Raw genomic sequence first — 72089 nt, 5'->3', positions numbered from 1 at the left:
ATGAAATTACGTATTGTATGAATATTATTTTCTTAGACAATCGCACCTCTCATTGTCGTAAGGCACCAATATCGAATCGGATACTGTGAAAACGCGCTGATTCACGGCACGTGCTGAATATAAAGGATTTTAAAAAAGTGAATGTGATATTTAAATATGAAATCCGTGGAATGTTAAGTGTTTCGAAAAATTTGAAACGAGTTCTGCTCGTCTTGTGATTTAAAAATATTTTCATTCAAAGTTACGACTGTTTGTATAGAGAGTAAAAGACCTTCTACTTGCGATACATAATTAATTTCTTCCTGTATACAGTAACCTTGTACTTTTTACGAACGGAACCGGTAGACGTCATCCTGCCGGTAAAGCAGCGCCACCGACCGGTTCAAATCGTGTTTTTAAGCCATCCAGGAACCCATTGAAATATACACAATTTCATCAAAATCGGTCCAGCCGTTTAGGTGGAAAACAAATACAAGTACAGAAGAATTATACATATATTAAGGTACCTACTTAGAATTCAGGATTTATCATCAGCCCCAGGCCATAATATAAGACCACAAAACGAATTTCGGCAACGGGACAGGCTTCCCAGCTTACAAATCATTACTCCTATGAGATCGCCCGTCTGTAGCTGTAAGATTATGTAAGGCTGATTATGATGATGATGATTGTAAACGAAAGCCTGGAGATAAAATATTGAAGGACAAATACCTAGAGGCCGGTCACCAACAAGATGCACTGACCAGTCCAGATTTGGTAAAACTATAAACAGATCTTCAAAAATATATGTTTGTTATATTATCGCCACTTGGCGATAATATAACAAACATATATTTTTGAACAATAAAGAAAGAAAGCACAAACAAACAAGCAAAAAAAACAAAACGATAAATACAGCAATAAAATGAATACTACTAAACTAATTTATTAAACCCACAACTATTATAGTAATTACATAAAACTAACATATACATAAAAAAACATAAATAAAAAAATAAAAAGGTACATACATCTTTTTATTAGTGATCGATGACTACAGCAATATATAATACTAGCCGTCTCGGCGAACTTCGTACCGCGGATCATTTTTTTTTAATGAATGTTTTATTTTAATACCTTTTATCCTATTCCGGTCTAAGAGGAATCCAAACAATCAAATATCATAAAAATTGGTCCAGCCGTTCTTGAGTTATAAATGGTGTAACTAACACAACTTTATTTTATATAATATAGATTAAAATTAAATGTAAAGTTTACAGACTATCACTAGAGAAAAGATAACTCCGCCATGTGTATATTAAATAATGGTTGGAAAATTTGAATTAGGAAGATGATGGTTAAACATACTTCGTCAAGTTTTTACACTATGTTTTTACAGTGTCTATCAAAGTCGTTCCAAAGTCTTGAACATAACTCTGCCACTGACTTCACCATACATAACCGCTTCGTCCTTAACCAAGGACGTTCGAACAAAGTAATACGAACATCAATGTTCAATAAAATCGATTTCTGTATCCAGTATTACCTTATACGGATCGCCACTATTGTTCACTAAGTGCATATAGTTGTGTTAATACATATGGAAGTACAAACGCGAGCAAATTCCCTGATGGTCTGGAATGACTTACAACGGGCGATGTGATGATTAACAACATCAGCCTTTTTCGTCGACTGACTGTAATTTAAAAAGCCACATCGAATTCTTGGAGCACTCAAATGTATTGCTCAAAAGCGATTTCAATAAAATAGGTTTTATATAAAAAGTGGCTTTCGTATCGGTAATACGCCGATATAATTATCTTGAAGAGCTTGTCACCTTATCCGTAAATAAATTTTAGACAAAACCGTGTAATATGGTGATGAGTGTCTTAAAGGGTTTTTATTTTTAGTCCTCAACGCATTCTTGGTTGAAGTCCAGTTTAGGAAACCTGTCGATGCGTCGACTGTTGAACCTTTCTGTCGCGTGCCTAGGTGTAAAGGGACCATTATTAATTTTTTAACGGGATTTTTTGAAGTAAAAGTGCGCTATTTAGATCCATCCCAAAGTACATTTTTCCGGGATATCTCATATGCTACTGCTAAAACATCGGCCTCTATACTATCTCTTTTTGCAAATTATGTCAATATGTTGCTCCGTTGCTGAGTGAAAGAAGGATAAACCAAACACTAAAAATTCGAATTTTTAGTATCAAAAATGATCACGTAGTGGTACTTTCTAGAAATCTTATACAACAGGCCTTCTGTTACAGGAATATTAGAAAAAAATAATATTGAACGCGTCGTCGGAAAATTTATTAGGTTACATAATATTTCGTAGTTTGCTTTAATATAAACAGATAACAGAGTAATATCTTAATTATAGTATAAGTTGGGTAATAAAAGAACAGCAGTAATGAGCACATTTCGACTAAAAAATATGTATATTAAAAGTGGTCTATTTAATATCAAGGTTTCTAGATTATTTAAGGTTGATATATTTATTATAGTACGTAATGTTGGTTTTAGAAGTTTGACGGACGCAAAGGTTCTCAAATGCGTTAATGCGTAAATAATTAATTTCCTAATGTGTGAAAATGTACCGGATACGCCTTATTTCTAAGTGCAGGTAAGGATTTCACTAATTGCATTACAATATATTTTTTTACGCAGTTTCATATTAATTGAATAAATCACACTTGATATGTTTGCCCTATTCTGCTGTTTATTTATATAATTACCAGCTTTTGCCCGCGATTTGGCCTGCGTGGAATTAATTTAACCGAATCTGGTCATTCATTTTTTCGTGAAGGATTTAAGTGTACTGAACATCCAAAATTCTTATAATGGTATTAGTAGGATTATAAGCCTGAGCTAGCTATTGTTTTGTGTATATAACCTTTCCTTCCAGAGTTATATTTGCTCTTAATAACCCGTTTATTGAGTAAGACGAAATACCAATATACTAGTTGTTGGCCGCGGCTTCGTCCGTGTTTTTGTGGTTTTTCATTAGTACACTCAGGTATATAATTAAGAGTACCTATAATACCTATTTTTATTTAAATTTTTAGTCAGGTAATTGGTTTATTAGTCTTTGCGAAAAAGAGTAATCAACATCCATCCTAACAAATGTTCGCATATAATATTGATCTTATATTGTGATTTCATGATGTTGATTTGATTTTGTTTCTTTTATAAATATACCTACCGCACAGAAACCGTATATTTTTTTTAATTGCCACTTTCGATAAGGTGGCCAATAGTGTTAGATACCTTTGCCGCGCGGTCTCATCCGTGTTTTTATTTTCGCGTTTGTTGTCGCCTCGTCGGTTATCGTTACCGATCTGAATATTTCCAAGCAGTTGTTTCAGTTGTTAGACGCTTTGCCGGTAACACCGCAGTGGCCAGTACGTTAACTTTAGTGATAGTTTGTTACCTATAAATATAATGGTGGTATACCAACGCAGCACCTATAATGCCGGGTATGTTAGTCAAATTAAATTGTTCCGATTAAGACAATGTTAAGGATTTGATCTCAAAGTTGAATGAATGGTCAACTACCATTCATTTAACTTTGAGATTGTATTATTTTTATCACCGCCTGTTATTTGTCTACGCGGTAATCAAATAATGTTTGTACGTGAGGGTAATTGATTTTTTTTATAGAAAGAAAGAGAGAGAGCAATTAACTTCATTAATAAATTATTCCAGACATTCAATTTTGCAAACCCTTACGTGCTCAGTAGGTAGTAACATAAGATGCTGCCAGACGCCTATAACAGTGCATTACTGGATGAAAGACAATGGAGCCACCACGCTGGGCAAACGTACGTAGTAGTAGTAGCTTCGTACGAAGCCCGCGGATAGACGAGGGGTGGTAACATCTGTATTCAGATTTTCCGTAGGTAACCACAAGGTATACTCATCATATCAAATTATTACCAGCCCACATCTGGGTACGGGTCTCCTTCCACAATGAGAAGGATATAGACCGTTATCCACAACGCTGGCCAAGCGCGGATTGGTGGACTTTGTGAACATTATGGAGAACTCTTATGCAGGCAAGTCTCCTCTCGATGTTTTCCTTCATCGTTGAAGCAAAACTTAGAGGTGGGATTCGAACTCGGACCCCCTGAATGTAAAGCCAAAGTCCTAACCACTAGGATATCGCTGAAAGATATAATGCATTCAGTTAATGATTGTAATTAACATTAGTGGATCTAATATTTGGGTTTGATTAAGTCAACGTAACTTTTAGATAGGCAAGTAGGTTATGATAGTGAATTTAACTTCCAAAAAATTGTCCTGATTTCTTAAACTTCTCTTATGGTCATCTCTGAAGAAGAATTCATTATAAACACCCTCTCAAAATAGATAGAAGAGTTGTGGTCACAAAACTAGATAGATATATGGCTTGCACTTTAAACGTGAATAGGAACAAAAGTTGAAACAGGTTCTGATTACCCTTGACTGATCGTATCTGCAGTTTTACTTTTATCATCCCAGTCTTATCTTCATCTGTTTGTAAATTATAATTTATAATATTGTTATTCATCAGCATTATAAATTACAATAATGTTAAAGTATTATTTTGTAAGCGAGTTTCTAAATGTACGAGCATTTACTCAAATAGCATTCTTTGCGTAAAAATATCGCCAGGCGCTTCCAAATATGTAGTTTTATGTCATTATAATGAAGGAAATTACATTGTTTGTACTAAGAATATACTTATAGAAGATATATACATACTTCTTCTTCTTTGGGGTAGTGGCTATGTGTGGCTTCAATTTCCTGTGTCACCCTAACTGTTACTAATCTGTTAGGATTGCCACTGTATGAAATTACTCTTGTTTATGTTTACGTTTGCTATTTTTTACAAAATACGAGAACTAAAATAAATCAACTTATGTTTGTTGTGTGTCAACTTATGTTTCAACTATACCTTCAATTGTAGGGAATAAAATATGTACGGATAAGAAGATCTTTAAGCATTACCAGTAAAGCACTATTAAAACACTTGCATAGTAAGTACCTTATTCGTTTCGGTTAAACGTTTCTGCGATTATCAGCAAGGCTATTCTGAATAATGCCATCTCCATATCGAAGCTCACTCAAGTGAGAAAGATCACTTCGAAAGCGATCTGACATGACCTTGACATGATATTCTCTAAACACCTGGCACGCACTTGCGAAGTGAAGTGAGTTTCGAATTAGAAGCTCGAACAAATATAGATTCTGATGGCGCAGAAGGCGCTTAAGTATTGGAAAAAAGACAAGGTGGATCTCTCATCCTATCAATCGCAAGATAATCGTGTGACGAAGGCTGGAGAAAGACTTCTTATTTTATTGGGCAATGGAGACAGGGAAGGTTGCCCGTCAGAGCCAAGTCCTGTAAAAGAGCTGTCGACAGTGGGTACTGTGTATCCCAAGCTGATGGTCCGTCTGATGGCAAGTGGAAAACATGCCTATAAACCGAGCCTCCCTTCGCAGGGCATCCAAGCAACAAGTGCCTGTAATTACACCGGCAACGACGCCCTTCTGACTTGAGCCTTCCAGACTACACAGCATTGCAACTACTAGTTAGTTAAGTAGTACTTTCCCGGTCGAGCTTTGCTACAATTTTTTTTTTTTTACTGTACACTCATCGCCATCTAGTCCCCAAAGTAAACGTAGCTTGTTTTATGGGTACTAAGATAACTTTTGAATAATATACATAAATACTTATAATATAGGTACATATAAACACCCAGACACTGAAAAACATTCATGTTCATCACACAAACATTTTACAGTTGTGGGAATCGAACCCTCGGCCTTGAAACTCAGAAAGCAAGGTCGCTGCCCACTGCGCCAATCGGCCGTCAAAAAATGTTCTACTACTAATAATTTCAGATGGGGTCAGCGACGGCAGAAGCCACTGGAGGTTATGTGCGAAAGCCTCCCTGTGATACATCCACCAGGTTTACCAACAAAAAAAATTACAAGTGAGAAACCTTTTATTCAGAATTGCATTAAAGCAACAAGATTCTATGGATTTATGACAGTTGATTTATATCAAGCTTAAATTCATTTTAAAATATCCTTCTCGTAATGTACCTACCGTTAGTGTTCATTAAAAAGTTATAATTACTCATATGTATACTGGTTTATAGCCTCTGTATTTAATTGCAACATGGAATCAATTACTTTATATCAAAATTCAAATTGTATTAGCCTAGAAGCTTAGTAAATGTTATTAGAAATACACAACAGAGATGGGGTAGCAATAGAAATCTTAATAGACTTGTTATTAAGACTTCTATAAGGGTTACTTAAGAGCAATGGGTCACCACACTGCTGATTCGCGGTTTGGCGGGCTTCAACAATTATAGCACTTAAGTGATAAATATATGTAAAACTAGCTGACCCGCGCAATCTGCATCAAATCGATTACTATCGGTTTTAATATCTTAAAAAAAACAAGAACCTAATTGAAGCGCCACCTACCGGGTCCAAGTTTATTAACAAACTATAATATGCTATCCTGTTGGAGCTGTCTGCTTTTCCGGGATAAAAAAAGCCTATGAGCTATTCCAGACTGTATTTTATGCCTCTGTCGGAATTTAGCAAAATCGGTTTGGAACCATCCAAAATAGATTGAACCGATTTTGCTCCCTCCCGGATTTTGTTTCCCCCGGTCAAAATTTTCAAAATATTATTAAATGTACAGAAATCTTCCAGTTACAGTTTTATTAGAAGTTTAGATAGGCATAAGTTGCAAAGCTGATGCATTGCATCAGTTTTGAGTTTTGTTTTGAAAAATGAAAAAATTAGTAACAAAAAATTTTGAAACTAGAAAGTCTTACCTACGCATTCTAGAGTTGAACCTACGAATGATGTAGGTAACAAAAGGTTGTTAAAAGTTTGTAATAAGACTCGTTGCAGGAGGTAACGGTAAAAGAACAAAGGTGCTTATAAAGTAGGCCTACTTGAAATAAATAAATTTTTAATTTGAATTTGAATGAAATTGAAATACTAAGCTGCTTAGTTTTTTTTATTGTTAATGTATTGCTGTTGATTCAACTGCATGAGGTTTCATCATCCCGTGGGCTTAACATTATTTCCCTCATGCAGTAAAATAGAAATCATTCTTGAAGATCCAGATGTAGAGAACATATTATGTGCGTGTCATATTAAATCCAGGTTAGCTGACCCCTGAAAAGATAACAAAAATATAACTTAATATCATAATCACATCGATGTTTACTGTACATAATAAATTCATCATTTTTAACCCATTACCGGTCCAATAAAAGGTAATTTATTTTAATCACTACCCCAAGTGGGGCACGGAGAGTGACGATTCAAGCTACCACAACGGAAACCATTGACCCACGGTTTGGTCACATTGGCAAACTAGTGCTAACGTCGACGACGCTTGTGGTAGATAAGAGATATAATAAAGCGTGTAAAAAAAAGAGCCTTTGCTTGTAACTCTCACTACAGGGCACGTGACTCCTGTCAGAATAAAAAGGAGTTTGGATCGATTGCGGGACCTCAAACACCTTTGATAACGTTATGTAGAAATCTCTGGTATGTAGGCTGTTTACGATGTTTACTACAATGTTTTCTTTCTTCGACAAAGAAAGTGATATTATATTTGCTTAAAATTAAAAATTATAATATCACTTTCTTAATTTACCCCACACAATTGCTTTAATAAACCTAACTCCGAATAGTTACAGGTGCGTGCTGGGGATTGAACAAAGCGAATCCGAAGCTGTAACCACTAGGCTATCACTGTTTAATAATATTATTAAGATAAAGTTTTATGTTCCACTTTGGGACAAATTTTATGGAAAGATATTCTTAATTTTGAGTAAAAAAAGATTGGGTTGTTAGCTTCAGGTTCCTGCGCAACGAGCTTCAGTTCTCAGGATTGATGGTGAAATTATGTGAAATTACACCATCAATTGCGTACCAACATGGGATAAATATCGTATGCGACAAAATGCTTAACAGGGGAATATAAATTTTTGGAAATCGTTTCGTATTCATGTATCTACAATTTCTGATGAATAAATTTCGCTTTCAACAAGAATGTTTAATCTAAAGAAGGGAAGTTACGGCAAGTTTTTGTGTATTAAGTATGTCACAGTGAAATACCAGGAGTTCTGTGAAATTCCTAGGGTAGGCATGATATGATCTAATTTTAATGTAATCCTAACTACGTGTGATATTAAGTGTTTGTTTGATCGTTTGTTTGTCCTTCCTTTACGCTCTAACTAAGCGATTTACTAACTTGATTTTTGGTATATGGAGAGTTTAAAAGAAGGAGAGTAAAAAAGGCTACTTTTTATACCTGTTTAACAAACAGTTCTCGCGGGTTGTGTAAATACTGAAATAATCGCGGGAAAAAACTAGTGGTGAGATACTACAACATTTTCAGTGATTTTAATGTTTCTTGAATAAAGAACACTAGCTATTACATGCAGTATACACCCGTTAAGTAAGGGTGGTAACGTAATGCTGTAATATTATAGTTTAAGAATCGCGTACTTATAGACGTAAACTTTCCACTCGACCTCTGTGATGCTTTGTACATCCGCGCGATCGAGCGCCATAGATTTTTCATTGTCTCTCAAACTATGAATCCAAATAATCAAAAGATGCTTCGAGAGCCAAGGTTTATCTCCATAAGATAGTATGGATATTAAAATGCCCTTCTTTGTAATCAATGATACGATAATAATCAAATCTGGTAAGTATTTGGAGAGATCGTAATAAAGAAAAATGTCTGGCTAAGTTTTCTTCTTATCCAACAGTGGCGTGCATAGAGGGTATGCACGGGGTATGCAGATGATATAAAATGAAGAAAATCTTCAGTACGAGTTATAAAAAACTTAAGGATAGGCATTGTAAGAGTAATAAAAAAGCCTACCCTTAAGTATTTATAACTCGTGCTGGGGATTTTCTTCATTTTATATCATCTGCATACCCTGTGCATACCCTCAGAAAATTAAAAATATAAAATTCCTTATCCTCGCCTGCCCCGAACCGAACTCGTGTCATTCACTCATAACCCACGAGATCTTATGAATGGGATGGCCAACTGTCAATCCCCAGCCTGTCTGGATTTTCGCTGGTCTCTCAGGTATCGATCTTACCGATAAAGACATACTACCGTGAATGTGAGTTTAGGGGTTTGGTTTATATAAATGTACCATGTAAGAGTAAGTCTGCATCATGATTTACCACCAAGTCAACCTGCAGTCAAGGGCTAACATCTAGTGGAATAAAACGTGAAAAAAAAACCTTTTTTAACGGTATGTGATTTAAAACAAAACTATGCCCGCTTAATACTTCGTATGTTAATATGTTATTAGTATGGGATTTCTCTTTTGCCCGTAGTGAAGGCGTAGGTCAGTTTGGAGGGTTGAGCCACGTGCCTTGCCAGCAGATGTTCCGTGACACCTGCCTCGCCACTGTATCCATCACGTTCTAACACACACCAAATGGATATCTTTGTCCCTGTTATGATGTACTTATTTTTATATAATTTATACGAAATGACGGCAACTAGAGTGGACCTTGTGGCAGTTATAATGGCCAGCGCTAATTTGTGTTAATTGCGCAACTCTATGTACACACTTTTTTTTGAAGCTCCATTAAGAATTGGTGTTTCTATCTAGAGGTCTTTGTATCTGTGTAGAAGGTAGGACCATCTCTAGGCTAAACCACCTTCGCCACCATTATTTTCATTTATATTAGGCCCAACCTACTATAATTCTCAAAATGAGAAGAGTTATAATACACCACTCTGGTCAAAGGCGTATTGGTAAATTTCACACGCCTTTGAGAACGTTACAGAACTTATCTCACGATGTTTTCCTTCAGCCTTAATGATATTGTAATAGTTCAAGATAAAGTATCCCAGGTCCTTACTTGCACATTTCGTGCCGGAATAGTCACATAAAAGCACATGGAGCCTTTACATTAAGTATACTTCTTAAGCACTTCTAGGAAGTTATTCTTTCTGCTTACAGTGACTCGACCACGAGTTTGCAAGATTTATTCTGTCGAGAATATGTCTTGCAGTCAGTTGCTCTTTTACAATTGTGTATTAATTATTCCGTCTTGTCCAACTCTTCCTCGTTTTTCTAACCATGGTCGTTTAAAATACTTTTTTTTTTTTTAATTTTTTAGACGAGCGCTTGACTACAATCACATTTGATGGTAAGCGATGATGCAGCCTAAGGTTGAGCGCGCTTCCCTAGAAGATGCCTATTCATTCTTGATTACGTTTTAGTATTATTTATTTATATTAGTAGTAGAATTATTGACGTATTAGTGTAAGTTCGATTTCAGTGTAAAGCCAAGAGAATTTGTATTGTAATACTTATAAATATTACAAATGCGTAAATGTCTTTGTTTGTTTATACTAAGGAGAATTTATACTGACTTTTTATCCCAGGAAAACAAACGGTTTATACGGGATTTGTAAAAGACCGAAATAAAAGTGGATGTATAACGCGGTCAGTAACGTGCACAGGGTTTTTGACCAGGGTATGCATAAAGGAGGTGCTTGGCATAAAATGGAAAATTCCCCTCCAATACGAGTTATATAAAATAATTGGGGTATGCAGTGCTTTTGTGCATGTATGAAGTGCACGCCACTGAACGCGGACCACTGTTTAAAAATCTCAGTACCTTCCAGCTTGGAGTTTGAAAAATGCCTATGTCCACCCCTGTGCATTGGAGAGCACGTTTAGCAGCACAACAATGCAGGTTATCATGAAGTTCATATGATAATAAAGCCCGCCAACTAAAATTGCAAATACGAAAATTTAAACATTTTAGAATTATTGTTCTAAAATATAATAATTTCTAGTTTATATTAAATCTAATTTAAATCTTTTAACGATAGTTAAATTTATATCATAATAATAAAACAGTAGACAAGAAAACTATGTTTACTTTCTACCATAAGAGTACTTAATAAATTTTTCTGTTGTAGGTGGAAGATTAAAATTATTTATAAAAAAATCCTTATTTACCCTTTGTTTCCCATTAATTATTGAGCGCCTATTGCACATATAATGTTTTATTTAATAGCAATAACACATGGGTGAGATAAACAAGATAAATCCGAAGGCGCTACCATTTTTTAAATAATTTATTAAATATTTTTTTTATGCCACTACAAATTAGCCCTTGATTAAAATCTCACTTGATGGTAAGTCATGATGTAGTCAAAGATGGTAGCGGGCTAACCTGTTATGGAGTATGACAGTTAAATTAAGCCCATACCTCCAAGCGGTTTCTATGCGACATACGCGGCAACGGATCGCTAAACCGCTTAGCGGCACGTCTTTTGTCGGTAGGGTGGTAAACAGCCCCGACCGAAGCCTCTGACCAGACCAAACCAGCGAAAATTCAGAAATTATGCTCGCCGCTGCGCCAGGGCATAGAAAATTATATGGAAATAAATAACTGTATGAATTAAGGTGGATTAAAAAAAACTAAAATCAACTGTCAGGCTGTTACTAAGTAGAAATATAATAATAATAATGGTTACACGTGATGAAGTAACTGTAATATGACACAGATAGAGATGTTAATAAAACGATGTTTCATTAAAATCTGTTTACCCGAACTTTGTTAAAGAGCATCAACGCAACCAACCTGCTATCATCCTATTTTACTTTTGTACCAGCGTCTTGTAAAGACTTTTGTCCACTACTACCTGTGGCAAAAGTGTAAAAAGTGTGGCACTTCCCTGTAGTTCAGTCTTATACACAGTGGCGTGCTTTTGACCTGGGTATGCGTAAAGCTGGAAGACGGTAAGTTAAGAGGGCTCGGATTCGAACTCGGCCCACCGAAAGTGAAACCGAAGTGCTAACCACTGAGCCATCTCCGGTTTATATGTTGGATATTAATAATTAATATTTTAAATGTTATAGAAACTTCTGACTTGTATGAGGTTTCTTGTCCCCATTAAAAAAAAAAAATTTGTTCTGGTGAAAATATCAATATAAATCAAATAACGTAAATAAAATAAGTGAGCAGGATAAATTGAATTGTAATCTCGCAACAAGTTAATATCCTTTCGAGTTGTTTGGTAATTTGGAGGCCACTTTAAAGGAATTCCTGGCGGTGTTTAGAAATGATGCAATTAATATTTAATTAGATGCTTCGCGAATTCCGGGGAGTCAAAAAGCGGGCATATTTTTATTTTACAGCCATTTCTGGAATTGAAATCTTATTCATTTCACTCGACTGTTAATCTGTTTTATTTTGTTACACTCGGAAGATTTGACAGTAGGTAGTTAAATTTTCATTTATTATCCTACACATAATTAGGTATTATAAAACCGTAGCGGGCTAATTAGGTACTTTGAAGATATTTTGAAAAATTTTATTTGGTGGGCTCACAATAAAAAAATGTCTTTCTTAACTAACTTTTATTAATCCGAAACTACTGAATGAATTATTTGATACTTAACATGATTTGAGTTCATACTACGAAATAGAACATTGTGTAGGTACTTTTACGTCGAAATTTAGCAGTTTCCCTGGTAGAGGGATCAAAGCATTTTCAAAGACGATTTAACATCACAGCTCTGACAAATGTATTTATATAAGTATTTTTTTTATAATCGGTTCGATTATGAAAAATACCGAATACATAAAATGTTGCTAAATAAATATATGGAGGCTTAACTGCTAGGTATGATTTTTTTTATTCCACTACACTGGTCCTCGACTGTAATCTCACCGGGTGGTAATTGAAATCCGAAATTAATTACTAAATTTTCCTTGAGGGCGATCAAACCCGGGACATCCAACTTATAAATCCACAGCGCTAACAAATGCACCGTAAAGGTCGTTGAAAATATTCCATTCCATTTGGCATGCACTATTGTGTATAGTTTTTTCTTTTTTATTAGATATTTTATATAATGGGACTATCACTAATGATATTTCGCCTTTAATACGGCGCGATAGACATCACCAGCCTTAGTATGTTTGCTCGCTCGCAATCGAGAAGTCGTTTTCATACATCCAACTCTGTACCCCCAGAGTAAAATGAACCCAATAATACTCTCTTTAGAGTCGCAATTCTACACTTCATATCAATTTCACTTTACAAACGTTTTGTCAAAAGACCGTGCTAAAGAATTATAGGCAAATTTGAGCTTTAAATTACAATGGGAATAAGAGTCATTTGAATCCGATGTAGTAAGTAAAGTATTTCGTTACTCGAAAATTACCACTCAATTGCGAGTAAGCTAATCTTATACTAAGAGTATGATCGCGACGCCGCGCCGGTGCAGGTGCAAGTGATATTCCATTAAATTTTAATACAGATGTCGCGTGTACCGCCTTTTTACTTTGCGACGCTCCATTATAATTAAAGTATTTTATTTTGTCATAAAAGCCCGATCGCATGCGCATGCCACGCGCCTTATTCGCAGATTCAACAGGACTTTCCGGAACTCGCATTATCTGATGCTTATCTCATTTTTAAATCCATACTAATATTATAAGCTCTTTTTTATTAACCTTTTTAAAGTAATAACTAGGTGATGCCCGCGTTTTTTTTACAGTTTTTCACTAATCCCGTGCGAACCGTTTGTCTTCCTAAGATGCTCTCCGATATGTTACTCTCCGTCTTATCAACTAACTCTATGCTAAAAATTAAGTTGATTGAGTCAGGGCGCAAGGATAAACAAACAAACAAACACTTTTGCATTTCTAATATTGGTAGGCTGGTCAATGGCCAACCGGATGGTAAGTAAAGAACCGTCGCCCATAAGAAGACGCATCGCTCATAAGTCGCAGGTAAGTACTGCAAGGATCACGTCCTACGAAGTTCCGCCCTGTGTCAATCAACAGCCTCAGGTGTCAAACCTCATGCCCCAATTTCAACGGGGACCTTACGCTTCCTCAAGGAACAAAGCAAAGCTGCATGGTGTCAGTAATTTCCGGGATGTGATGTGACACAAGAAGCTCAACTACTGCAGAAAACTACACACCATCATTATCACCATCTCAACTACTACACGCCCACGGCTGGACATAGTATTTTGTAGAGATTACCGCTCTCTCTGCAACTCGTTTTACAGCGACGTTGCGTTTCCACCAGGAACACAGCAATGCTGTGGTGACAGAAATAAGCATGGTAGTGGTAATTTCCCGGATGTGATCTGCTACAAGAAGCTCCACTACTAGTGAAAACTACACCTCATCAATATCATCGTCTCAACCACTGCAGGCCCACTGCTGGACAAAGGTCTTTTGTAGGGATTTACGCTCTCTCTGCAACTCGTTTTACATCATAAATATCGGCCTCGTGGGGGCGCATAAAAATAAAATGATGAAATATAGCATAAATCCTTGTACCTAATGGATAATAAAAGTAGGTAAATATTTTTGGAGTACTCACGCTTTCCTATATTGTATTATTTTTTTTAAATAAATTTTATACTAGCTGCAACCTTCGGGAATTTTTCCAGGGTCAAAAGCAGCATATGTTACTCAAAATTAAATGATTGCTTGGAAGGACTAACAAACACACTTTCGAATTTATGATAAAGTTGGGACTTTAGTTTTGTGGGTGGCAACAGTTAGAATCTTATTAAACTTATATTTATTATTACCGACTTCCGGAAATTTGGAATGCTGACAGTTTATAATCTCAGGATTAAGCTACATAGCTAACGCTTAAGCTACATTTTATACAGGAAAATATAAAATTTAACGTCCATGACGACGAATTCGCAAACAAAAACTTTTTGAGAAATAATGAGTAGCTTTTAAAATTCGATACTGTAACATATTAATGTTTTTCTTTTATAACAAATAGGTAAAGCATCTATCTATTCTTCTTTTCTAGGTTATTTCCTTTTGCGTCTTTGGTTGCCTGGAAGAAATCGCTATGAACCGATAAGTACTCTCTTGCTCTATGTGTATATCTCTGTAACTACATTTTTCTTTGGTGTACAATTATAAAGGTATTAAATAAATTCCAGCAATTTTTCATTTTCACTTTCATTGAAAAAGATACTGTTGGTTCATGCCGTTGAAACTATATTTTTGACCCATGCCAAACCAATCCAAAAATTATACCTAAATTCCTAACAGACCAGAATAACTTTAGAAAAACTATTTTTCTAACAACATTTCTAGTAACATTTCGACTGTTTACTGAGTTAATGAGAGATGATTTCCGTTTAACATATTAATTTATATGAATGCGTGAAAGATCTATCTCGGGATAGCGTACCTAACATATTAAAATAAATAGCAGGTCTTTCTAATGTAGACATCTAAAAAATAATTATGAGGTTACTTATGAAGTGAGGTTCGTAACTCGACATAATTCTACTTCACAACTCTGTTATTTCCGAGCTACTCCCCTCCAAAATGAGCTTCTACAGTAAATCTTGTCTGCATATTCTTTTTACATAGACGATTTCCTTGGCCTGTCACTGGTACAAGCGTGAAGCCAGGTCTTTCCCGCGCTCCAGGCGCCCCGGGCGATCTCCGCCCCCCATTGTAGCCCACAATGCGTCGTACCTCATGCTAACGAGCGCTCCAAGCGAACCAGACACATTTGTAAAAACCACAATAAGCCCTCCATTTCGGCATATTGTTTTGACATACAATAAATATTTGCGAGATTACACCGCGCAGAGATTGCTGTCCGATTCGGTATCGATCGTTTCCATTTTAGCTAGGGAGCTGGTGGTATTATATCTAAGTCGAGATAAGAATAAGAAATATTGTATTTTGGACGTTCCTACTGTTACATCAATAAAATACTAGGATACATATTATTTTCATCCTACTATTATTGATTTGCCTAGCAATAAATTCGAATCAGCACTATCAATTTGAGATATCCTGACTGGATATCGCAAATTCGTTCAGGTATTAGCCGAATTGCTGCCTAGCTACGCACCCTGTTTTTGCCTGCCGTCCTGGTTCAACAATAAACTAAACTTCTGAGTACAAATAACCGAATGACCTTTTGTAGATCCGCGTTGCGTCCTATAGTAAAGTGATTTCAGTAAAGTCAAAGTCAATTGTTGGAAAATAGTTTTAAATAAACTAGTTAGTTGTGTTTTTTAAATTATTTATTCAGTTACAATAAATACCATTACAATGTTATTTAGATATCATAATTTTAATAATAAAATAGTAAATGTTAATCTAAAGTTTAAGTTAACGAAGCAACATTGTCTGTACGCTGCCATTCCATGGCAATGGGGTCTTCAATGAGTATCATTGCAGTATTTTTGGCAAATGCAACTTAAATAACATATTATAGTGGTATTTTTAGAAATCAAATATTTTATTTTACGTTCTATTTAATTCTTAGCCCAATTGTGTAAGGTTTCAGTTTATTTATAAACTTTTTGATCACCCATTACTATTCGAAGGCAAAAATGTTACTCGGATTTTTTCAAATAATTTTGTCTACTTATTACTCAATTGACAAAATAATTAAAAGGTTACTGATACCAGCTCCCTACCTATTGGTTGCTATTGTTTTACTGGCCGCTTGAGTCGTCCGGAGTGCGGTCCGTATTACACCCAGTTGCGATCGGCAGCCCATTTTACCAGGTGGCTTTGGGGATTATCAGCGCGATAACATCTTTATTTGCCACTAAAAACCGAATATAGCTCCCGGGGATATTAAAATTTTGTAATCTACATTGTATCAAAAATGCATTGATTATTACAAACAAAAAAAAAACAATTTCATATCAATGCAAAAATGTAATTACTACTATAATTTGATGAATTTACTGAAAATGATTTAAATATTATCATCTTTGTAAATGTCTTTAATTATTTTTCTTTAAGTCTATATACAGACCAGCGGCTTTTACTGCCGGAAGTTCACTTCTCCACATAATCTTGTTAACAAGCCTAAAACTTCCTTCATACCAAGTTGGTTTTGTCGGCGGGTCATGGGCGTTGGTGTATTAAATCCTGAAAAAGGCACGACGGTTATGAGATCGGTTATCAAATCAGGATTGAGGAGATCTGTAAAAGGGCTAGGTTTACTGGTAACCACAAAGTTGGCACGCCCCTAGCTAGTTGACAAGAAGACGTCAAACGAGTCGCAGTGAACCACTTGATGTAAGCTGCTCAAGTTCGCGAAATTCGGTACAAACAACTCCCTACAAAAGATCTATGTAGACATAGATCTTTTGTAGGACGGACGTCTAGTATTAGAATACTAGACGTCCGTCGATACAACGGCATATAGAGTCATCATCATTTTCATATTATTCCATTACCGGCCCTCCGGGTTTAAGGGTCTCCCATTATGTGAAGGGATTTAGGCCGGTGTCCACCACGCTGGCCCAGCCAGTGCAGATTGGTGGACTCCACACACCTTTGAGAACATAATAGAGAACTCTCAGGTATGTAGGTTTCCTAACAATTTTTTCCTTCACCGTTGAAGTAAGTAATATTTTAATTGCTTAACGCACATTACTTAGAAAAGAAAGAGGTGCGTGCTACTAAACTGATGACAGCCGATTGGCGCGCTGGGCAGCGACCCTGCATTCTGAGTCCAAGGCCGTGGGTTCAATTCCCACAACAGAAAAATGTTTGTGATGAACGAACATGGTGTTTTTACGTATTTTATAAGTATTTGTGTATATTACTCATAAAAAAAGCTACACTTACTGTGGGGCTAGATGGCGATTTGTGTATTGTCGTAGTATATATTAAGCATATTTATTTACCTTTTTTAAAAAAAACTAACTTATTCAGTTAAAAAGAACATAACAGGAAAATAAGAAACAAAACAGACCAATTTTCGCATTTATGATATAAGTATGGGCTAACGAGTATTTGTAAATAAAGTCTATGCACAACTGATCTATTTGTCGTTATATAAAGTGGTAATACTCCATTAAAATTATGGAAAGCAAGAATTAAATTTTAAAATAAATTAAAATTTTAAAGAATATTGGGCACCCCACTTACCAAGATTAATTTGGAGTTATTCACGATGATTTGAATGAAAACGGTGTGTAGAAAATCAGAGGTGCGAACTTTCGCCGGCAGCGTAGTTACATGTAACACTTCACGTTCGCAAATTGTAGGGTGCACCCAGTTAGCACCTCGTAGGTGTCAAGATTGCCATAATTTGCGTCCCGGCCTTAGCCCCAAGGCCTTGTCGTCACGTCTTATCATCTAAATACTCGTATTAAGGTACTGATTTAAAATGTAACTAAGCGGATGGTAATATTACGCCCATTATCTGGATACCACCATACCTTGCTTTAAACTGACATTTTTGGTGCTCATATAGAATTCAAAAAATTCTAAATTCATGTATTTCAAGTAGGCCTAAAATAAGCACTTTTGAAACGTAAAGCCTGTCTGTGTGTAGTGACTCTACCACCGGTTCGAAAGGCAGATTTTACCGAGAAGAAGCCGGCAAGAAACTCAGCAGTTGCTCTTTTCCAACATAAACAATTTACATTTTAACATTCATTTTTCTATCTTGTGAGAGATGAAAGCGGAGCCGGATGCTTCCAAGCAACCTTGTCATTAAGAAATTCATCAATTGTATAGTAACCTCGCTGTAATATATGTGTTTTAACATATTCTTTTAACTTATGCGTTGGTAGGTCCAAAATTACCTTAGGAATCATATTATAAAAGCGTATACTCAATCCCACAAATGACTTCTGTACCTTTCGCAGACGATATGCAGATGTCAATAATTTATGTAAGTCTTTTTTTGTAAGTCGACTGTATCCACTTTTTGTTTATATAGACTAATATGTTGTCTTACATATACTATATTGTTATAAATATATTGTGAGCTACCGTAAAGTAATGTTTAGCTTGAATAAGCTCTCAGTTCATTAGAGCATAACTCAAATAATCAAATTATTACATTTGCCACTTTTATGCTGGGAATAATATATTTACAAAAAAAATAGACATGCATAAATAACAAACGGTCCGCGGCTTTTTGGCATTCTTTGTCTGTCGTATATGTCTGTGATGGTTTGATCTTTTTTGTTTGTTCCACTACAAGTTAGCACTTGACTGCAATCTCACCTGGTGATTAGTGATGATGCAGTCTAAGATGGTAGCGGGCTAAACTGGTAGGAAGTATGGTATCATACCAACGCTTAGCGGAACGTCTTTGTCGTTAGGGTGCTAACTAGCCACGGCCAAAGCCTCCCACCAGGCCAAATCTAAGAGAACTCAAACTATTTTTGTATTAAATTTTGTCAAGATTGTTTCTATAGTTAGGCCAAACATTACCTATGTTTAGCAAACAAGAAAATATACAGACGAGCCGACACACTTTTGCATTTATAAAATTACTTTGGAATAATGAATGAGTCACTTGCTCATGATTTCATCGAATAACAAATGGCAACTATAAATAATTCCAGTATTGCTTTCATAACAACAATAGTGGAGGGCCAATATGTGAAGCACGATCTAAACCTATTCATAAACGTTGCACCTATTTCTTGTTGCTCAAAAGCTGACCATTTTGCCCTTTTTATTCAACAAATAAAATCTTCTAAACTCAGCGGGCGCTAAAAACGCGAGCATCCAGATGCAAATCAGACATGCGCCAGTGTATTATCAAACGATTAAGGAATTCATTGAGAGGTTATTTTCTATGCAGATGAGGGTGGTAAGAGGATTTCATTTAATCTCTTGGTGGTACGTGCTTTGGAAATTAATTGCAGTTTCTATGATAAAAATTAATTTATCTCAAAATAGTAGGTAAGTAAGTAGATTTATAGGCCCAAACTATAGACATTCACATAACACACATGCATATGCACACACACACACACACGCACTAAATAAGTCGCTGCATGTTTTTATTGTTTTTTTTTCTTGTATTTGAAACTTAATCATTGTTTTCATTTATCTTTGTTTAATTGACTCTTATTCTCTTTTTTTATTGGCATTTACTATGTTCTACTTTTGTTTTATTGGTACTATACATTTATTGTTGGAGGTGGGCGTTAATTGTTGCGACACAGTTAATACTACTGCAACAGTTATCGTGGCACCATGTTTATTGTGTCAATTCTGTACCCTTACAATTTTCTGAATAAATGAAATGAAAAAAAAAAAAAAATTCGAACGAATGTAAAATAAAATGTGTTACATAGACATCCAAGCAGTGATAGCCTTATGGGTAAAATTTCGGCCTCTCTTTCGTTTACTAGTTCGGAGGTAGGTGGGTTTTTAGCTAAGCAGTTAAATTTAACTTTTAATAACCTTCATGATTGATACGCAAGTGCGTGTGACGTATCGCACTAGGTCAGGACTGTAACATCCTAAACCGTCAGGGAGGCTTCCTATGCCCTGTAGTGGGCCGGTAATGGGTTGATGATGTACCTACATCCGATTATTAATTATTTATACGGATACCTCCTGACAAGGGATATAAATAACTTGTCAAACTGCTAAAGCACGGGAACATGGAATAGGAGTACTTTACCCCCGTTTAACTACACATATATTATTTGGATATTATTTCCACCTGTGCGCCAGTGCTTTGAGATTAAATAAAGCTGTGGGAGTAGATACATATTTATCCTTGGCAAATTCCAGGTGAGATAATTGTCTCCTGCCCATGCTAGCCGTGCAGAGAGACATTACAGTTTCCCAATTCATCTCCTCAAGCTACATTTATAACACCTTGTTAAACCAAGGAAAACAATTTAAAACGTGTAGTAAGTAAAAAAAAAATATTTTCATTTATTTAATTTCTCACGTGAGATGAAACGGTTTGGTGGGAAAGACTTACAAACCCAAATTGTCTCGAACTAAATCATTCAGTTCACAGTTCAGTTTGGTTAGCCTACAACATTGCAATGCAAATAAAGTGCGTCTTATATACCACTAGTACTAAAAAGTAACCTACCTCAATTTCCTGATCATTAGTTATCTACCAATTATATAACAAAACATCAATCATCATCGTCATCGTAGCATGCTAGCAAGCAAGCAGTAAAATTATATTCCATGCAGTAAAGAGCAACAGATCAATACGATGATGAAAGGAAGGACAAACCAACAAAATAAAAACACGAACTTTCGCATTTATAATATTACTATAGACATCAGTATGATATCAAGACAAAACATTTTCCATTCACTTCTTGATGTAGGTATAAAATATGTTTATTAATATTATTGAGATTACAACTTTTTGAAGATCACATTCAATTGTATTCCGCGAGCGAAAACCAAAATTATTTTTCTAATGATCTCTTCGGAGGGTTCACAAAAATACGACGTCGGAGAAGAGATTGCTTAGTAGGTGACTCTCTTCACACATTAATAAGCCATATTGACTTTGAGATTTCTCTAAGCATTGGCTATAAATTTAAGAAACATCAATATTGTATGACGAGATTAATGCCCATGTTGGGAGACCATTAGGGCCGCATAATCCCATTGTATTTTTTCTCATACCTTCGCTTTTCATCTCTACAGCCGCTAAATTGACGTCAGGGCGACGTAAGGTACGACAAAAAATGATAAATTCACTTTTAATCAATTCATGGGCATTTCATATTAACCTTTATCATTGAAAGACAAGGCGACGTTAGTTCTCGTGGTCGTTAAAAGCGAAGGCGAATATGAAAAAAAGCCTTTGTAGAGAAATTTAGTCAATAAATATCAGACTTCACATACGATTTTGTTGTGACATGCCATAACTCTAAAATATTTGTTGCAGATTGTAAAAGATTAGAGGGTTTATGGAAACATATTTTCATTTCAAGGTCCCGTTAAAATTTTGTTGTAACCTTAGAAACATACGCATTTTTCAGGGACCATGACGTAGATTTTTACATAAAAGTAGTAAAGACCTTTTAGACTGTGAGGCATCGTAAGGATCTGTACCGTTATGTTGTTGATATCCCATACTTACGAAGTGTTTTTCTTCGTCTTTTCTTGCACGCATCACTAAAATCTGGAATGCTCGCTTCCGTTTTACACACAACGTATAATCTGAGTGAATAGTCGGCTTCTAGGCAAACGCTCTCTATTTTAAGCTGCATCATCACTTACTATCAAGTGTGATTGCCAAGCAATAGTATATATCTTGAAAAAAAGAACAAGTAACTATGGTTACGAGAAAAAAGCTGCTTAATATGCTGTAAAAAACCGAACTAATCAGTCAGACTTGATTGAAAACTTCCTTTTATTAGTTAATTATCTTGTTCATCATACTCAAAGTCGGATCGCGCGGAGGCTTCCATATTTCAATTCTCTCGTATCGATTGTCAAAACGTCCTGTATGAGGTACTTGACATCGTATGGGGCTTCATGTATGGTCATCGCTCATATCGCGGTCCCATTCATGTATGGTCACGACACTTCGCTTAGATTTATGTTTCTGTTATGTGCCGGCTCCTGCAAATATACATTCTCACTACATCGCGAGTCAACTCTTTGAATTTATTACGAGCACGTAAGCATGCAGTGCCGCCCATTGTATGAGATCTGTGTGACGAGTGATTTATAATTCAAATTAAAAACTACTATTGCTATTACGTGTGTAAACAATAGGACGATATCAATACACTTCCACGCTGCTACAATGCGGGTTGGCGGGTTTTCCCAATTGTTATCATAGGTGATAATCACCTAGTTCTGACGTATACTCCAAGGGTGTGGGTGGATAGCGCCGATCTCTTAACTTCGGCCTGAACTATTTATCATTATCATCATTACCGACCGATTAGCGCCCCCTACAGGCTCGGGACTCACATCATCAGAAGGGCTTAGGCTCTACGTTGGCCAAATGCGGATTAACTTCGCACACTTACGAGAAGGTTTTTGAGAACTCTCAGGCATGCAAGTTTCCTCACGATGTTTACCTTCACCCTTACAGCAAGTTATATTTAATTGCTTTAAACTCACTTCCGCACAAAAATATAGAGTTGCATGCCGGGGATCGAACGCCAATGACTTGAAAGGAAAGTAAAATCCCCTGTAGGTTTATTTTTTAGTTTACGAAGGTAATTTTTGTATAATTTTTGTGTACACATAAAAATTTCCGTCAGTCTATATATTTGAATAAAGAAAGTTTTACTTTGACTTTGAGATCACCAAATCTTTTAATGTTATGGTAACTGAATGTTTCATGGAAAGATATCAGTAGAAAGTGAACTTTAAGGTGTCAAGTTTCCACCAGACGTATTATATCCGAGCCAGTGAAAGCAATGCATGCGTTTCTTATTTGATTAGCGACATGGTGTCATGATACGACATAGATAATAGATTTAATGTGGTTTTAATACGAGGTATTAACCGCTTCTTTATGCATTTCGATCACGTCGAGATATTATGTCACTCTAATAGGTTGTTTGAAAGCGTAGCTGGGAAGACTACGAGATTCACAGGTGGCTATCAATAAACTATACAAGCACAATTCCCAGGTGAGTTACCAGGCTTGCGTGAGATACTGGATTGTCCTAATAATTATTTATGATTTTTATAATATAAAGACCAGTGCTTGGTTCCGAGACGTTAGTAGAGTCACTACAAGCTACGCCTAAAAACTAGGCCTATAAATGAATTTTAAAGTTAGCTTTTTTTGTTATAATAGTGATGATGCAAGTAAAGCAAGAGTGCTCGTCAAGGACATGCCTATTTACTCTTTTAAAATCATAATAAATTTCAGGTAATGATGAATGTCAGGTAGCTAAGTAAGTGTTAACTGGCTAACTTGCAAGTTCAACTTCGGGGCACGAGGTCCTCCGTAGTTGAACTTCGAGTTCGAATCGTTTCAGCTTTTTGTAGCAGAACTCATCCGAGGAAGTAGTTAGTACTTCCTTGGATGTATCCGCCATGATTATTTTTGTCGATGAGTGAGGTTGCCGGTGTAATTAAATCTACGTGAGGATAAACGCTTACGCCTCAGGATGATGGACACAGGGTAGCACTTTGTAGGACGCGTTTCGTGTATGCTCTGCGAAGTGTTTCTCTGATAGGTGATGAATTTCCATTATCTATTGAGCTATTAGACTATTAAACTATTATAGGGGTCATATATTTGATAGGTCAATAATAATATAATAACTATAGCAAAAATAACATGTCGTACATAAAGTACAGTTGTCGGTGTAGGACGAGGTACGGAGCAATGTCCTCTGTGCAACTACTACCATCTACTGCGATTACTAACCAGCGTGGTGGCCATTGTCAAACCCTGCCGTTGGGAATGGCCGTTAGTACAGCAATGAACTGTTATAGGCAATTAATAACGAAATATCCCAATAAAAGCGGTTGAAAATCTGGTAGCCCTAGTCGTAGCGCATATTGAATTTTAAAGAATTTTATCTCTACTAATAGAAGTTAAATGTTGATTAAGGAAATGGTGTGGTAATTGAATTTATTCTATTTCCATATCACACGTTGGAACACAGTTCCGATCGTTAATTGATACCTCGATATAAATTGTAATGGGTAGTCGGAGACGTCATTCGCCCCTTTATCACGGTGTGAAATACGATGCTCGATGTTATTATATTAAATTTATAATTTGGGGCGGAACTAAACGTACCGTTCATTATTTAAACGTAGGACTTTTACTTTATGCGTCTTTAGAATTCCTTTGTCGCCTAAAATAACAATCTAAAAATTAATATAACAAATCGTACCTAATAAAAATGCAGGGGAAACACGAAATTTTTGTTTATCGGGACTCATAGTCGAAGGACATGTGTGTTTGGGTATGTGTTTAAGAATTAGAAAACAAATGAATAACTACAGCTGTAGCTGAACTTCATTTATTTAAAGCGTAATGAGGTAAAGCCGTCTGTCGTATCTAATACGGATCAAAATAATGCTGGTGATGAATATCGGTTTTGAATATGTAAAAAGCGATGCCATAAAATCCATGTACTTGTTTTTAACACTATTTTACTATCATTGTAAAGTAAAGCACGTTAAATTAAACGTGAAACGGAATATCGTAAATCCACCATCCCTCAAAACAATGAATTTACAAACCATCCTCTAACTGACAGTTGTTTTGTTTTAAGGTCAATATGAGTCTTTTGACACTTGAAAGTAAGAGAACTTTACGTTTGTTTTGAAATTGTCCTTAGTCATCAATGATTTTGCGTGTTTTCACGTATCTGTTTGAAATATCATAAAAATTAATCGTTCAATTATAATACAAAGCTTTAATTGAACAGCGCACAATTTTAACGTTACAAAACCCGACCTACCTATTTACGAGACAATCGCTGATGAGGTTTACAGGTAATAACTTTACCTGTTGATTTCTCGGTACTCCGGTTGTAAGAGGAAAGGGTCATATACCATTATAATATAGAGATCATACAGAACAAATCATCACGTGATTAATTTAAAATAAAGAATGTTGTTCCTATTTCCCATAAAAAAATAAATTACTTATAACTTATATTTCAATATCTATTTTATATTATGTTTAATTCGTATTACGTTTAATCTATCATTTATTATTTTTAATTTTTTTTTTAAATTCCTAACATTGCTTAAAAATAAAATAAAAAACACTATTAAAAATTTATAAAAATGTTTAATTATTAATTATTACGTTTTTTATTTGTGTACGATTTAATGATAGTAATTTTATTGGGACTGGTTTGTAGTTTATACTGAAATAGTCTAGAAACTTCTCAAATATAAGCGTGCATACATAAAAGTACCTACTGCCGCATTATTTCAATGTCAGTAGCAAAAAAAAAACAGTCACCCTATTAGGTACGAGTATAATTAAGACCGTTACGAGCGGTACCTATTTGTAGCTGTATCACGTAGGTTTATTCTGTTTGTTTATAAAACAACATCCATTTCGTTAATTTAACAATGAAGCCGTAAATTGCTTGAGACGTTGTAAGTAGCCAAAGGTATCCCCGTGACAAATAAATGAGGATTCTCCTCACTTCCAAAGCTGTGGAGAAATTAGTCAAAGAGAACGCTGCTTGATGTAGTGTACGAAAAATATATTTTTTACCCAAAATCATCTTCGTAAGCCTCTAAACGGAAATTAACCACTAATGATAAACTAGAGTAGGTATACGTAATTATTTTCATATAAAATACTTAATTTTTTTTCTTACTTCATAATCTTAGTAAAATAATATATGTTCTTTGTTAAATAACGCCAGAGTGTAAACTAAAAAAAAACAATTTATTTTAAAGAAGTTATGAATATGCGTATCTTTTTTCGATCTTAGAATAAGGAAGCGAAACTTGTAGATTTTGCAAGAAATAAAATTATGTTTAGATTCAGCTCTGCTACAAATAACGAATTATGTTCAGTGCCAAAATGAATCTATCCCTAATTAAAACCTAAAACGCTTTTAAGTATTGTATGATTATTTTACCATTAAGTGCGTTCCGCGACTGAAAATAAATAATTCAATTATGTTTCGCATTGTAAATAAATGCTTACGGACATGTAACGAAATAAAAAGGTGTTGCGGTATTCACTTGCAGACGAAAGGGTAATATGATTTGGTATTCAAATAAAAAATCACTGTGAACCGTGTGCTATATGCCGAAGACTGACGTCGCCTGCCGGCGGCTTGACATTGACTTGAAGGTTTATTTAATCAAGAGTAGGAACTGAGTCCCTGGGGCTTCGGGAATCCATTGCCATCTCAATCTCGAGTGCCTCCGTACAATTGCAAGTTGTCCTGGGGTGATAGTTGGTTTAATGGAATTTCTGTGCCTTATTTCGGTTTGCATTTGAAATCAGTAGTTGTTACGGTGTTGCCATCAGGCTGATATTATTACAATAATCGTGCTGGGTTATATAAAATTGCCCTGACATTATCAGCGACAGGATAATCGGTCGTCTGCCTTTAAAATAAGTAAAAAAGATATTTTTACTTGGTAATTCTCTTGTATTGGAGTTTGTATGAAGCATTTGTATAGAAGATATTTGAGAAACACTCTTTAATTTTTATTGAGGCTTATGCCAAGCTGTGGGACAGTAATAGTCTAATAATGGACGCCATCACAGACTTAAGTATTGAGAAGAATATCGTTGCCGGTGAAATCACTAATATAAGAATAATATTCAAACCAATAATTTCCCAAGAGGTATATTTGTTTGTTCGGTGTGATCTTGAACTATTCAATATATATAATTGGGTACATTACCTTTATAAGACAAACAACAAAATTATCATTAAAATTGGGTGGTTGTCTCAAATGTGGCAGCATTCGCTGGTTATGTTCAACTTAAATGTACAGTCCGTTACACAGATTGCACGTCAGCAATAATCCAACGGCAAATATTAAAATCAAAGGACCGCAACCTTAACATTGATAGAGTAACATTCCATATTAAAAACGGTTAGCATGAAACCTAATACATACGATTTTTGAAGCTGATTTATATGCTTTAGTCATCAACATCGTCGTAATCATCGTTTTTCTTGTGTGCGGGTTTGTAGGCTTCTCAGTGTCCAAGTAAAAGTCCTGCAAGCCCGAACTGAAGCAGCGATAAATGCTTCTATGTCTTGTGGGAGACAAGGGCTGTGAATTTATCTGCTGAAAATTACGACGATGAGTGTTGTTCCACTGTTGAGTGAATGCTGCTTTATTGCGGCTTATAGGAATGTTGTCCTCCATCGGATAAATTTATATTCATGTCTATAACTACGTTGCCGACTTCATCCGCGAATCACTTCATCGTATACATGGGACCGCGTTGCGTCACTGCATGCAGCATGCGCTTTAACTTCGTCTGATCGGCTTTTCTTTTTTTTTAATTAAAGATAATTAGGTCAGTGATTAAATATATATATTTTTTTAAATTCCACTACAAGTTAACCCTTGACTGCTATATCACTTGGTAGTAAGTGACGATGCAGTCTAAGATACCCCTAATCGTTTTCTACGCGACATCGCACCGGAACACCAAATCTAGGGTAGGATGGTAACCTGCCGGGAATCGAACCGGGGACCTCTGACTTAAATTCACAGCGCTGGACATTGCGTCAGATAGGTCGTTAAAATATAACTTATTTTAACGGTGAAGTAAAACATCGTAGGAAAACCTATACGTCTGAAAGCTCTTTTTAAGGCATGTCAAGTCCGTTTCTCTGAATTTTGCCACTGTGGCGACCTAAGCAGTTATCATTCTGGGAGTAGACCCGTACTCTGTAGTAGACCAATTGGGATGATAATAGTGATGATAATAGCGGTCTATTATTTTAATATCCTATAACTTTGCCCAACTGTGGCTATGAAATGCAAAACAGATTCTCCAAATTCGAATGACAGCTCCAAAGATAAGATAAATCGAAAGTCTGTCTTTTGGGGCTAGATGGCAATGTGTAAATTGTCTTAGTATATTTATTTATTTATTATATTTTTTTCTATTTTCCTGCTGCATGCATACCCTGGTAAGAAACCCAGTGCAGGTCACTGATCATGGAGCCCCTATCAATTTTAAAATCAAGATTCTTGATAAAGATTTACGTCACCCAACTGCTAGGCCAAGTCACATCGTGGCGAAGCTCCAAAAAAGATTCAATAAAATCAAAAATGTCCATAGATATTCATATTCTCGTTCATTTTGAGCAAAATTTGCAAGCTTCTTGCATAATCGACCGTTCGATTTAGTCCATTGTTTCTCTGGGAAGCTCTGCCGCGCTTTAGCTCGGAGGGTAGTATAAAATTTGTATAACAAATGAGGGGCGTGTCGGGGATCCGTCACAGTGGCCAAGGACGCCGCGTGGGGCGCTAGATGGGTGGCCTAAGACACATTAACCGTAAGGCTTCGGACACACACCCATGTGGTGTGTAAAGCTGATCGCAAACTAGTATCCGCAGCCTATTGGCGTCTTATTACTGGGCACAGGCCTCGCCTCTCATATAAGAGTCAGTTTAAGAGCATAAACCCACCACGCTGCTCCTATGCGGGTTGGTGGGCTTTAACGATTATTATCAATCAAGTGATAATAACCGGACTTTACGTGCTCTCCGAGGCACCGATTCTATTTTAACGGAAAATATAAAATACCTAACAAGTCTTGGCCCAACCCGGGATTCGTACACAGGACCTCCCGATCCTTACTTTAACATGCTAACCACTAGACTAACGAGAAAGCCAGTATCTACTATTTCTTAAAATACTTCCCGTGGGAACTTTTACCAGAAGACAAAATCCGGATAACTCCGGATGATCGAGTTGAAAAATCTGTGCTGTGAAGTGTTGGTAAATCGCTCTGCACCTTTGGTTAGATCCTCTCTTACCGTTACTGACTTGTATGTTGGTAAAAATGATTTAATCAATCAATCAATCAATTTTTATTTTTGCTTGAATATGGTACATGCAACATGTTTACATAGGTGTTAATTAATTTTTATAAGTGTCACATATCCTGCCAAGATTGGCGTGCAAAATTTTTTCGTTAATCATTATATTAATTTTCCACATTAAATAACAAGTTACATTTTAATAAATTAATTAAAAGTAAAAACACAAAAAAAAAACAGGAAATGAAAATAACAGATTAAATAAAAAATAATACTTAATAAATAAAATGAATTCATGAATGTCAATAATTATAATAATTTTCCATTAAGGTAGTCATTGATATGATAATAAAGTCTATCCAAAAGTCTGCAAATAACAATGATTTGATTGCAGTCAGCTGGTAACATATAAAAAAATAAACCATTATAGAGTTTTCTACCAAACTAAATAAACCTTTCGAGAGTTTTCTTTCAACTAGAACACTTATACGATTAACTGCACTTTGTTCGTCTTTAAAAACCATCCATCAACATACAGTCAATAATCTGTGCTCTAAAACTCTCTCTCTCTCTCTCCCTCTCCGTGAAAGAAGGTGCCTAGCAGTAGGACTTTAAAGGATTAGTGATGAAGTAGTATGGACCAAACTACCTATTTTATGTCTTAATTTCTTTATTTGGTGTATCTTAATAACTTGCAGTTATCAAATGAGGGTAAATAAATATTAAATGTGTGTATATATATATATGTGCATTAGTAGATAGTGAGATTTGAATCTATTTGAATTATAATTATATTCTTTGTTATTTGTTTTGGTTGCGTTTGTCACGCAGGTGAAGGCGAAGCTTAAACGATCTTGCTAACAAAATATCTATAAAACTTTTTTTTCATTCGTAATTATTTTGCACTTAAGTATACTCTTTTACACTATATTATCGGATTATAGCTGGCCAGTAAACGTTAATGCTACTAATGGCAATAGCATAGGTTTGCTTTATTGATTAGATCGCTATTTTATAAGGGATACTTACTTTACACATGTCGATAAAATGAAAGACTCCTTAATGTAAATCTAAACTATACGATGTTGTGCCGAGAGATGTTGAGAGTTTTTAAGACAAAGAATGACCAATAGGAATTATTGCTTTGTTCTTAATAAATTATAATGTTCATGAATGAAACCAAATAAATTATAACTGACGACAAACCGTTGGTTGGGCCGTCCAAAAAGTCATTGATTGACGAAAATAAGATGCAAGCAACCGGAACCCAATAAAGAGAAAGCTAAATTAAAAACATGAAAATAACGATTATATTTAACTAGTATTTAAATTTTGAGACTGCAAGAACTAAATAGTAACAAAAAAATACATCCGGACGTCAGGGAATCTTAGAAAACTTTAAGCACCTTTTCTTTTTTATTCGATGACAAATTAGCCAATGTCACTTGATTGTGAATAGCTTAAGATGGTAGCGCCCTAAGCTAAAAGGATTACAAAAGTTCCAATATGAACTCATTAGCAGCAATATCAATCTATATTTATGTACTAACTAGCGATTTCGTCAACTCAAAAGTATATTTTCCCTCTTTATATGTTTTTACACAATACACCAAATATACTTTATCGTCTTCCACTTCCATGAAATCCAGTCGAAAAGCTGGTGGAAGTCTCTTTCGAGATCATAGATACAAGGCTATCAAAGGTAAAAAAAGATGTTTCAAATCTGACTGGTTGTTTCAAAGTATAACAGAGTGAATACAGCTTCAGCTTTATAATACGCGTAAATATCTATTGGTTATAGAGTGACATATTTCTTCGTAGTGTTTGCCCTTGAGACCGGCCATTTTCGGCAGTTGGCACCATTCCACGCGGGTACGACTTTCACAGTAATTAGTTTAAGTATACGTTTTGTTGTAACAAAACATTATCAAATTAAATTAAATAAAAGTATTAAAAAAAGGGCTAACGCGCAATGATATTTAAGGTTACATCTAATTTAATTTTGCAATAAAAATATTCTAAAACCGATTCAGAAATTGATCATCAGTATCTCGATTTTATTCAAGTGATCAAAATAAAGCCTGCCCGCGCATAATCGGCAAATTTGAATATCAAACAAACTTGAAGAACCATTGTTATCGGCAGTTATTTGTAAATGTCTGGGGTTGTTAATACCATATATTTATTAAACGAAACCTCGCGTTCACAATGCAAGCTGAGAAACCAGGCACCTTAGCGAGTGCAACATAGAATTAAGCTATTATTTATCTTAACAGGTTGCTTGTTTTGGCGAAAGATTATTGCTTTATACAGCACGCTGTGCGTTTTGATACTTTGCAGATGTTTCTTAAAATTATCACGGAATTTTAAGAATTATTTGTATCTATTGTAACAATTCAATTACTTAAAACATTTATCAATGAAAACTATCAATGAAACATTTATCGATGACAAAATTCAAAATTAATTTAGCATGTATATTTACGTTAGAAGAACATGACAACGTCATAGAGTACTTTAGTATATTTAATATCTGGGTATCAAAACTATTTTATCGATCTATAATATCAGTAAAATCTACAAAGTTAGATATGCAAATATCTGTTTGTTTATCAAAGTGAGAGTATTAATTTCGTTTTGGAAATCTGGAAGATAATCTGAAACAGAATGGACGCATCATTTGCTATCCAAATAGCTGCGGGCAAAATTTAAGAGGCTGAAGTCAGAGGAATATTTTTATTGATTTGCAAACAGATAACATCGGTGTATAATATATTAAGTATCCAATATAGGCTGAAGTCATACATTGTCCGTGGATGAAGAATGGTTTAGTTATTATTGGCTTCGAAAGTCTTTATCAATTAATTGGCGGATCGAGTTCTAATTAAGTGGTAGGTAAACATTCCAACAACACTCGTACGACGTTAAAATTGCATTTTGATTTAGATGTACACGGATTCGGATGCAAAAGGAGAATTTATGTGTTGTTTTTTCACACCTCCTAATTAAAGGAAATTGTTAATTGAGAAACGAAGATGCAGGGTGCAGATGAATTGTTTGTGCGTTTAAAATTGTGTATGAAACGAAATGGTGTTTTCTGTAAAATTAACCTAGTAGTTATCAGAGTGTAATCATAGCACGCAATTATTAAATAATAAAATGCAGTGCACATAACAGCTGGACGAACCAGCCTGTTTAGCCGGACATTTGGGTAAAAACCGGCATTGATGGCCTAGCCTGGCGGGTTTACTTTTATCTTGTTTTTGTAAGCTTTAATAATATTTATTTGCATGCGGTGTTAACGTATAAGTAGCTGAACATTTTTTTTTCATACTGTATTAGGTAGTTTAATTTTTTTTTTATGTAAAGCTGTTGGTAAAGTAAATAAATGACAGAAATATATAAAAATCCGGACACCCTACCTTATTGAGGACTTTGTGTCTCAGTATTATTAGGTACGACCAAGAAATACTTAGTTTGTAAAATCAAGCTGTTTTGATTATTACCGGTCATAATCGACCTGCGATCCTTCGCATTACAGTTCACGCTAGTTGCTACGCTCGTTTGCGAAATGCAAAAAACCTTGTTGTAAGGTTAAAGCCGGAAAAGCCGCACACCGTTTATTTTGGATGGCCACACAATAAAAAAGGCTAGCTATGTCCGGCTTTATCCGGACGCCTGGAAACGCTAAGTGCACACTACTGACAGTGGCGTGCATAGGCTTGTCAACCAGGGTATGTATATGGAAGTGAAAAATGGAAATTCCCTTCCAATACGAGTAATATAAAATGGTAAGCAGTGCTTTTGTGCATGTATGAAGTGCACGCCACTGACTACTGACTACTTGTTTTGTACAATGAGCTGTTGATATCCTAATGGTTAACACTTATTTCGGTGGGAACAAGCTCAATCTCTCGACCGGCTCTTACTTTTCGTTTTACACATGCCTTTGGATTCTCCATAATGTTGTTATAGCATGCCATCATCGTCATCATATCAACCAATAGAAGTCCACTGGACATAGGTCTTTTGTAGGGAGTTCCAAATTCCAAAGTTTTGTGCGCTTGGATGCAGCGGCTACCTGCGACTCGCTTAATGACGCTTTATGTCGAAAGGAGAATTATAGCATGTGAGGGCCACCAATTTGCACTTGGCCATTTTAGTGGACTACGGTCTAAGGCCTTCCCATTCTGAGAGGAGACACGCGCTCTGCATAGTGGGTCACCAGGCTTGTTTTCCAGGAATTTTAAATATTCTGTATAGTCAAAGACAGGGGCTTCTCAGTGGGATTTGTGTTCATAAATCAAATACAAGGTTTTCGTTTTTGTGCGTGATTAAGTAACAATCATTAAAAAACCAATCATTGATATTAGTGGTATGTATATGTTTTACTCAGGTTCTTATACGTAGGTATTATCTGAGGTAGGCTCTACGTTAGTGAGGCAGCATATAGGCTTTGAATAATAAATATTTATACTTTATTAACCCTTATTTGTCTTGGGACATGCATCGTCAATTAATTTTAGAGGCTCTTTTATGCTGAACATAATATAATTAATGAGCACATAATCTATTAAAAACACATAAAGTTAAAGCGCAGTATTTGATGTGAGAAATCTTGAGTGCTTTAGTATTTCACATGTGTTTTAGTAATAAAATATTTATTGCCTGCTGCTGAATTTACTGCTTCTTGACCTTATGGGTTCAGAAAAATAAAATTTTCATGATTCTTTTTTTTCATTAATACAATTATAAATTCTTAAGACGATTTTATATTAGTTTCCCTTAGGAGAGCCTAAGTTAGTATTAATATCCTTTGATTAATTCGCTACAAATTAGCCCTCAACTGCAATCCGACATGCAGTCTTAGCGGGCTAACCTGTAAGAGGTAGGTAAACCGATTATAGTTCCCTCTTATTGGAGAGAGGGAATTAGAGCCCACCATGTTACACCAATACGAGATGGTGGCTGTTAAATTTTATTACTACACGTTAGTGATAATAACTGGGATCAAAAGCTTAGCGTACTATCAGGCATACTAAGTAGAAAAAAATTATAGTTCCTTTGAAGTTTGAATCAAAATATTTTTTTTTAGTAAATAAATAAAATTATGAATATGCTATACACACACCGCCATCTAGCCCCAAAGTTAGCGTAGCTTATGTTATAGGTCTTAAGACGACTGATGAATATTTTTATAAATAATATACATAAATACTTAGAATATAAATATAAACACCCTGACAAACATTCATGCTCATAACACAAACATTTTCCAGTTGTGGGAATCGAACCCACGGCCCTGGGCTCAGAAAGCAGGGTTGCTGCAAACTACGCCAATCGGCCGTCAAATATAATAATATTGAAATAAATAAGATGGTTCAAATTTTCGGGTGCTGATGGGACCAAAAGTCCAAAAAGTCGATACTTGATTTCACCCTGTCCCGTAATAAATTGTCACGGTGTATCACACTACCACTTTTTATCGTTTCAACTCAGAATGTTACTTTTATAATCATTGGTGTGTCTAATGATTGTTAATCGTGCTTATAAATTTTGAGGCCACCATGCAAGTACCTGAAATATTAGGAGCGTACGTTTTGAAAAGGAGATCGGAGTACTAAATACGGCGTTATAAAGAATTCAACGCGCTTGAGGCTTTCACATCCAAGATATAATATAAATCACTAGTCTTTACCAAAGACGACTAGTAATTTATGTTCACTTTAATTTAGTGTTTTTTATCATATTATTTATACAAATATGGTGCAGATGACACGATTTTAAACAAAGATTTTCGTGGTTTTTGTCGATTTGTCGATTTTTCGAGTTTGTATAGATCGTGGTCACGACGGGACAAATCCCATAATATTATCGTTGTATGTACCAGTTGAACTATATTTAAGAAGTGACACAACGATGTTTTAATTATTTGTATGTTGCTGTAAGAATTATTGTGGTCAGTAAAGCTTATTATTATAAAGATAAATTTATTTATATGAACATTTTCATTGATTCTCTGAGCTGAGCTTGTTAGGGCACAAAGTGCTGGAATGGTGACCCCGTACTAGTAAACGCAGCGATTGTCGCCCCCAACGAGTTCGAAGGATCAATATAATCTCTGGGAGCCTCTGGAAACGAATCGGTGAATTTCCCATGGAGGCTTTTCAGGACCTATATCGGGCAGTGAACGTAATCTGATTAACTTTAAAACCGCGAGGAATATTATGCCAGTTTCAAAAGTTATAAAAATGGTTTTAGAATGTGTTTTCAGAGAAATTACATTAAAGTGAATTTTAATGCATTTCTTATACACATTATCTATTAAGTGTTTCTAAATATGGTTATTAATAGCGAGATTGGAATATAATCGTGGATTTAATCATATGGCACATACTCACTATAAAGTTAGTGAAACTGCGTATTATATTTCTTTAAGTAATAATTAAGTCGTTGATGTCCCTTACTACTCGTAGTAGGATGGTTGTAACGCGGCATGGTGTAGCTTTATGTGCTTTTCATTAAATGGACGCAGATATAAGTCAGGACAGATCTTTTGATAAGATCTTAGATTGACAAGGGTTTGGTGCATTTAAATAACCGTGGTTTTAGTGATTTAGTATTTTAGCTTATTTTCCTTCGCGGTTGATAAGTTTTTCGACCTGTTGCGGCGAAAGTATCATTACAAACATACAGAATTTGAAGTTATTAAAGGATCCTGCTAGACTTTATTTCAGTGTATTGTAGCCTGTATATATTGGGAAAAATAGTTGTCTGTTGCCATTGCCCGACCAGAGCAGCTGGTACCAGCTTAAATGATATACGCAAAGCGTGAAATGATTCTAAATTGTTTCGGACAGTCAGAATAGTGAGACAGAAGATACAAATGATATCGACATATAAGTATTATTTTGAATACGTTTATTATTTTGCACTTTTGCTGCAGTTCCTAGCAAAGGTTGTAAGGCTGCCTGTCTATGCAAACCCTTTTCTATACCTACCAATGTAGTAAGTATTCTACTAATTTTGCTTGCAATAGTTTCTTATTCATATCAACCTACTAACAATAAATGATTTGTATTAGTACAACTACTTAAACAGGGTGTTAATAAAAAAAAACAGTTAGCTCACGGCCTGTGTTAAAATAAAATTAGCTTTTAGGCTACGACTCTTTTAAACTCGATAGTTTGCGAAATATAAAATATTCAATATTTTACATAATATAGATACTCTACTTGTTATTACTCAGTAATGTAACGTCGGCAATAGCGCGCGAACCACGACTTACACGCTCGCAGCGGTTTGGCAACAGTGGACTATGACGACTATTTCGCTAGTCACTTGTATTTGGTTTCACAGTGTAATGCCACTTTACAGACATAACATGACTTGTTAATTGTTTTGTTTTAAATAAATTAATACTGATTTAAATAAATTAGAAAAATTGAAAAACAAAAGTCGCTCGTCTGTGCCTGTTTTAAAAGTTTATAATGTTTTATTAAATTGTATTTAAAACTGCGTAGCGCTGCAGGGTGCGCTACGCTGCGCACCCTGCAGCTGCGGTGGAAAGTTAAAGACAATTTCTTTACAAAAACATTGTCGTTTTGATAATTTTATTACGAAAACAGAAAGGTTGTAGCTCTCAACACTAGTAAATATTTATAATTACAGGTAAAGTTTAGTTTAAAGAGGTGTTCAATACATCTATAGAAATGTACTATTGTGCAATTTAATAGTGATCATCATTATTCTCAACCTATTTTGGTACCACAGCTGGGCACTGGCCTCCTATTCTAGGGGAGAGAGGGATACAGATAATAATAATAATAATAAACATCATTTATTCACACGATTATTAAATAGTTACAGAAATTATAGCTTAGTACTATGTTTGGTTGAAAATTATATTGAAGATATAAGGCAGTTGACCAATTTTTTAACTAGCTAACTAACTAACTAGCTAGGAACCTAAAACCTTACATTTTTGTTTGGCAAAAGATCTCTTGATCCTACGTCATCATCAGCATATTGACGTCCTACAGCTGAGCATATCTCTCCTTTCTCATAGGAGGAATGGTTCTATATCATAGAGCCACCAACATGGCTTCAATAGGGGTTAAAAGGCTTTATTAAATAAATAAAATAAATATACTCCTAAAATACACACGCCGCCATCTATGCCCAAAGTAGCTTGTGTTATACTAAGATGACTGATGAATATTTTTATGAACAATATATATAAATGCTTTTAATATACATATACATATACATATAAACACACAGCTACTGAAAAACAATTCATGTTCATCACACAAACATTTTGTAGCTGTGGGAATCGAACCCACAGACTTCGACTCAGATAGCAGGGTAGCTGCCATCTGCGCCAGTCGGCCGTCAACTTTCACGATTCATCTTTCATTCATTATCACATCCTTACTGTACTCTCCGAAGCGCAAGAGTGAAAACCTCTTACTACCTGACTCCGGGCTGGTACCTACTGAGAATTTTAAACAGAAAACAACTCAATTCAATTAACAAACCTTGGACCGGCTTTTAAATCGAACCTAGAACATGCGTTGAACCAACAACGTCCATCATCCTAAGTCCATACTATACCAAGTCATATATATAATTGATCATACTATATTTTCTATTATTTACCGTCGAATTCGATTTGATTACATTCGTGCTTTGGCGGTATGCATTAAAAAAGAATTTTAAAATGCATTAATATAAATATTCGAGTTTAATAAAAATCTAATAAACATATTGAAACGCATGTCGCGTGCGATCGCTTGAAAGACGTTGAAAAAAAGGCATCTTAATGTATGAACGCGGTGACAATGGGATGCGACCACTAAAAAGCTAATATGTCAATGGGGGGCCCGATGTTGCGTAACAATACGTTTCTGAACGCACTGTCAAGCGTATAACTTTATTAAATAGAAGCTAAGAAGCTATCAAATGAAAGCGTGGAGGATTGATAGGTTTAAATGTGGATTAGGTGCCCGCAATATTGAATTACGTGGCCGTTTTTTGCAAGGGTAAGCAAATATCACTTAATGCTCGTTGTATAATGCGTATAGCTTATGTTTATTTTCTTCAATGAACTTTGTTCGCTTTGGGCTTGTGTCGTTGATTGATGTTGTTTTTGTAGCGATTATTTTAGAAAGTGTCTAGCCAGCCGCACTATCTTATTTTATAAAAAAGAATATCCTGGGTACGTGAAGAAATAATACTTCTCTGCCACTGTTCCTAGAACCTGAAAATGATGCCTTTAAGTAAAGAAACAATTTTTAATACACGAAAAAACTAACACCGTTGCCTAGTGCCAGTGTAGTTGGAATTTTATTCAGGATCAAACAACCCTTGGTATCTAGCAATGGTTGTTTGGCATCAATTTTAGTTCCATTTGATGAAAATCAGAAAACATCCAAGAAACAATTTCAGTTTTAAATTTATTTTAATTCAACAATGTCCCAAACTTTTAACGTACATCTTCGGTAAGTTTATTTAAAACACTAACATGTGGCTCGTTTTGTTTAATTTATTATAAGCTAGATTCTTCGCACACCTAAAACAAAAGTTATGAAGATTCTAAATGCGCCCTAGTCTATACCATACAATAGCAACTTCATCCTCATCATATCAAACCATTACCGGACAACATTATGGAAATTCACCACGAGCTAGCCAACATACAGACAACAACTAACAACAACATCATCAACATCAAACCGAGGACCTCCAGTGTATAAGATCACAGCGCATAACATTGCGCCAGAGGGGTCCTCATATACTTTTTACTATCCTCATTTAACAATATTAAATTAGTTAAACAGTTCATACCTTTAACATAATCAATATGATCCTCATAAGACCTTAGATCTAAAATGCTTACTTAAGAAAAACTTTGGGTGTATTACTCAGCATAACTTTTGGCAAACGCTACTTCTATCAAATAGTAACATCCGCCGAACATCCGGAAAGGTGGCAGCTCAAATAAAAGAGGCCATAATTCGTCATATTATTCATAAATATAAATCAGTGCAAGATCGGCAGATGCGAAAGGATTGCACACATGTCGGCAAGGTGTGTCTTCACTATGCATGTGAGGCTTGTGCCAAACTTCGCAAACCATCCCTAGTAATATTAGATGATTTACGCATCTTTCATAGGTGCGTATCTCTTGACCTATTTTATAAAATCATTAGGAGCGTAGGATGTAATTTTTATGTAATCAATGTTATTAAGTATAATAATACCGGGACTCATAGTGTTTTCAAAGCAACCAGAAATCCATTGAAATATACACATAAAATTATATCAAAATCGGTACAGAGGATTAGAAGAAGTTAGGTGACAAATATAAGTACAGAAGAATTATATTTATTACTGTTCTTTTTAATATTTTTCTTGCTGTTAAAACCTTCCCTACTTCCGTACTTTAACAAATATTTCAAGACCTAAATTAGCAAAATCGGTCCAGCATTTCTCGAGTTTTAGTGAGACTAATGAACAGCAATTATTTTTTATATGTATAGATGAATATCTGTTAATAAGCAAAGAAGTTAAAAAACATACATCTTAAAACCTATTGCCTCAACGGTGCTTTAGCGGTGAAGGAAATCTTCATGCCTGAGGTCTCCATAATGTTCTCAAAGGTGTGTGGAGTCCACCAATACACACTGGGCCAGCGTGGTGGATTACGACTTTAGCCCCTTTTCATTGTGGGACCCGTGCCCTTCAGTGGATCGGTACTGGGTTTATATGATGATGATGTTTTCCTAAGTTTCCTGTAGGTTACGGAGCTACCATCAAGCCAATTTCCGTCAGAGTTGGTTTAACGGGTAACCAAACTTAGTAAATACAATTAAAATATTTGTCTAATTCCATAGGAACCCTTTATTTTCCCGGGATAATAAGCTTCCTCTGTAAATGTCCAGGAGACAAACTATATTTGATTAGGTTATGTTTGTTTGTTTGTTACATAGTTAACCAACAACCTAATATACAAACTCACTTTTGCTCCTGTGATATTAGTATTCCCTTCCTTTTCTGTTTATGATAAAGATTAGTAGATAAGTGGAGTTTTAGATGTAACAGTTTTGCAATATGAAAATTATTTTAAAGTTCTTTCGGTTCACAACTAAACACCATGGTTCTCGCAAACACAAAATATGACATACGGCTTTAAGAATAGGATGGAAACTTCATAAAGATCAAGGATGACCAAGAAACCGGTAAATGGAGTAAGGAGTGAGTTCGGAGCAAAAAAGGAGCAACTTCTGACTAACCTAGATGAAGAGAACTTGATAAACCTGTAGCTAGATTTAACGATGATGATGACCTTATAAAATTCAGTAGGTTATAAAATTACTAAACGATCGGGTTATTCTAAAGTATAAGAAAATGTGAAAACGCTTTAATCGTTAAATACTATCTTGTAATAATCAAAGCACAGTTAACTTACGATATTCCCATACGTTAATAACATTGTTAGTTCCTAGCAATAATCCGGCACTAAAGAGAATTGTAAGGACACGCGGCAGCTTTGAAAGCCATTTCAGTTCCAGTTTAGTAATTAAACTTACATCTTTATCGATCAAAGACTTATCCAATACACGCAGACCACCGCGCCGCATATTTGCATGAATTGTATGAACTGCTATAACCCGGCCACATACGTGCTGACGATGTCTTGATGCAGGTGCGACCGACTTGGTACCGAATGAAACATTAACAAACAACTTTATGTACAAGTAATCTATATTTATTTTGTAGCTGTTAATTTATTAGCCAGATCATTATGTAAAAAATATAATTCAAATAAAATGCTTGGTATAAATTCGTCAAAGAATAGGAAGACATAGGAATTTGCTTTCCATGTAAAAAATAAAAACGAGAAGTTAAATTTCCGTTATCATATTTTTACAACGTACGTAATAAACAGAAACCAATAATTTTGCCTACCTTATTAGGATTATTCAAACGGCTTTAAAAATAAAATAATATTCCCAAAATGAGAGTATATAAGTTTTAGGTATTTTATAAGTTTATGGCGTTTCCTTCTGTTTATCAATTAAAATTGTTTCATATCTTTTTGATTGATTTTAACATAAGTGTAAGATTATATGACTAGCGCCATGCCTCGAAAATAAGATTTTTATATCTGAAACGAAAACGCCAACAAAATAATACACAAATATATAAATTATACTATTTGAGGCGTGAGTAAATTAAAAATTTATACAATAATTCTGAGATTCTCTTTGAATCGGGACGTGTGCGACCGCACCATGTTTCAGCTACGCATTGCTCGGGTAATGGAACTGTCAGGCGATCGGTTGTTGTCTATAATCCACCGAATGAGTTTATTATGAGCACTGCCCACTTATATGTAGATTCGACTCGATATGTTCGGATAAACACTAAATTTCAATGGTAAAGTGGAATGTGTCCAACTTCTTTGCCTTTATTAACGAGCAATTGTGAGCGTAAGATGTTTCGAAGAATTCTTGCCTTATAAAGAAACAATATTAGCTACACTGTTGTATTAGGCATCTTTACTTTGAAAGCGAATCTTTTTATCTAAGAATAGCAACATACTAGACGAAAAAAGACATCCAAGTAGTTGTAGTTGATCAGAGGATATTTGTATTAACGATTGAATTCTCGATGTTATAACATCTCTCTTGTTTTTTTTAGTAGTAGTTTTAGTGTTTGGATTTATGGTATATTTGGATTGAAGTCCTATCAACCGTTACTATTGTCGTACACTGAAAATTATTCGCAGATTTTTAATATTTATTAATAATATTAATAAGCACTGACGTCACAGGGTTATTTGTTCTTTTATTAATTACCAAATAGTAAAGCTACATAAAAATATATATTTAAGCTAGTTTTCATAATAATTTTTGGATGTTCAATCAAAAAATGTTTAAAATTTCCTTTGGAAGGCCTTCCCAGTCATTGTTATACACGCCATACGATCGCATTTAAGTATATAAGTTACAAAGGTTGTAATTATCGACGATGGTCCCGTTTGGCCTTTTATAGCTCTTTGTGCGAAGATGTCTCTATTTGCGATTTTCTAAGGTGTGGGCTGGCTAAATGTTATTTGACGACGGTATTGTAAGCGCCCGTGGCGCTTTTGTTAGGTTTTGTGCTCGAATGTATCACTCCCACAATTTTATTATATTTTGCGAATTCACTTGCAGGAAGAAGGCTAGGTAGATGATGGATGGGCGTCGCTTTTATATCATTCAAGTATACGCGTTAAGTTATATGACTCTGGGGAAACATTAAGTCATACTTTGGCTAAGAATTCCAAAAAATATAATAAAACCAAGGAAAGATGTTCGATTATGCATCCTAAATGCTTTTTATTCAGTTGGGATCTAATATCCTGCTGTCGGGATATAAGTGACAAGGACAAAACCAGCTTCGCGATCAGATCTTACACAGCAGTAATCGACTTAGCAATAAGAATACGTGTGATAGAGAAATACGAATACATATTGGATAGAGCAGGCGTTACTTTGGGGAAATCCATAATATATTATGAAAATTAAGCTTAATTTGCTATACTCCTTAACAATTCTTCATTGTAAAGTCAACATCTCCTGAGGATGCTCCGGTTTCGGAGCGAAACGTGCGTAGAGAGTATATTGCCGAGGATCCGTTTGGTGTGGAGTATACGGATTGAAGATTCGAAGAGTATATCTAATTAAGCTTAATTTTCATAAACTACAAGTAATCAACTCAATATAAAAGGTAGGTAAATTTTATAATAAATGCATTTATTCTTTGCTATTATAAAATTACATAGGGGACACTACGGTGCATAGCTAGTCATCATCCTCAATATTGTGAACCCAATACCGGCCCAATACAAGGTACCGTCTCCTCTCAGAATGGGAAAAGTTTTGGCCGTAGTGCACTAGGCTGGCCAAGTGCGGATTGGTACCAACTTCATACGCCTTTTCAGAACGTTGTGGAGTGGCTCTCAGGGATGCGGGATTTTACTAAGATGTTGTCTTTCACAATTTTTTTATTACTTCGAAAAGTTAGGGAACGAAGTTTGTACCCCTGAAAAAGAAACCGAAGCATTAACCACGAAGCTATCGCCGCTTCCGTGCATAGATAGTATGTACTTTATATACTCACTATGCACTTCTTCCATTAGTTAAAAGTAAGGTTGAACTGTTTCGTGATCAAAAGAAGTTAGCAGGTAGACCAGACAGAATCAATGGGACAAAATTAAATATGAATTGCTTCTCGAAGGCGACGTCGAGTCTATTAAACTCAAGTTTAGCGCCTGTGTGAATGGGAATGATTGAAGGCTTCTAAACATTCCATTCAATATCAATGGTCTGGCCCACATTCCTTGTGTAATCTTTTTACAGCACAATGAATGTCACAATGGACGTTTGCCCATTGACTGTTTAAAATACTGACTTCCATAGTTCTAAATTAATGTAACCTTCTTCAATAATACACTGAACGCACACCGCCCAAGGTGCTTATTGCTTACAGGCTTTTCATTGTTAAAATAACGAAATTATAATACGTACCCTGTATAACAACATGTAGAGTTTATTATTGAACAAAATGCGGAGTTAAAGATAGGTATTGCTTTTAGTTCTGGTCTTTGTCGTTGGTACAAATACCATAAAACACGCGTTGTTTCGTGGAGTTTTGTAATAAATTTACCATTGCGCATTATGTGTTGTGCATTAAAGTGGCACTTGACTTAAGAATAATTTAATAGAGTTTAAAATGAAATCTTCAACATCGGGATACAATTTTCAAATCTATTTCTGTAGTTAGATATTGTAAAAATTTTCCTGTGATTGTGTGAAATGCACAAGATTTTAAATTTAATAATAAACGATCGAACGAAAGAGCTAATGAATAAACAAAAACAAGAAAACACTTGACGGCCGATTAACATAGTGGGCAGCGACCCTTCTTTCTGAGTCCAGCTGTGGGTTCGATTCCCACACTAAAAAAGGTTTCTGTGATGAAAATTAATGTTTTTCAGTGTCTGGGTGTTTATCTTCATATTATAAGTATTTGTATATATTATTCATAAAGACATTCATCTTAGTATCCATTACACAAGCTACGTTTACTTTTGGGCTAGATGGCGTGACCTTTCTCGGGTCTGACTTTTCTCACTGGAGCTGCTTTAATTCTTATATCTAACTTTGTTTGCGGATTCCTGCATTGATATTATAAATAGTATTTCTTCTTCCTTATGAAAGTTATTATAGCAACAATAATTGAAAGAAAGACATGGCGATGGCGATGGTTTAGATGCGATTACTTAAAAATGCGTGTACCTACGTGAGTTGATTGCGCTAACTATATTCGTAAACTTAAAGCTAAAGCTGCAAAGTTACCAAACATTTCGCATTTAGAGATAAAATCAAAAGAAACCTTAATATAAAATTATATCACTCTGGTTCATAAATTATCTACATACAAAAATTCACTTTAATAAGTCGCTGCATAAAATAAAGACAAAGCAACAAACACATTTTGGGCATTTCAAATATTGGGAGGGATAAAGGTGAAACAAATCCATGAAAAAATTTGTAAACCTATTTTATTTTATTGGCTATAAGAGGTAAGTAGAAAGTGCTTTAGCTTTAATAGCAATTTGCATGGTTTCTAAAAACATAAAATTTCATTGTGTTGTGAAATAAAAAAATCTATACGGGAGTTTAGTGGTTTTAAGCCATCACAAATAGTGGTCAATGTTAATTCAACGGCACGTGTATAAAGTTTGGTCTGCTCGCGGTGCTTTCAAAAAAATCATATCCCAGGTACCGACCCAAAAAAAAGGATAGGGGTGGGAGTGTTCCCTATTCATTTTTTTGGCCAGGTGAGCCTTATAAAGAGCCGCGGGACTCTATCGGACTCATTCATTACCTCGCCGTCGAGCACGTTTACACTCCCGAATTTTGTTAACTCCACGTTCGATATTACGAAAATGTTTCAAACTAAAAACTACGCCGTGGCCTATATGGCGACGTATAAGAACGAGTCGCCGAAGTTCGTTCCAATCGCACCGAGTCCTGATAAAGATATGGATTGTACAGTGGCAAAGAAGTACACGTATAAGAACAATTATACAGGGACGCAAGCGGCGTCCATTGCGAGAAGAAATGCCCGCGAAAGAAATCGCGTGAAACAAGTAAACGATGGTTTTAACGCGTTAAGGAAAAGATTGCCTGCAGCGGTCGTCAACGCTTTATCCGGTGGCGCGCGTCGAGGGTCAGGAAAGAAGCTGAGTAAAGTTGACACTTTGCGAATGGTCGTGGAATACATTAGATACTTGGAAAGTTTAGTAGATGAAAGTGATCCAGCCTTAGGTGCTCCAGAATCCAGCGTTCCAATGGAGACTTCGATATGCGAGATGGATGAAGGAATTTTCGGTGGGAGGAATTCACCCTACTCCGATTCAGTGCCGTCACCTGCAAATTCTGAGTGTTCGTCTGGTGTTTCTTCAAGTTATTCAGCAGGCAATGAATGTTATAACAACAGTTATTATAGTGAAGCTAATCCTGTGGACGACAATGAGTTATTAGATGCGATAACTTGGTGGCAACAAAAGTAATGTTATAGTTCCTAGATCAATTATTGTGAATATCTAGTCTTTGGTGTAAATAATTGTATTTAGTGACAAAAATTAGGTATAAATATTGTTAATATATTAATACGGCTGCAAACATAATATATTTTGTATATGAATAGTTGTTAATAATGATAAAATGTTATGTAGATTAAGTATAGATTGAAAAAATAAAATAATAATTACTAAATATTTTTTTGTTTTCTTTAAACACTTGATAATTTGGACGTGTTAAATGGTCATATGCTCTTTTGATGCTGTAGTATAACTTTCCTGATGTAGATGGGTTGACTATGATGTTTGATTTTGGCCGGCCGATGCACTTTACCATCTGATACTTAGTGCCGTCATGCTGATACTTGGTGGCGTTAATTACAGATACTGTAATTGATAAATTGCCTCAGATCTACGTTATAGTTTTTTACGCATTATTTCCTACATGATAATATGTATGGATCGTGTTTCAAAACATATCTACATGAGATATGTTTTGAAACACGATCCATGTATTTAGGACTGGAAATCTTTAGTGTCGAAAATTCGTAACGGAATAAAAAAATTGCATTTGTTGTTCGGGCTTCTAATAATACATTGAAATGCCTTACGTTTACCTCTTTACTTATAACACGAGTACCTTCAAATTAAGAGTGAAATCCAAATGCATTATTACTTACTATGTTAGGGGGAAAATTCATTTTATTAAACCCGTCCCCTAATCGTTTTCTTCGCGACATCATTGCGCTAAATCGCTTGGCGGCGTGTCTTTGTCCGTCGCGTGGTAAGTAGACACAACCAAAGCCTACCGCCTTAACAAATAAATAAATAAAATAATAATAGATCAGAGAAAATTCTGACAGTAAAAATTCCCAATGCCATAAATGCAGTGGCGTGCACAAGAATTTTTTTGCAATTAAAATATCACTTGCTTCAACGGTGAAGGAAAACATCGCGAGGAAACCTGCATGCCTGAGAGTTCTCCGTAAAATTCTCAAAGGTGGTGTGGAGTCCACCAAACTGCACTGGGCCAACGTGGTGAACTAAAACCTTAAACCCTTCTCATCGGGTCTCCTAAACTCGCCCTGTAGTGGGCCGTTAATCGTTTGATTTACCCATTATCGGCTCATTACTGGTTTCCTCTCAGAATGAGAAGGGTTTAGGCCGGTACAGCCCACCATACTGGCAAAATGCAAATTGGTAGACTTTAAACGCCCTTGAGAACATTACGAAGAACTACTTACCGTCACCGTTAAATCAAGTGAGTTTAAGTCATAATTAACTCCGAAAAGTTATATAGAAATCCGTCCTCCCGAAAGAAAAACCGAAGCCTTACCCGCTATGCTCTCACCGCTCATATAACATCGCATCTTAAATCAATTTCTATATTAATACTAGTAAAACTGTAAAAGGGTTACGCCTTTACACGTATTTAAAGATAATTAAAAAATGTTCCAATTTCAACAGCGCAGTGTGTGTTCCTTATCAATTAGTTGCTTAATATAGACTGGACTTCAATTATTTCTGATGATACATTTATGATCCATAAAATTATATCAAGAGTTTTGCTACTACACCGTATAACTATACGCTAGGCTTCACCGTTTTTAAGGGTTCCGCGGGGTGATTACGTATCTCAAGCCGGCCTTGCGACTGGCGTAAGTCTCGCAATCTTTGCTGTCAAACGTCACTCATGTATTTTTGTTGTATGCAAAAGTGACGTTTGCCAGCAAAGATCGCTAGATTTACGTTTTTCGTGAGCCTGTTGTGAGAAACATAATCACCCTGCAGGGTGCAGATTGCAGTTAAGTTGTAGTGGATTGAAAAACATTATTAGCTCAGGTAAAAACCAAATAAAATCTTTGTATTGTTATTATTTATTGTTCTATTGGTGACAGAAATATATTTATATTGTAAAAAACTAAACTATCAATCTATTACGGCCCATGAGATATAGCTCTCTGACATACAGACGAACGGATGGACAGGGAAGGCTTAGTATTAGGTTTCTATTGGCACCCATCGAGTTTGGAGCCCTAACAATTATCAAGTTCTGGCTTTATAGCTCTGGCTTTAAAGCCAGAACTTGATAATATAGTTAAATAATAAGTATTTCTTAAAAATGGCACGGGTCGTAGGCCGAAATATCGACAAGTCCCATAAATATCATCGCGGTATATACCCGTTGGACTATTTTTAAGAAATTTTGATTAACCACGAAAATGTTAGTTTATAATCTTTAGTTAAATAGGTAGTTACAATTTATAATGATTACAATTATAAAAGTGAAAGCGTTTCAATAAATTAAGCTGGCTGGCTAATTATCGATACATTTAAAGATACTGCGGTCATGTCTGTTACAAGTAACCGCAACAGCAACTTGTTGTATTTGATACAGTTTGGTTCTAATTAAACTACGTGAGTTAACTCACAAACGATATGAGCAGGCAATTAAAGCGAATGAAATGTGGTCAACTTATATTTGTACCTATAGTTTTACTTTATAAATATCATATTTACGGAAGTTTCACATTCGAAATCCCGGAACGAATTTTCGGAGGCTCATTATTTCTCTTCATATATTGTTACCATTTTCTCCGACAGTTATGGACCGATTAAAAAAAATGGTATACCCCTCAATTTCCTAAATTGTGACATTGTCCCAGGTCAGGATCTGATGAGCAGGTCCCTCTGTTTATCTTGTGATGAATAGCTAGTGATCCTGCTATCAACTAAAAATCTAGAAATCACAACCAGATCAGTTATTTTTTTACAAGTTACAATTCACTATCGCTATCTTTGGCCGAATAGAAACTATTAGCGCCAGTTCATATACGGCGCTTTAAGCCGCATGCTTAGGTAACGCGCGCTTTACGTTACGTGGCAATGCTGCCAATTTACGTGTTTAATATAAACTATCAGATCGAATAAAAGTGGTATTCTTTTAAGTTTAGAACACTGAAAAGGACAGAAGTACTTTTAGACTTTCAATTAATTTCTGGGTTACATATTGGTATACAACAGAATTGGTCCACCCGTTTTTGATTTGCGCTGTTTGAGTACTGAAAATTTTCCGAAGTCAAATAGCGTTTTTAAATAGCGAAATTAAATAAGTTCCATTTCCATTTACGCTTTGAGATACATGCACCCCTGAGGTCCTTGTAGATACTTACCAATGCGGGATTTTAAATAAAGTTGACATTCTTCTGACCAATGTACTCGTAAATGAAATAGATGTTAATAATCTAAACTTTAGAGTGTACGCAAGCAACGCGCGCCAAACGCCGCCCCAACGCGCAGTGTGTACTAGCCATAAGTAAAGAAAGTGAAATAGTAATTAAAAAATAAATCATATGAACGACTCCATTGTTATGTGCTAAGCACAATTAGATTGAACAATAGGATTAACGTTAAAAGCTGGTCAAGTGAAATTTAAGCACAATAGTCATCGAGACAAAAGATTGCAGCACTTTAAAACCAATGTAAGAGGCGCGACGCAACAACATCAAGGATTGTATTGTGTGAGATGGATAGCACCTTACCTGACTTTGGTCAATGCAACGTTATTAAAGTACCACTAGGCCGCACCAACCTGCACTGACCACAAGGTCCTGGATTCGATTCCCGGGTCGGACTAAAAGGTCTCCGGTAACAACACGAAGTTAGTAAGTTGGCGTTGGTCACTCCTATGCCACGGAGATCATGTTCCCGTTATAAATAGTCGTAAAAGCCAACCCGCATTCGAGCAGCATGGTCTCCTAGTACGTTTTTTGGCTGATTGTGGTCGACCTGATTGTATGTGGAAAAAAATCGCCTATGAACAAGCAAGACCTCGTAGGGCATGCAAGAAACACGTTTCACAAAATGCCTTACTGTTTCTATCAACCTGAGGTGTAGGGCCACATGTGCCTGTAATTACACCAGCAACCCCGCCCTAAGCAAGTCATTTAAAGGAAATTGTATTCAATTTTACAATAAATTACCAGTTGATATCTTGGAGATGTCTCTGAAAAAGTTCATAGTTTGTATTAAACGTAAGCTTGTAGAAAAGTCCTATTATAGTATTAAGGACTACGTCAACGATTAAAATGCTTGGGTGTTAATTATTGCTCTAACCAGGTTGCTTCTTTAATAGTTTTTAAATGACAATGTGAGATGGTGATAACGAAAAAAAAATAACAACCGGCTAAGTTTGTTGTGGGCTTCTTAGACCAGGGCGCGTTTGGAACCCTCGTAGCTTTAGTTTTAAGTTGACGAATTTATTTATCGCCATCAACTCACTCCTTTGTCATATTTTACATGTAATGTACTCATCAAAAGTGCCATCTATGTGCCTATTTGAATAAAGAAATATTTGAATTGACTTGACTGGACTAAAGACTGTAACAATTTAAACATCTATCTCTATATATATAAAAGAGAAAGTGTGTGGGTATGTTCCGTATAGGCTCCGAAATGGCTGAACCGATTTCAATGAAACTTTCAGGGAATCTCCGGATTGACCTGGCGAGTAATCCTGTAAAGTTTGGTGACGATCGGAGCACTCCTATTTTTGAACTATCAAACTGTCAAATACAGCTTTTATTTACTATGCCCAACAATAGAATAACATTTCTATTGTTGGGTGTACATGGGTGTAGATAATGATCTCCACCCGCTCGAGAAGAGAATAGAAGAGAATGAATACGGTGAGAAATAAATGATTTAATATATTATGAGACTTAAATTAAAAATTTAATGATGTAAGTTTATTGTTTAAATAAAATAAAGCAAAATCTAGCCCGGCGAAGCGAACTTGAGCTACTCATACATGTTGCGGAGGTCACATGGCAGCCTCTAATTAGTTATTTTTTAAATGATTACGAGACGAGCGCTTGACCGTAATCACACCTGATGGTAAGTGATGATGATGCCTAAGGTGGAGCGCGGTTACCTAGAAGGTGCCTAGTCACCCTTGATTTGAAGGTAGGTACTCATATTGTAGGTACTAGGGAAAACTCGTAGCCAGTCGAATTGTCTAACAAAAACAGAGTTTGCATCGAAATCGAAAGCATGGTTACTTAAGAACGTAATCTGTCTGCAGATAATGGTTTATCGTCAACTTTTCGCAAATATCACGAACAGAATAAAGCTCACGTGCCCCGTAATAAGATTACGGAATACGCACACAAAGCGAAACGAATTCGATTTGATTTAACAGTTTCCGGAATTTACCAAAATGACTCTAGTTGCCTTCAAACATTTTTTGCTTCCTTTTTGACAAAACAGGAAACATTAAAGTTTAAAATAAATCTAATAATATAATACTAAGCTAATCTTTAGAACTTTATACAGAAACACGATTTGCATTTGGAGTTAACTTAAACTCGAGAAAAGTGTTAAGTCATAAAATAGGTAAAACGAAGCGAACGGGAATTTGATTTCGTTTTTAATTACGATCGTTAGTTACGTTTTCTATCACAATACGAGCTATAATCGTAAACTTCAATCTACGATACCGAATAATCTACATTAATACACACGGCTCTTAAATATTTTAAGCGATGTTGAAATCAGATCGACTCTGCTTTCAAAGTTATACTGCAGCTTTCATATTAGGTTTCTGATTTGAAATGAAAATTAATATTAATATTAATAAATGCACAAAAAGTTTTCAAATTTATATGAAATTTAATAACTAAAACGGCTAAAACTCATGGTAATTTAAAGACATTTGTTCATATTTCTCGTTTATTTTACTACTTACTATTTGCAGTGAAGAAATAGAAGTAATGTCAATTTACATTAAACTTTTATGAACCACAGTTAGGACAGGTAAATTGATACATCACATAAACCCTTTACCGGCCCACTCCAGAGCAAGGGTCTCCTCCCACAATGAGAAGGGGTTAAGGCCGTAGTCCACCACGCTAGACCAGTGCGGATTGGTGGACTCCACACACCTTTGAGAACTCTCAGGCATGTTTACTCACGATTTTTTCCTTTATCGTTGAAGCAAGTGATATTTAAATTACGTTAAACACACATAACCTTGAGACGTTAGAGGTGCGTGCTGGGATTCGAACTCGGCTCCCCGAAATTGAAGTGGAGCGCTATCATCGCTAAATTGATACATTTCTATTCAAATATTTCCAACGACTACTTTTGGTTGTGCTTGCATGCATAATTTGTTATAATCCGCGACCACCAAAAATGTTTTACGGTGTTTAAATATATCATTTCATTATTCTTCAGACGCAATACATAGTAAGTGGAACAATGGACTTTTCATCACTCGTTTTAGACTTCAAAATTCTGTAATACAGTATTTATTTTGCTAACAGTGCTTGCTGTGGGCGAATTTGATCTACAAACAAGGTTTATAAATTCCATCTGACTCTTACGTCACAGAGTACTGTTAGTCGACACCGACCTTCGATTAGGAACGTACAAATCTTAAACTACTAACTAGTTACTGATTTTCTAAAAAATGCTCTCGGTGCACGTTTTGTCCCAATACACAAGCATCAAGAGTTGTTGACTTCACAACTACATATTGCAATTTTGAGTAGGAAAGTTAATATCTCCTTACTATATTAAGGTTTCATTTTATATCTTGGTTCATGATCTCCATAAGTCCAATGTAACCATAAGTAGCATATCCTACTAATATTATTAATGCGCAAGTTTGTGAGGATGGATGTATGTATCAACTAAAATAATGACAACTTACTAACTCAGTATACCACGTAAAATGATAGTATGTACATATCTAGCTAGCCACGATGATTATGATGTTAGTATCAAATCTATTCTAGTTTCTCGATTGACTAATAGGCGGACGAAGTCGCGAGGGTTTGCGAGTATCCAATATTTAACATAAATTATTTACGCATTCTTTTTAATGAATTACATCATTAAAAAGAATGCGTAAATAACTGATATATAAGTTAACGTATAATTAACAATTACCATCATAACATTTTTGCATTTAATTCCAGTCAGTCTAACGTCCGTTAAAATGTACAGCTTTGCTTTCCGTACAGCATAGCAATATGTATCGGTTATAATGATAAAGAATGGTAGTAGATATTATTCGATGCGAACTTCTTTGTCGCTTTATCAGGCCCGCTTTATTCGCACATGTAAATGCATTTAGCTCCCACCTCCTTATCTCAGTGAACACCATTAATCTTGTATAACAATGTCGTCCCAGTGTAACCACATCAGCAACTTAATCAACAATTCTCGAGTATAATTTCAGCACAATTTCGGAGTCGAGATAACACGATATCGGTGCAAACCTATAAAGACAAAAAGATTTATATCTACCTTTAATCAAGCCGAGGCAGGTTAATTTAAGCGTTGGAAACGGCTTCCTATATTTTTATTTACACCATATCTCGTACGTTCGGAACTGATAATCGCAGTGTGAATTTTTCAGCAGTATTCTGAGAAATGATCTTTGATTAGGTATTTTGTTAACAGGATATTCTTTTCGATTGTTTATATATTGATCTTTGGTTTTCATTTTATCATTTATCGAGTTTTCGGGAAATTTATTTGGTAATACGGAAATGTTTGTGTTCGGACAATATTTTTTTGTGGTTTCATTCGAGGCGAATATTCAAGCAACAAGAGAGCAAGTATTAATGCACTGATGGAGTCTCAAACTTCGTTGTTCAAAACATTAGTAAGTTAAAGCCATCCGAAATTAAAATACTAAGTTAATACTAAACTACAGTTAAGTTAAGATAACTAAACCTTTTACTAAACGTCTTAAGGAAACTATAATTAGTTTTATTATACAGTTTTTCGTACAAATACCTAGTCAACTTTAAAATGTTGACTAGGTTTACATAAAGAGCTATTTAATTGCAAATTTTAAGAGTTTATAATCTTGGATATATAATATGGTATATATTATCTTGTTCCTTGTCAAATACTATTCTTGTAATTTGGTTTTAATGAACAATGTGGTATGGTTCAGTTTCACAAAGCTGCACTAAAGAACTTTGTAAGTAAACAAAACAAAGTTGTGAAAACGTATGCAAATAAAGCCATACATACTCGTATGCAGTGACAAGAAAATCTCATTTGAAATTAGTATATCCGTGGTAGTTCCGCATAAATATAATTAAACGACAGACCGGGACATGGGCCGTCGCTTATGCAAATGTTTTATGGCCTCCGCCTCGTCTCCCGTGCAAGATTTATAGTATTGCGTTCGGTTAGTTACATTGAATGTTATTTGTTCTTCGTGATTGAACATTTGTGACTGTTTGTTCAATACTTGTTCTACATTACGACCGTTTATAAAGATATATAAAGTTGCTAAGATTTCGATTCAAACTGCGGAGCGGTTTTTGGTCTTTTTCTGATAAGATGCAGTTTTTAACCATTGCCAAAGAAGATTTGTTGTACCTATGATTATAAATAGTACACAGTAAAAATTTAAAAATAAACAGTAAAATAATAATAATGTGTAAACAGTACCTACATAGTACTGTTTACACTCGTTACTTGAATGATTACCAAATGCGTTCAGAGTATCACGTCAAATTATCTTTATAGGTATCTTCGGCCAGTAAATGTTCTACAGCGCCTCCGCAGGATGCAAAGTTTATTGAGGGTCAAGATTTTCTTTTATATAAGTGACTACTTGTTACAAACTTCCACATACAAATAATATTCATTTTTACAAATATGTATACAGTAGGTACTACTGGTACCTCGCGACTTCGCCCGCGTATAAGTCAACCTTAATAGATAAACATACCTATGCTGACGCATGCGGGAACAATCTTGTCTTATAAAAACTTGAACCTTTTACCCAAGCTCTCATAAGGGAAAAAAACTAGATTTTGAAACATTTTTAATTGGTGCTATGTTCCTATTTTCTTTAGCATTACAGCCTATAGCCTTCCTCGATAAATGGGCTATCCAACACTGAAAGAACTTTTCAAATCAGACCAGTAGTTCCTGAAATGATCGCGTTCAAGTAAACAATCAAAAACTCTTCAGCTTTATATATAAATAATAATAATATAGGATAATAAAACCTGTGATATTAGCTTTACATAGTAACGTATGAGGTTTGGACAAAACATCTTTTCTAATAATAAAGCTGAAGGTTAGGTTTATAATTCGTTATTTGAAATAATATCAAAGGATAGACAGTTTTTAATTTTTTTATTTATTTGACATTCTAATTCTTGGACAAGGTAATCTGAAATAGGCTATTTTAACATCACGCTATGAGCTTTTTATAGGTATGTCGATGTAAATTTGAATGGGAAAAATTTACTTGTAAATTTCTACGCGAAAGGAATAGCGAGGAATTGCTACTAAGTTATAAAACTGCAGTTCGAAGTCAAGAAAACAATACTAATTGCACCTTCATAAAGTACATGAAATCGTTGCCTATAGCCCACGGCAGTATGTAGGTAAAGATACGAGTAGTAGACGAGTCTGTAACGAGCGGCAAATATAAATAATTGTCGGATACCGGCTTCCTCCGCCGTCGGCAACTACGTATGTAATGTATAGGGTCAGAAAGAGCAAGTAATTTTCACACTGCTATATTTTCTTATCTAAGATTCAAAATATAAATATCGTAGTCTTAATTGTTACTAAAAAAATATTATAAATGTGAATTTATTTATTTATTTTATTTAATCATCTTTATTGCGTAGTATAGGATAAATTTAAAATATACATAAAAAAGTTAGAGGCAAAAGGCGACCTTATCACTAAGAGTGAAGAATGTTTGTTTGTTACTTAACGCTATCACGTGATAATATTTATTTTCACATTACCTATTATCATAAAATTTTGTCGGCGGACGGGAAGGACTACTTTTGATCGAGACAAGGTTGCTTGGAAGAAATCTGCTTCGCTCTGATCTCCCGGAATGATATAATGATATAATCACGGACACTTTTAGGCAATGGAAAGTATATTTAGTATATGTACGAAGTCTGAAAACAACGAATTCTGAATTACCGCTCGGACGAAGTCGCGGCAATGTGCTAGTTAGAATTCAAGTGCTAGTTTAGAATATAATTATTCTGATAGTATAAGTTTTCATTTTCTTATGAAATAATAACAATAGAATGCAAACAAATAGTGAAGTCCAGTGGAATTATTTGCAAGAAAAAAGGTGTGATGCATCTGTCGAAAACTGGAAGCTGTTTCAAAATCCAATTACCACTTATAATCAGACGTAGCTCTAACGAAAGCGTGCCCACTTGACCGCAAATCGTAAAGTATTGCATTACATACGCACAGAAATATGAATGACTAGCGATATTCGATATGATCTAGGAAAGTACGAAACTATGGAATATAATTAAAAGCTGCAAGTATCTCTTTTACTACGATTTCTTAAAAACTATATTATCATAGGCTAAGAGCTTGAAAACATTTTTTTTTTTTAATTTTAATATCCGCCTGAACAAAGCCTTGTTAGTTTTATATTCGATTACACCTGAACTATGTTAGAAAATACATATGTGTTATTAAATTAATTTCAATAGTTGCACGAGACTGTTTATATCATGTGTAAAAGATCTTACTTAAATAAAGAATAAAGAAATAGTCTAACTGTCAATAGTGAGTTTTCTGAGTCAGACACTGATTATTTAACATTAATATTATTATTTTTATATAAGTACCATTTAACTACAGCTTAAGACTTAAAATTTTCAGTCCTTGTATGAAGCGGTGTCAAAGGTAACGTATCAGAATGCATTTAGTGCTCATTTAAAATATCACTGCCAAGGTTGTAACTGGTTTTCCAGTTAAACACTAAACTTGACTAACCGACAATATAGTTTTCATTTTCCCAATGAGACTATAATATAAAAAAATGTAACTTTGAGAGTTGTCAATATGATTAAGTGATTGATATGACTCAGCCAAATTAGCAGTATCACACATTTAGGTACATATTCATGATGTAAAATGACATTATTTATGATGTAAAATGTAATCCTGTAAAAACACTTCATTTATATAATATCTCTAGCTCTTAGACTATGTTATTCCGACCCTCTCAAGAAACATACGAATTGTGTAATCGGAAGATACTTTTTGATGTGCAATTTGAGAATCATTTCCGCACGAACAACGTCAAATACTCAACACTTATTGCGTTTGCAACAATTTTTTTATACATCCTCGTCTTTTTCGGTTACTGCGGTTGCTCTCTTTACTTCAATTCGTAACGTTTATGCTTTTGAAAATCGCTTAAGTGAACTTCAAATTAGATATAGTTGTAATTTTAACCACATGTGGGTATCCACTCAAGTTGGTTTTTATATTTTTGAAGAATGATTCGGATGTTTTAATATACCGACTTGTTTTATACATAAAATTTCATGTGTGATGTTCGTAAAGGTTATTCTTTATTACTTTACTGGCTTCTGCACACGGTTTGTTTCCCTTTTTTAACAATCCCGCGAAAATTTTTACTTACCTGGCTTAGAGTATCCTCTGTCCATAAATAACAAGTAAACCATGTGTTGGCCAAATTTCAGGGTAGTTTCAGTTACTAAGCCCTGTATAAGAAATAAAAATTCCATGCCTGAGAAATTTCCGGGATAAAAAGTATGCTATGTCGCTCGAAGAGCAATGTTTGTAGCAAATAAACGGCCACACTATTGCATTTATATTATTAAGTATAGATTGACCTAGATTACCCAATTTGGATATCTTTCAAAGTTTATGTTACCTCAGAATTAATCTATCTGTATATAAGTAAATCTGTATATTTTAAGTATTTATCTATATTATTCATAAAAATATTCATCAGTCATCTTAGTACCCATAACACAAGCTACGCTTACTTTGGAGCTAGATGGCGATGTGTGTATTGTCAAAGTATATTTATTTATAATCTATGTTCGTTGGCCTATACTTATTTTACGATCTTAAAATTACAAGGCACGTTTTCATTATCCAAGCTGTCTTTCCATATTTACAAAATCGATTTGGCTTGATAAATTTAAAAGACGTTTTGACTCTTTTACTAAGTAGAGTATTAAGCTTCCAAATTCAAAAAGAAGCCGTTGTCATACACCCTTTGCCTTTCGATCCTGATTTATTAGATAAAAAATATATAATACTTAAGGAGACAGTTGAGTGCGTGATCCCTAAGACGCCGGTGTGATTCCCATTAAGGAGATTATACCCTGAGAAGGCTTAATGCTCTAGGATTCAATTAGGCGAAATAAGCTTAAATGGCCTGTATCCGTTGTTATGACAGCGATCAAATTATCAAGAACTATATAGCTTCCGTGACATAAGGCACTTAGGGAGGTGACAAAATCATTATTTGGGATAATGAATAGATACGGGCACGATGTAATGGATGTTTGATGAGGCCAAGCTTTTGGGCTCGGTTATAAGATTGTAAAGAAGTTAAACATTATAGTTCTACGTACTTTACTACTGTAATTTTTAATATGTAACTTAATTTCATGTTCTTCCAGGAATAAAAGTAGTATGATATTCTCCGCCCTTCCAACTAACTCTCTGCCAAAAAAACAAGTAGATTGGATGCTTAGTGAGGGCCTGAAGAAAGGACAAACAAATACCGAACAGTCCGTTGAAATTACATTACATAAGCTATACTCGATTGAAGTCGCAGGAACCGCTTGTTATTTGGATATTATATTAAACAAAAGCACTGGCAATAAATTAATCACTTTCAAAACCATACCGTTAAAAAATTGTAGGGAATTACGATACAGACGGTACGTAGGTACGTACCTACTTAGTTAACAGTAAAAAAACTGTCTTACGTAAAGATAGCAGAAACGATACGAAGAAACGAGTAACATGGGTTACATTTAGAGTCAAGTGTACAGATAATATTATCGACAATGCGTTGACGCGTGTCTGTACTGCACAGTTTATGTGTATGCGGGTTGAGTTGATACGGCACATGGGTACATGATGTAGTTGAATTAAAGCCATATTAAGTTGTAAATAAGGTTGCAATTCAGTTGGGATTATTATCATATTTTTTAATTCATTGTCGGTGATATTCAGGACGCCACAGTCTGGTGGCAGGTTTTGTACTTAGTTTTCTTAAAGACATAAAAACCTAATGATTGTTTTGCGGAGCTATTGATTTAATTTAAATTAAGAATCATTGATTTATTTAAAAAAATCAAGGATTGAATTTTAAAAAAGGAAGAGGATATCAATTACAAAGGTAATAATTATGTTGTGGATAAATCAAAAGCTTAAAGCACATAACGAAGTTAGACTTTAGTAGAAAACATATAGGTTCCTACAAACTTTATTCATACTTCTGACTCTCTTCTGGTATAATTAGAGGCACATGAGACTGAAAACATAAGCCACAGGTACCTCAGGTGGTTCTTTCACACCCTGCGAAGTGTTGCTCTGTTTAAAGGCAATGCAGATGGTTTTCTATTTTCCATCAGACGGTTTAAATCAGAACTCTTCAGATCAGATAAAATTTAATTTTAGTGTCAATCTTGTTTCATTAAATGCAAACCGACAATACAATATAATTTCTAGTTGGCATCATTTAAATTTATAACACAGACCGTCTTCGTATATGGAGAAAAACCGTATTTAATAAGGGCCTAATTGGCAATCAGTGGAATAGTTTTGTAATTGTAAACTTGTATACTATTTGTTAAATTTTTATTTATAATTTTACTATATGTTTATGTGATGTACAATAAAAGTGTATTCATTCATAGTTTTTTAAGAGAACTTGTAGACTTTTCAAACATAAAAAGTGAGTGACATATTTTAGCATTTCACAAATTCTAGGTATTCAAACAGAGTAATCGTTTTTATTTTACTTTAGTGCATGCTCTTAACAAATGTATTTTAATTAGCTAAGCAAGCGTTAAACCTGAAGTCTTCGAACAGTGCGTGTTGCCAGTGATGACTTACGGAACTGAGACATGGCCGCTAACTAAGGGGTTCATAAGAAGGCTCAGAGTCACTCAGCGGGCGATGGAGAGAGCTATGCTAGGAGTATCTCTACGTGATCAAATCAGAAATGAGGAGATCCATAGAAGAACTAGAGTTACCATCATAGCTCAGCGAGTCGCGAAGCTGAATTGGCAATGGGCAGGGCACATAGCTCGGAGAACCGATGGACGTTGGGGTCTTAAGGTGCTGGAATGGCGCCCCGCACCGGTAAACGCAGCGTAGGTCGGCCCCCAACGAGGTGGACATATCACAACATCAGGCGAGTCGCTGGGAGCCGCTGGAGGCAAGCGGCCCGGGGCCGTGTATTGTGGAACTCCCTACACATGGCCTATGTCCAGCAGTGGACGTCGATTGGTTGACATGATGACGATGATGATGATGAAGCAAGCGTTACAAATATTTCTAACTTAGTTCCTCATTATTATAATTTAAATTCCACCATTGAAAAATTGAACAATCCCTTTACGAATAATGATTACCTGTTTACTATAAATCACAAAACAGATATCATAACGAACCCGTTGAATTATTGTAAAACATTATTTCCCACGAAACGCGCGAAAGGCTTCCGCATAATGCATCAGGTGCTCTACTTACTGCCTCCCCGAAAGGGTTCGTAAATAATTCTCCATTTTTAAAGGGTTCCCATTATTCTTATTCCGATCGACAATCGCTCTCAAGTGTCAGGTTTTTTCTGACAGATATAAAACTAATATTGGTAGGTCCCATCCTCTTCCGCTACTTTTTGCTCGTCATTGCCCTGCGTACTATTTCAATAAAGTTAGTGTTTGTACTGTTTTAAGCAAAGAACATTAAACGAGAGTGATAACAAATCTAGGCTATTTTACATACTGGATAGAAGCAGGCGTTACTTTGCGGAAATCCATAATATATTATGAATTCAATCTGTATACTCCACACCAAACACCCATTGAGGGTACATTGCCGAGGACCTGTTTGGTGTGGAGTATACGGATTGAAGTAATTATAAATTACACCATACAGATTTTCCTGCTGTTCGCGGAGTATAGCAAATAAAGCAAAATTTTCATAATATATTTTACATACTTAAAAATTTAATTTTAATCGTTGATACATATTTTATTTTATGTGCTAATGGACGTTTTTGTCAACCGAATAGTGTGTTTGTTTCGTTTTTGTTATCAGTGTTAGGTAATGTATTAGTACTATGTCTATTAATAACAAAGGCAGGCCGAGGTTGTATTCTTGAATCAAATGCTCTACGTGTTATCAATAATGCATTAAGAAATTCTTAATGTATTTCCAAAAAGAGAACTTTGAAAGCTATTCAAATTCATTCTCGATAAGGGAATCAGAATGTTTTACCACCAAAGGCGTTAATGGGTTTTTAATTTAATTATTTTATCTAATTAGATATAGTGACACAGTAATGCTCGCAAAGCCATTTAAATTTTATAAAAGAAACAAAACCAGGAAAAAGATTTTTGGAATGCATTTACACTTATGTTAAAGCTGTTATTTGGTTCCTTTTCCTGTAACTCTGTTTTGTCAACAATAAATTTACAAATGTCGTGCTCGTGATGAATGGTTTATCCTTGATTTAGGAGGGTAATATTGAACCTGACCTTACATTTTTATCCTACCCAATGTGCTATAAAACTAAAAAGTGCAATGGCCGCATGTTCGAATGCATAACATAAAAAATATATTGTATAAAAAATTACAACGACAAAAGGTGTCACAATTATTAGGAGGTGCGAAAAAATCGTGCTTAATACTGAGATGATCTTAACTTGTAAGACAAATTGTTCCAATTTTTGTCAACCCTTGGGTGCTCAAAGACAGCGCCCGGGGATCATTCATCCGTTTTTTAGCTCCCGGGATACAATTAACTATGACAGCGGTCAGGTTGCATACAAAAAGTTTCTTACATTTTTACGAAATTTAAAATCTACGTTTTTTTTTAATCCAGCCGCGTAGGCAACTATGAATGGAGAGGCTTAGAAATTTATTGCGTTTAGCGCTTTGTTCATATCTATATTTTATGGGGACGAATCGAGACGATTTTAGCGGCGTATAAAAGCAAAGATTTACATCGGTGCCCTTTGTATTTCGTGTGGGTGATCTTGTTTGACAAAAGTGTTAACATTTACATCCATAAAATATTTTGACTACTCTTTTAGTGGACTTAAGCGGACAGGTTATTTTTATGTCATAATTTAGCTTTTTTTTATTTTGGATCTGGGAGTTTTAAGAATGCAACCGACAAAACAGGATTTTGGTACCTTTGGTATATTTATACCGCTCCTGAAGTAATTGAGATCAAATATATGTGGCGGTGGCGAATAAAATACTGTTTATTCTGACTAGACTGTATATTTTTCAACGTATACAAAAACTACTCTGACTTTTTACAAAGCTCATACGAAGCTAGAATAATCGAATGTCTCGTCAAACTATTTCCATTTTAATTCTACCCGGTGGGGGTTAATGATATATTTCCCAGTAATCTTAAGATATTCGTGTGATTGGCAATTTCCAATCACATTGACCATCTATAACCAACCCTTTTCTGCGAAGCGTTTTTGCCCCTTATTAACTAAAACTAACAAAGGCCACAGTACAATAACAAAAATGTAATTATTTTGTGTACCCTGTGTAATTTTTACATTGATACCGATTGATACTTTTAATATAATAAATAAAGTGAATCACACATTTAAGGAAAACAGCACTGTAAGTTAATCTTAACGAAGATAAGATTTCAATATAAATTTTTAAATATTTTTAAGACCTATTAGGAATGTGGCAGGGATAAAAAATACTCACCCCTAAAACACCCCAAGCAAATAGTAATTATAACGTCTCTTAACCCCAGAGTTACTTAATTGCTGGTTGTCTTCTGTTAATAAGAATCAAGTCATTAGAAACTATTAGAATATTTCAAATGTTACATTTCTGTTTTTCTCTTTAAAGCATCAAGGTTAAAGCCCCTAATTTAGTTAAAAGAATGATTGTTAGTTAGCTACAAGTAAAAATTAATAACCAAGATTTTCGAGGAAAAAAGTAAAAAAAAAACAAAGTATTGTAATCGTTCTTCTCTTTGATACAGTATAGTAGGTGCTATGAAAGAGTTATTGTTATTTTATTTCATATCTGTATTTTGAATTCATAAATGACAAATAAAGATAGCATCGATGCGTGGTCCGCTGTCAAAAGTTATATTTATTTTCTTTAGAAATTCATAGAATCCATGCGAATTCAGTATCGAGATGTTTGCGGGTTATTCGCATTATGCGCAGGCGCATCGTTTGTGCCGCGTACAATGGACGCAACCCTTTGGCGACACAATGTGCGTCACTAATCTAGATCAGTGCGCTATTGTGCGCTATTGTTGCGGTCGCCGGTACCCGCACCCCGCGCGCCCGTCTTCTCCCCTCTCAGCAGGAAAAGAGCCGCAACTCTGGATATCTCACTCGATGTCGATTTATAAGAAATTACCGCGCCGCGGGGGCCAGGTAAGCGCTCCCACGGATGTGTGCGAACAATGCAAAAACTACTCTCCAAATTTTTACTTGCTTGCTAAACAGGAAATGAAAAATATTGGAACTTCACTTCCGAATGCTACTATGCATAAATATTGGCAACGTTACATATAATGGCCTGTTTATTTGCAAATATTTAAATATCCTCTAGGATTTGGAGCTTATGTCCGGTAGGTAGGTAGGTACTTTGTCATAAAGGATTCTCCATACTATTAAAGTATACTGGGCTCAGGCCTTCTTTTTCTCTAATCCCTAGTATTTTTCACTCTATCTAGGAATCGTAGTTGGTAAAAAATGCGTCAGATCCCCAGACAAGTATAAAATCAATATTTAAAATAAATTAATACCTAGGAACTCTTGATTACGGTTTAATTATTGATATACCTAAACAATAACATCTTTTAAAAACGTTACAAATTTCATTAATCTGTCACGATTACTGTGTTTTATATTCATTATTATATAGAGTTGATAGATTCAAACATTTTTATTCAATTATATTCTAAAAAAGACTAAACTAAAACTAAATAATATTGCACTTATACAAATTGTAACATTTATAATTTTAGAAAAAGAATCGAAAATTGTATGGAGGGAGAATTTGGCGTTCGCGTCCTCAGTCATTAGCGTCAAAGTAACAATTATGTGAAAATTCATGTAGAAATATTGGAAGCGATTTCTTGTGTGTTTACGTTATCATTACACTGTATCCTGAGGGTAAAACTAACGGTATAAGTACTTATTTTGTCGACTTATGTCTTTTTTAGGGGTCTGTAGACAACGATGAACCCATAAAGTTTCCCCATGTACGTCTATCCGTTAACGATGAACCCATAAAGTTTCGCCATATCTATCCGTGTGTCCTCGGCTTAGCTCAGAGACTTTTAACGATATCTGTAATTTGTCATGGGCGTAAATATTAATCACACCGCCAAAACGTAAAATCCGACACATAAAACACAAAAAATGGTTAAAATGTTATATTTCAAAATAAGATTTTAATCGCTATTAATTAATGTGACAATTTATTAATCTAAGTGTTATTATTATATTCTTTTGACATCAATTAGTTGGGCGGTTATAACTATTTTTTAACATTGCATGCCAAATTACTGGCAATACACTATACCCTAAACCAACATGTAAAACCTTATTGACGTGCATTTTGCAATAAATTATTATAAAAAAAAGGGGAAAACTTTATTTTCTCGCCTATCTCATGGTTGCGGAGTTTTTGAATAGGTCTTATGAAAATAATGTGGGTTTCGATTTAGCAAATCGTTCTTGTAGTCTGAATTTCTGAACCCTGCTACCTAAATGGCTGCTTTTTGATACCTAAAGTAGAATAAATAACGAAGATAAAAGTAAACTTTCTAAGCTGTGAGTAATAGTCAACTAAATTATAAAATATAGTTGGAATCGGTACAGTTTCTTCTTTTTTAATGTATTGTAACGAGCAACTACGGAACCCTACACTGCACGTGGTCCGAAACGCACTTGGCTGTATTTTTTAATGAGAAAGATGCCTGTGACATGCATAAACAAAGTGCCTATCATATATTGTAAAATCTTTTTATTTTTTAATTCCTCATCATCGTTCATCCCCAGCCTGAAAATGTCTCTTAATTGTGGAGTGTTCTGCAGATAAAGAGAGCTTAAGAAATTAGAACCTTAATGCTGCTCTAATGCTGGTTGGAGGATAGACGAGATAGTTATCTAAGTGATAATAACTGGGATGAACGGCTCGATTCAAGGGTTTGTCCGAGCACGAGTCTGAGTCATGAGTCTACATTGCCAATTTCCTACCTGGTACCAAAAAAATTTCACCCTAACCAAACATTACATAACCAAATTTGGCCCCATCCGGAAGTTGAATCTAGACCTTTTTTATGCTTATATGTTAACTACTAGACCACCGAGGTAATTTTTCGATAAACTGTAAAACTTCTTTTTATTTTTGATCTATTTTTTTCGCCTTCATTGAATGTCGAGTACCTTCTTTTGAAAGAAACACATGTATTTAAGACAGTAAAAGAGTCCATCATTTTGAAAGTCTGCAAGTCCTTTATTTCTTTATGGTGCACCAGAGACGATAATCGCAGGTTTGTAAAAATATAGGTACATACACTTGAATATGCTCCGTTTTTGAAGTCGGTCAAAGAGTAAAGAAAAATACAGTGAGAGGTTCTTTTGTAGTAACGATTTTATCTTGAGAACAATTTAACACCTCGAATACAAAAGTTGAATGAACATGAAAAAGACATGTCGTCTGTATTGTACTCTATGTTTGGTTAACGTCTTATCTGAGCTTTTTATTTAATCAGAAAAAAATAATGTTCTATACTTCGTTTTCAATTGTTCCCGTACTAAGTTTGTTAATCACATTCTAGTCATCAAAATCATAAATCACTAATATTATGTGAAAGTTTGTAAAAATGTTTTGATATTTGGAGGTGTGTTTGTTTTTATGCTATTTATCCTAGATATATATTTCAGTAAAAATGACTTTTTGACTTTTTTTTTCTGCCAATCTAAATGGCCTATATACCTAGCTTGGTCTTTACCCGATTCTCTAATAATGCGTCAACAAAAACCGACTGGTCCAAAAAGTAGAATATTAAAATATGGGTACTGGTAATATTAAAAAACACATTAAAACTTTCATGTTAGGTAGCAAATATTTGCGAAATAGTGTACGCAGAGTATTTTTTTACGTTTTTTTTGTAATCGCTATCCTGGAAGGCATCTTACAAGTCCGATTAAGTGCGAAACTACTTCAGTCTTCCTCTTTTTAAATCTTTGAGTCTTAATTACTCCTTGCAATTCCTCAAACTTCTTTAACACAGATAAATACACAAAATTAAAAAATCATTAGATTTTTTATATGAGTAGATACATAATCTATTGTTTACTACCTAGATAAAACAATTGGCAAGTTGCAGGATATTCTCGTAAAATGCTAAGCAACGTGTTTTGCAGAGCGTTAAGGGCCGTTAAACCGAAATCAAACTAAGAACAGGTTCTCAAGTTTTGTTAATACTTGAGAACATTTGGACCGGCTCAATTTCTATTTTTTAATCAGGCAAAAGAAGTTCTAACTGCAAACATAAAACTAAATTTTATTCCTATAGAAATGGTATTATTAGTCAAGAAAATCAAAGTATAGATAGCATACATTAGCAAGAAGTTCATAGTAAGAAATCATTTATGGAAACCTATATTAACCTATACCTCATTAACTGTTGACAGCATCGCCATCTCACATAATATAATCCCAATTAACGACTCAGGACAGCCAATAAATCAATGAGGAGCCGATTACTGACCAATGTTCGATGACGCTGGTTTAGGGAAGCAATTTGTCTTACATCGGCTGATAACGATCTGCTTCATTCCTCACACCCATCTATTGGCCCTTACACAGAAACCACGAAAACATGGATTTCAACATAGTAAAATTAACGAGTGCAATATTTAATTCGTGTTCTTGGAGATTAAAGATCTCAGATCGCTTTGGGTTTCTCACTTAACAAGCATAACTGTTATAGATTCGAACAAAAAGGTTAATTTAAATAACTGGTTCAGTGAGTTATCATTGGTTAAGTGAACCCGTATAAGGTTCTGGAGGGCTTATAAATAAAAAAAAGTGTTACTGTAAACCGAAATCTTATTGGCTGTGAATAGGTACACTGTTTAGTCCGTTGGGATTAACTACGCAATTTGTTGATTCGCTTACCCCTCCTAAACCTCGCCACGGATTTTAATGCGTTTTTCAACGTTGTTTAGCTCTTCTATAGTTAAGCCTTATTCAGATTTTTTGTAAGTAGAAAGAAAAATAATCTTTTAAGTCAAAGTCAAATATTTCTTTTTTCATATAGGCACAAAGATGGCACTTTTGATGCGTATTTACAAGTAAAATATGATATAGAAGTGAGTTGATGGCGATAACTAATTTCGTCAACTTAAAACTAAACCTGCGAGGGTTCCAAACGCGCCCTGGTGTAAGAAGAAGCAACCAAAACAAATTTATATGGCAGTAAATATTTTTCAAACTGAACCCTTTTAACTACTCGCGAAACGAAACTTGTTGATGACGTCAAATTTGATATGACTATAAGTTCGCTTCACAAACGCAGTGTTAGGATTAAAATGTGTCATGGAATAGGGGCTTAAGTTTATAATGGCCCCCATCCAGTGAGGTTGTGAAGTAGTTCTTCTCAAGCGTACTCCTGTCCTCATTAAAATTACTAAAGAGAATAATAAAGTACGTTGTTGTTGTTTGAAAAACATATTTTCTATTTTACTCTATTCTTTATTGCAGCGTAACATATTAAATCAATGCCAAAATGTTACAGCCTTATTTGTTTTGACATTGATCTCCGTAGTAAGCGGTCAGGGCATAGAATAAGTACTAATAATCGGCCGTCTAAAGTGTAAGTGGTTTACCACTTACCATCAGATCCAGGACGGATTAGGCCAACTGCCTAGTCCGTCAACTATTACTGTATAAAAATCTATTTGCTGTATGTTCTCTTAAGTAAAGCTTGATTCACAATCGCTTCAGTAGGTCTGACCTGCTGTCGAGAACAAGGCAAGTGTTTTGCCGATTCTGCGCACTGCGCCTAGGGGCATGACGCTTTTGCTTTACCTTTGTTACGCTTGCCAAGGAATTTATTTCTTATTCGCGTTGAGTCGCGCTTCCTGGGCGGCTGGTACTAGCCGAAGGCGTAACATTGCAGTGGACACACAGGTAACCAGTTAGGCAAACATTCGTTTTATTCCAAAACCAGCTCGTCCGGGGAAGTATTACTACCATAATTTTACTCTCAGACTTTGGATGCGAACTCGAAAGTGAAAAATAGGCGTGTTATTAGTCACATATTTACCTTATTGGAGTTTACTCCTTAGGAATCGATTTTCATATATAAGGCGCCCGGTATGAGAAAAATGTGAGGAGTAAAATATACTAATGAATGACCTCGTTACGTTTTCACTTTGCGACGTTGCATGCCCGGCAACTGTGATGCGCAAACATGCAACGTCGCTTTCGTTTAATTAACTTGTTTTTCCTATTTAAGTTACCAAGGAAACCGAATAATATCTAGATAAAGAAACGAACACGTAAATGTATAGGACAGAGTGAGATAGAAAACATAATAAATTTTTTACCTATTCTAGTTTTAAGAAGTTACACTTCTGCCGTGTGTGAATAAATTGCACAGGATATTTAATTTACCCTTTTATATGGTATTAATCTTTATTGAGTTAAATAAACTCTTTTTGCGTATGTTTAGACAATCGTACTTAAGGAGTAAACTCCAGTCGTGCGTCGGAGCTGACACATACACTTTTATTTTTATTAACGTCCCAGTGCTAGGTACAGTTTTCCTCTCTGATAGGAATGAAGATCTCATCATAGACACGCCAGACTTTTCCGGTGAGGCTTTTACGATTATAACATGTTAGTGAGAATATTGGGACCGACGGTTTCTCGTGCTTTCCGAGCCACATCATTATGACAACCATTAGACGTTCCTGCTGGATATAGGTCTTTTCACAGACCGCATGGTATTCAGAAGTTACTTAGTTCGAAATACCACGGTCTTGTGCCGCTTCAGTCCAGCGGCCCTCGGGAGTCGACGACGATTATCCTTCCGGGCTAAGGTGGTGGATAAATACAATTTCCTAACTTCAGGTATAGGTTTAAACTTAATTACGGGAGCAAGATAATCACAAAGTGCCTTCAAAATAATAATGGTGTAAAAAACAAAATGGTTCAACAGAAAGACATAATATAAATTTTAGTATCGAATCAAACTCAGATATTTTCTTTCGTTAAATAGTAATAATATAATAGTTTTTTTGTGAAAAACTATGTAGGTAACTTATATGTCTAAGGTTTTTTTAGATATATTATGTTTAAATGCATTAAAACTTAAATATGCAGTTTGATATGCTGTGGGGATGCAGAAACTTCCGTTTTCAATTAACCTTCATATTACTATTAAAATGGCTAACATGCGCGCCATAAAATCCAAAAAGTTTTTTTTTAATTCTGAAAAGTAGTAGTAAGTTTCGTTTCGTACATGACCTTAAAAATAAATACCGCCTGGTATTGCATAAATGCATCCTTCAAGTATATGTGTTGGACCAAGTTATCAGTCATGTGTAGCTACAACTTCAACAAAGGTAGTTATTTGGTAATGGAAAATAATTAATGTTAATTCACACGCTGCTGATCGTTGACGATTGTTTTATAAAATATATATAACTCGAAATTTTTTCATCATCCTTTAAAATTTTGATGATAGCTATAAGATAAGGATGTCACTTTTTAACATTAATAATTCAAATCAAATCAAATCAATTTTTTTATTTCAAAGTAGGAACCTTACTGTACACTTTCTGAATGTCATAAAAATCTGACATTATTTCAATAATAATTTTGATTATTACATCAATTGGTTTAACCATTTGTAAATTAAGTTTAATAAACAATTTTACGATGTTACAAAAATAATAGATGACCAAAGTTTATAATTATTAAAATAAATTACCGAGTAAATTATACAAAAAAAATAATAATAATAATTTCAATCTAGCTATTAAAACATTTTTAGAAATACCAACTATGTAGGTGTTTTTCAATACATTCAATAATTGACGGACCAACTAGATTGCGCACCTGATTGTTAAAATTTCGCAGGGCATGCAAGGAACTCATCCTAAAGATTGCTGCCGTGAGTCTATCAATCTGAGACGTAGGCGTTAATCGTCATGTGCCTGCAATCACACCGACTACCCCCTTCAGACCGGAACACAGCACTGCATCTTAGAGAAGAAATAAGATGCAATGCTGTGTTGCCAATGCACATCCGTGTGGACATAAGTCTATTGTTAGGATTTCACTCTAAGGTTCTTCATTGCGTGTGCCCATAAAATTATCTTGATGACATCAATCTTGTCAATAATTCTACTCTTTCTAATTCTGTCTTATTTGATGCTTGAAGATCTGATGAAAATGTTCAAAGATTGACACAGACAAAAACAAACCACTCGCTGTCACTGCAATTATAGGTTGCAAACAAATTTGCTACCTATAATTTGGCACGGTGTAGATAACGACAATTTTTATTTGAGCACATACCAGTACAAAGTCCCGATCCGGGATTCGAACCCAGCACCTCGTGATCCGTAGTTAACATGCTAACCACTAGACCAAAGAGACAGGTTTTTAATTATTAGAACATACTCAACTCAACTCAACTCAACTTAGCTCACGGGTATATCTCGATTAATCGATATATACGATTTAATATTTGTAAAGCAAAATATATGTCTTTATAAATAAATATACACTTTTTATTATTTATTAACAATTGACTTACTAGAAACGAATATAATTTGTTAAATCAGTATATCGTCTTAGAAAAATGTCAAAAACTTTTATAGGGGTTAAGTATATGCTTTGATAACATCTTACCAAAGGATATATTAGATTTACATTTACATAACTTTAATACATCGAGGATATATATATATACATATATATATATGTATATATATATATATATCCTCGATGTATACTCTTGATGAATTTATTAGAGACAATACTGCTTGGAAGCAAGCTGGTCCGCTTTCATCACACACAAGCCAGCACAATGATTGTTAAATTGTAAAATGAAGTTGGAAAAGAGCAACTGCTGAGTTTCTCGCCGGCTTCTTCCCGGTAGAATCTGCCTTCCGAACCGGTGGTAGAGTCACTACAAAAAAAACTAAATACTTGAAGTTTTAAACGTGCTTACACTTTTGAAACGTCAAGTATGTCTGTTATCAGGCCTACATGAAATAAATAAATTTTGAATTTTGAATTAATTTGGATTAACCTAATTATAATAATAACCTTTGCTAAGCTTAGTACCTACCGATTACAGCTCTTCCACCTAATAGATACTTAAACCATTAACTTCTTGAATGCATTATGGTATCTTCGACAGCAAACATGAAATCATAATGAGGCCCACAATTTATTTACGAAAGTGTTTAAGTGTACATATCTTAAGATATGCATGGATTACTTCTGAAAGTCATATTAATAAGCGATAAATGAGAAATGGTGTTTGTTTGTCCTTTCTTCACGCTCTAACTAAGCAAAGGATCGATATATTTTTTGGCATAGAGTTAGTTAAAAAGACGGAGCGAAACTACTTTAGCTCCTTGAAAAGCAACAAATTCCTGAGTTAGGTCAACAACCAAACGGCTTATTCACCACGGGTAACACCACCGCGCGAAACTAGTATTAAATATAAAACCCAAGAGGCGAGTGATTTGTTACGGTATATCACAAAATACGAAATTCTAATACACTTAATTAGATGCAAATCTCCCCTGAATACTAACAAGTGTTCCGAACAGAGATTAAGCGGCTTAAAACAATAAATCACGGGAACGAGATCCAGATCCCTGGGATAGGGCACATTTCTCATAAAATGTAGCAAAAAATATCCCAATGAGGCCTAAACAGTGGCCCTCCACACCGTAGCCTGAGGCTGGCAGTTTTATCTTATACCTACCTACCTACGTGTTTCTTACCATTTTTTTCATTCCACTGCAAGTTGGCCGTTGACTGCAATCGAATCTGGTAAGTGATGATGCTGTCTTTGAAGGTAGCGGGCTAACGTGTCAGGAGTAGCAGTTATATCAAA

The 72089-nt window shown here is 35.1% G+C and overlaps 1 protein-coding gene and 1 long non-coding RNA gene across 2 annotated transcripts; both read left to right on the top strand.

Annotated features, from left to right (window-relative positions):
• The first annotated feature begins 4861 nt into the window (after positions 1-4861).
• LOC120624139 lies at positions 4862-5961 on the top strand. The gene is made up of 2 exons (XR_005658744.1): positions 4862-5000; positions 5869-5961. It is a non-coding gene; the product is annotated as an uncharacterized LOC120624139 (long non-coding RNA).
• Positions 5962-45259: 39298 nt separating this feature from the next.
• Positions 45260-45886, top strand: LOC120624098 (achaete-scute complex protein T3-like). Its single transcript, XM_039890449.1, has one exon. The coding sequence runs from the start codon at positions 45260-45262 to the stop codon at positions 45884-45886; it is 627 nt and encodes a 208-aa protein (XP_039746383.1).
• The last annotated feature ends 26203 nt before the right edge of the window (positions 45887-72089 follow it).

Source organism: Pararge aegeria, chromosome 5 (assembly GCF_905163445.1).
Source record: "Pararge aegeria chromosome 5, ilParAegt1.1, whole genome shotgun sequence".
NCBI classification, from domain to species: Eukaryota; Metazoa; Arthropoda; class Insecta; order Lepidoptera; family Nymphalidae; genus Pararge; species Pararge aegeria.
The sequence above is the reverse complement of the archived record's forward strand: the minus strand, read 5'-3'. Positions and strand labels throughout refer to the sequence as shown.

Coding starts and splice junctions, on each gene's coding strand:
- LOC120624098 (XM_039890449.1), top strand. CDS start 45,260: ATGTTTCAAACTAAAAACTACGCCGTGGCCTATATGGCGACGTATAAG.